Below are 72,089 nucleotides of genomic sequence, written 5' to 3'. Positions count from 1 at the left end.
TCATCACCATTAGTGGTCTTAGTCACTAGATGAAATTTGGTATCCAATAGTTTGTGTTAAGTAGAAAGAGAAATTAGTCATGAAGACAGTATTAGTTACAAAAAAAAAAAAAATAAGTACATCATACTGTTTCCTCAAGCATGACAAATCAGAACACAAATTTCAGCATTCATAGTCATTATGATTTTAGCCAGCTTCCTACTAGAAGCCCTTATCCTACATCCTATCTATGCAAGTGTGACCCTGAGGACCATGGAGCAGTGGCCATTCAAGCTGTGCCAAGCTCTGTTCCCTGACTCTCTCTGGGCATTCCTCCTTGCTTTTCAAAATCCAAACACATGTATTCATAAAGCAGATTCCTGAGCCTTCTCACATTTGCCTCCAGCCTTAACAGAGTTTGGTGTCTCCGTTTTATTCTGAGAGATTTCTATTACATCAGCTTCCTTCTTCTGTAACAGAAGCTAATGACTTTTTAAAGTTATCTTAAATGAAAGGTAGTGGTTAAACCAAATAGTTCCACTGAATTTTAATTCAGGCTATAACAATGTTTTAAGACTTTCTGAAAGTAAGTTTAAAGTTTTACAGGGCTATTAAATGTTAACCTGGCCTTTGACAGCAGCAGTGTGGTTTCATCAGCTCACACTGCGAAGAACTAAGGAAGCTGGAGGGCAGCATGAACTTCCCATTCACACTCACATCCACCAGTACTCCATTTAGGATTTAAATACTGCTTACACATTACTGTGGGATCACTGGAAACCTCAGGGAATCCCACTAGCAATCCTGCTGACCCCCAGTACCTCTTCCTCTGCTCTAAAATAACTGGCAGCAAATGTTTCCCTGTCTTTCTGATAACCTTGACAGGGTCATTACTTCTCTTCAGTGCTAAAACTCAGAATAAAAGTATTCATATCAAATTCTTAAACAGACCATTCAGTCTCATTCATATTACAACACAGTACTATGTTAACACACATAATATTGCATAAATCTGCTAACATTTTTTCAACTTGAACTGTTGAAATTAAAGCAAAGAGAGATGTATTTGGACATGGTTCATGCCAGTAGAGAATGTTCTCCTAGAATAGTTCTCTGTCAAACCCAGCTTTTAATAGAAGTGGTTGTGGAGCTCCTTCATCTAGTAGGTTGACAGATCTGGTGTTAAGTTTCATCCTGTCATGCTTACTTATAATCCTTGTGCCAAAATAAATCATTCCTTTCACTCATGGTATTTCCGTTTTGCAAATAATTGTTATCTGTTGCCATACCCATTTTAAGTCTTATTTGGTCAATTTAAATATATCTAGATTTCTTAGACTTTTTCGTTGTAAAGAAATTTTTTCATTTTCTTTTTCCCTTACATTTTATTTTTCTGAATTATTTACATTTCACCACTATCATTCTATTACAGTATTAAGTTTGCCCAAGGGTTTACACATTTTTATTAATAGCATACCTAATAGAGAGAGATCCACAAATTTTTCATATGTCAAGTAGAATGAGAACTGTTTGTATGTAACATGTATGAGAGAGATCTATATATCACAAACAATCATGGAATATAATTAAATTTTATCCTATTTCAATAATTTATCCTAGAATAGGTAGATAAAGTAATTTTCTTCAGTATGATACAAGAAAAATGTTTATGTCTGCCCAAGTCACTGATTCCCAAACTACAGGTCACAGTTGTGGGCAATTAGGATTAGCAGTTTCGTGAGCCCCACAGAAATGTGATAGGCAGTGGGGAGGGTGGTGGGAAAAGCAACAACAAGAAAAACACAGAGCTTAGGAATCATTGATCTAACATACATACCATGCCTTCCAAAACTCAAAAGAGCACTGCCATAAACAGGGAGTGCTTCTCCTGGTTCTGTTGCCCACCAAACCCCAGCTTGAGTTAAGGCAGCTCAAAGTCTGATCCAGCGCCTTCCTGGTGGCTCCAGTAGTTGGAACATCCTCTGAGCACAGAAAGACCATGAGGACCAGATCATTCTTCCACTTCTCACCTGTCTTCATTCATTGTTGTCTAATCCTTTTCCCCAGACATTTCCTTTCCATTGTAAACCACAATACTGATTGTGTAGGAACCACCTATTATACTTTGGTCTCTTCTCTCTCTGACACAGAGAAAGGACAACAGGATAAAGGTATGTGTGGCACATGGGAAGGACATCAATTCTCAGAGTGCCTCATCCTAACTGTTTCTGAGTACAGAGAAAAAAATGTGCAGGTCACTTATATCACTTTTCGTTATATTCCTTAGGGAACAGGCTCTATTAAGTTTGTTAATTTTTTGCCTGTGTAATGGTTCTTTGAGTCCTGCCCAAGTTAATGGTAATTTACTTTCCCTTTTATTTTTCCATACTTATGACTCATGTGAGTCCTGAAATCTATTAAAAAAAAAAAAAAAAAGATTCATTTTAATTTTCTCTGAAAATTAGCAGGGATCTTCTGGAGCAGGGATGTCAAACTCATTTTCACTTTGAGCCACATCGGCCTCACAGTTCCCTTCAAAGGGCCGAATGTCATTTTAGGACTGCAAAAATGTAGGAGTAGTTACATTTATACAGTCCTAAAACTACACTCAGACCTTTGAAGGCAACTGCGAGCTAATGTGGCCCCCGGTGAAAATGAGTTTGACACCCCGTTCTAGAAGAAGGATTCTTTGCCTTAGCATTGAGATCCTTCTCTTCATAGAGCTATTATAGCCATACGTGAGTTCACATAATCAGATTTTCTTCAGAGAGATCACATATAGGGCAAGTACACAAACTCCTTACCTTTGTCCTTCTCTTGCTGACAGACTTTCCAAATGTCCTGACTCCTGAGTGTGCAGCAGCTCTGAGACCCCGTTCTCCTCTTTTTCTACAAACCTTGCCTGTGGCCTTGTTTGTCTCATGCTGGTTCTTACAGTCTTGCTTTTGTTACTATGCATGTATTTCATGTATTCTTTTTAAAAATTGTTGTTATTCTCCTGATTTTTTTCCTTTTTCTTTTTTTTTTTCCATTTGATTATTTATCTCTCAGTCATTTTACATATCAGGTACATGTTTCTCTGCATGACTTCTAAGTTTATATGTGAGTCTGCCTCAAGCACATTCTTCTGCTTAGTCTTTCTAGCCATGTTTAAAAAAAAAGACTGGTACATTGTAAGTGGAATTAGGGGCACTTAGAAAGTACTGGATGAGATTGAGATGAATCAAATTCAAAGGATGGTATTTCTCTGCAGGAGAGATCATATCTGTATTTCCTTATGACCATTGCCTAGTACCACAGAGACTAGTTAAACTTGATAAATATTATAATTTTATACATTTTACAGTGCAAAAACCTACTTGTTCTTAAAATAAAACTTTTGTACTGTTATTACGCCCTTATTTGTGTAGATTATTAAATTTTTTTTTCCTCTTTTTCCTGTTGTATTTAATTTTGCTTTATTTATTTCATTTTTCTCCTGGGTGAATGAAAGAATGAAAGAGGTCTAGGATGTTTTCTCCCTTTTTCCATTATCCTTCTAACAGTCTATAACTTTTCAAAACTTCCTTAACTTTGGAAAAAAAAATAAAGAGAAAATAAGCAAAATGAAAGTAAGCTTGTCACTCTCTAACTTTTCAAAAATATGAAAATACTTTTTAAAATGTAACAGAGAGACAAAGTTATAGAATTTGAGTTTTCTATTGCTTTATACTTTCCCAGAGCTAAAGTTTTTAAATTTACAGAGCTGAAAAAAGCAAAACAAAAGAATAAGGAAGAGGAAGGACAAAGGACACCATTTTTAATGCATGTTTTATAGAAAGAGAAAGCTAAGGAGCAAAAAGGTTGGGCAAAGAAGGGATGAAAAGTCAGGTCTGAACCTATGTAAAGAAAATTGCATCACTTTGTGCACTATAGAGTAAAAAACAAATCAAAACAAAAACCGCCAGAATTTCCACTTACTTCATTATTGTTTTAACAACTTCAGTCTTCACTGTGACCAGGACCTATGGACCCCTGGAAAGCAGTCTACAAGGTCCCAATTCAGAAAAGTGCACATCCAAATTTATCTTTACATTTACCAGCTTGCAGTCTCTGGCACTCAGTGGGAGGCTGTAAATAGCAGTGAAGTTCATTGACAAACAAGACAGAGCATTCTCAGGGGCCTCGGCTTTGAACGCATTTCCCCAGGCACTAAATTTAAACAGGAATCTCATCACCCTCTAGCCCAAGAGGAAGACACGTTTCTTTGATGCTGCCATGATTTACACAAATAACTGTAGGACAGTAGAAATTTTGCTGCACATATTTTTGCTTCACCTGTCCCCATGAATCTCGTGATGGGTGCTGGTGGCCCAGGTCCAGCTGTGGGGAGGGGGATCTACCCCAGCCCATGGAGCATCTCCAGAGGCTCCACTCAAGATCTGCAGCCCAAGAAAGGCACCGGAGAAAGACCTCTCACTTAGAAAAGCAATCTTGCCAGGAAGGAACTGTATGAATGATGTAACTTTGTGCTAAACATAATGACTCAGTTGACCCCTCTTTTTTAACCCTTCTGAACTACCAGAAAACCCAGTTTCCTGCTTTCCATGGTGCTCCCTTGACCAAAGCTGCACATGTTGTATGGCCTCTGCATTGGTCTTGGGGGAGCCTCCTGTCCCAGCATGGGATTTTAATCACCTGCAGTGACTGGGGCTGAATGGCCTGACACCAAAAGCACTTAACCTTCTCAGCAGGGACCTGGGTGGCTGTAAAGAGTCTGAATCCCACCCCAAATCTGCAAAGTCCCAAGAGATGCAGACACCTAAATCCCAAAATGATTTTTGAGACCATTCTCAGGAGACTGTTCATGAGGCAGGAAGGCTGTTTTCCTGAGGCTTGTCCTGTGGCCTGGGGGTTGGAGGTGGTGGCTTCATGCAGAAACCTCCCTTTTGAACAGCTGGAGCCTGGCCACATTCAGCCTCTGTGCATCAAGTCCTTACAGCCCACAAGTTATTCCATGCCTGCTGGGACCAGGGGAGTATTTCAATATTGTATTTGAAAACAAACAAACACCATAGTCATGTATGGTTCTATAAAAAAGATATATGAAAGTGACTGTATTGAGTTGGATTTATTTAACCTCATTGTGTACACATTAGCTGTAACTCTAAAGGAAGAAATATAAATAAGGGTTTCTTTTTGTTTGTTTTTCAGATGACAATGCTTTACCTGTGAAGCTGGAAAGACTGTAGGAGGTGATCCAGATTATGGGATAAATAATGCATATTTAAGAATATGACTCCAGCTGTCCCTTTTGCTGGTTCTTCATTTTGTTGAATGATTTATTTGTAGGATGCCTGTGAATCTCGTTGCCTCTGAGAGTGATGTCATCTTTCTCATGTCTTACACATGCTGCACCTCAGGGATAAAGGCAGCAATATGTCTCACCTTCTACTATTTCTCATTCCTCTTAGCGCATAGAGTTTATATACATAGTTGTTTCATCTGCCACTGGAGCATCTATTCAAAAATATATATTTACAGAAAAAGAGAGGAAAATTACAGATGCCTGTTCAAGTTTTATTTCTTTATTACTGACATTTCAGATAGCAGACTAACTATTCTGTTTGTGTCATTCACATAAGCCTTGTTTGCAACATATTCCCATAGTACTTTATGTGTTTGATGGCTAACACTTAGCTTTAGAGAGGTTAATCAATCCAAAGCTAAATGGTGATAGCATGAAAGTAGCGAAGTAGCTAGTAGCAAAAAAGACTGAAGAAGGCAAACAATCACACAAAAAATCATAGCTTCTCCTGCTGCCAATTTCCCAAAGGAAAAAAGAGGGAAAGGAGGCTTGTTTAAAATCTGCCTGGTTTTCTCAGTAAGAGGTCAATGCTTACATTTTTAATGCTACGTTTACTTTTGATTCTATTACATACATGAAATATGTAAAACTTTGAATCCCATTTCAAACTTACCAGAAAGTAGGAAGACAAAAAACAATTAAAATATCTTTCTGTATTTTTGAGGCAAAATCTATTTCTCTATGGTGCACTGGAAAACCCATCCCACACATTAACCTCCCAGTTGAGCAGGTTTACAAGCACCTCGTGGGAGGCAAGGAGAATTTCCAGTCCCTGTGAACTTTTGTGAGCTGGAAACTGGTGCAGATAAACCATGGTTTCCCTTGGAGAAAATATTTTTTATTTCCTTGCCACCCTGTCAGTTCTTACCAGATATTCCCTCTGTTTCAAGGCTTTTCAAAACTCATGATGGATTCAGACCTTTATGCTTTTATTGTTGTTGTTTGTGGGGTTTTGTTGTTGTTGTTTTGTGTGTGGTTTTGTTTGTTTGTTTGTTTTCTGCAGCTGTAACATACAAGGCATCATGTATAGCTGGAATTAAGTTCCTGGTTTAAAACACAGTTTTAATTAAATTTAATTAAATTTAATTAATTAAATTGAAAGTAGCTTTTATAATAATATATTTCTACGTGGCACCTCAAGTAACTGCTTTCTGTTTCCCATAAAGGACAAAATTCTGAATTCTGGGAATCTTTTCTCAAAGATCTGTTTTGATGTATATCAGTTCAAACGTCTCAGTTCTCTTAAATGCAAAAGTGACATTAATATGAATGAGACTGACTTGTACAGAGAGAAGACTCTTAGAATCAAGATGCATTAAAAGGCTCTTAAAGGACAATTTAAGACGGAGAAAAAAAAATCGTGGAATTATTCAGTGAATACAGATTTGACTAGACAGTATCCTAATATGAGGTATACAGTAAGTGGTTGTTGATTTTTAATACAATATCCTAAACAAATGCTTGTTGGGCCAACTGGTGAATATCTCTTTTAAATCTTCTATATCTGAAAATATTTCAGTTAAAATTTATGAGTATTTTACTTTTTAAATATCAATAGCATTATATATAAACATTTCTAATTTTATTAAGTAAAAATATATGAGACAGAAAAATGCATGTATCATCACTGAGGAAAAGAGCTAGCTAAGCTTCAGATAAATATATAAGTTTCTGTTTGGGAAGCCTGAATCCATTAGTGAACTCAACTAATAGGTCAAGAAAAGTAATAGCCAAATAAATATTTTATTAGCATTTTGTGAAACTTGCTAATGGCTAATCCTACCAATCCTACACTAGTGGGAATCTTCATTCAATATCAGGTCATTATTCAATAGTTATTGTCTCCAATTTCATACAAAGTGACTTTCTGGGCATGACTGAAAAAAGATATTTTCACATTAATTGAATTCTTTAGGATACAATAGAAGAAATCTGATGATGGTGTAACTTTTCTGTTAGTTAACTGATCACAGGGAATCAAGCAGCTGTATGAAGCTGCACCCAAAAAATATGTCACACTTATTTTTCATCAGTTTTCATAACTAAGTTTTATCTTGAAAGAGCAAATACAGAAAATCTTGGTGTCAGGCAGGAGGAATATCCCTCAGGCTCAAGGTTTCATTTTGCAAAAGTGCAGTGTGGAGACACAGCCCTCCAAGCACCTCCAGTGGTTAAGGACAGGAGCAGTCTACAAATCCCAGCATGGATATGGGATTGCATATCCCTGTCCTTTTCCCTTGTAGAACCAGGTTTTAACTTCTAGAGACATCGTGTCCTCCCTTCAGGGCCAACTCTCTCACTATGAGAGACTGGGGTTGCCATGTGTCCCATGTGACACTGGGGACTGGGCAGCCACAGTTTATCTTGCTGGCTGATGCCCTTGGCATGTGCATTTCTTGGAAATGCCAACTAAGTAGGACTTATCCTGATGGACCTACCAGCAGAGGCAGCTCCCCAGTGTTCAGGGCACTTTGGAAATTATCCTGTTGAGGCAGCTCTCTCACAAAAGTGCTAAAATACAGAGTACAGACCTCAGTGGGCATCTCTTTGTAGGCAAGCTGTCTGTCTTGTCCTTCTCTTTTAAATTTGCTGGTTTTGATTCTTTTTCCCCCAAGTCAGGCCTGCTCTGTTTTTTTTGTGTTATCCACGGGCATTTAAACTTAGATGGCATTTATTCTGTGAACAACACTGTCATACTGGCAGAACATGCATGGAGCAAGAAATCATTGAACATCAGAAAAGGCACTGAGATCTGGTGTGCTGCAGATGTACATTTTTTTCAATACTGATATAATCTAAATGAGTCTGAAACTTGTATCCTGCTTTATGCTTTTCTAGCTTTAAGTTCATGCCTTATCCTTAGCATTTAAGAAAGAAAGAAAAAAAAAACACCCATGTTTGAAGCAAGGACTTTTGTGATTAGGTAATCACTGAGGTTAGACCATAACACTGTTGTGAGAATTCCCTTCTCAGGACACTAAATCAATTTTTCTAAATTATTTTATTATTTAAGCAGGAAAAATACTTAATGATTCCCTCTTATCTAGTCCAGATGGATTGATTTCTTTTCCTAAGCGTGAAGTTTATGAAAATATTGTCTAAACTAACTGTGAGAGTGCTAGAAGAACATACACTGTAAGGTTCTTATGTATAATTTAAATAGCAATTTCAAGGCTCCAGTTCTACAGCTGTTGAACATATAAAATTCTCACTCAGCTCTGCAGTTGGAGGGGATTCAATAGAAGTGATTCTACAATTGATTTCAGTAGGTGTTTTGACTACAAGGGGAGAACAAAATTGGCCAACGGTATTTGTAAAGTGCTTTTGGATTCCTGTGAGTAAAGGCACTGCAGTGTAAATTGTTATCATTTTTTATTAGCCAGAGCACTCTTCCCATCCTAAATTCTATAAGAAATTTGCCAGTTTTAAAAAATTTGTAGCGATGGTCTCATTCTGTAGTCCTCCTGTAAAACATGTAAACAGGATTGCAGCAGTTGCAGAACTGACACCGTGTATAACAAGGGGCAGTATGGATCAGTTATACAGGAGAAAGGGGTTTAGGGCAAATTCCTCTTTGCTTTGCCTCTGGCCTCATGCCTTTTGGACTCCAGCTGTAGACAGTGGTGACAGCTTCTCTGCAAGAGTATTCCACAGATTGAGGCTAAGGTACTCTCCAAAATTATAGGAACCTTATGGTCAAAGTCCTGCAGAAGTAGGGTTTGTAACCTGTAGCTACATCTATGCTAGTAAATTAAACCAGGGTCTGTTCCCTGCTCTGAGGCCAGCTGGCATGATCTGGCCACATCTATGCTATTAAACTCTCTTACTTTCCAAAACAGAGTGGCTGAATCCAAGCTGCCTATTGGGAATGATCTTTGGCCCATGATAATTTCCAAATTGTTACAGTGATTTTTTGGAAGAGTGCTAGCATTCACCAGCCAAAACCGTGTCAGGGATTTTTTTCTAACAATTTAACAATACAGACAGCTGAGTTCCAGTGCCTGGACTATGTGCTGGCTCTGTTTAAATTTCTTAGCCTAGATGTGCTTTCTATCTCTTCCCTGTGCTTTCTATTTCCTGAGCAAAAGCTCTACCTACAGGATAACATATCAGTGGAAAGAATTTGTCATCTGTCATCAGAATAAAACTATGAACTCACTTGAGGTCTTGAGTGGACAGGGATGTCTACTGTGAAATCCTGAGTCAGGTGTTGGAGACACCAAACACATCCCATTTATACAGCTGAGCTGTAGACAGCTCCTCACCCAGCATGAAGGCTGACTTCAGAAATCTACCATGGATGGCCAGCTGGACCCAAGTGCCTAAATTCTAGGTACTGCATCACTCAATGCACATGCTCTCTTGTCAGTATATTTATTAAAAAGGATTTGAATAAAGCTGCAAATGCATTTTTTTCCTCCATTGTTCCTTAACTTCACATGACTGATAGAGCAGCTTTAGTAATGAGTGTCTGGATTTGTGCATGAAAGACTGTGATACATATCAATATTTACATCTGTCCATTTATATATAAAATACATGCTCAGGGAAGGGCTGGAGGGAGAACATGTGTGCAAGAGATTGCCATAAGGAAAGCAAAGACAAGTATTTTTGAAAATCTATTGCCATAGTCTTCTCAAGTGTTTTTAGTATTATAGTAAATACTTTCCAAATTTATGTTACTTCGTGTGTATATTTCCTGGTCTTCCAAATGCATAATACATTTGTGGAAAAATGCAATATTCTACATCTGACAAATATAGCAAAAAAAATGTAAAAATGTCTAGTCACAAAGACTCTTTGAGGCTGGAGAAGACTGAAATCATCATGGCTAGATCAAGATTTACATTTAAAACAAGCAGTTATCTGGGGGGGCAGGTATTTTTGCTGCTGTTATTTCCCCTTATACAGACACTAATACCCCACTATTCTGTTTACAGATGAATTCACATTGACTTCAGGCAAAATCAGGATGAATAGTTTTAACAGTTTAAGTAGGCGCTTTTCATAAATGTGGTTGACTCCAGATGAATCTTTCTGTCTTTCAGCCTGCAGAACTATTGGCCTTGATAACCCACAGTTGATGAATGGCCACATACAGCTGAGGAATGCAAAGCTCATTTTAGGCTATGGCTGTCCACAGCCTAAAAAAGAGGTAGTGGTAGAACTTTCCAAGGACATAAACACATGGAAGGTAAGCAGTTCTCCATGATTTTCTACCCTTGAAAAGAGAAGGAAAGCACAGCAGTGCTACTGTCAGGGGAGCAGTTTGGTTATGATCTCTAAAGAGTATGATCGCTAAAAGTCAATGAACAAGGTGAACGAAATTAGGTGAATGAAAGTCAGGCTTTACAGAAATTCAGGGAATACCATTACAGTAAGATTGTGGAGACAAATGAGGTCTCTCATCAAGTAAAGGCTAGGTGCAAGTGCAAGCTACATTATAAACACACAAAAGACAAGTTCTTAGTTATAGTACTGACTTGAAAAAAGCAATGTGAACACAAAAATTTGTTACAGAGTTTTAACTATGCGTATTTGGTGTATTAGAGAAAAAAATACTTACGGATATGAAAGAGCAAAATGTCACATTAAAATGAAACTTAATGGGACAATTATAACTGAGGTCTAGAGTTTCTTTTTTGCTATGCATTTCTTGGATTGCATGTTGTGCTTGCGTGCAGATGAATCCTGCCTCACTCCCTACGTACCCCTCAGTATTTATTAACATTATAATTTGATAAAGTAAGACTTGTATTTTAAAGTATATACATGAGTCAATTTTGGTTGAAGATAATAATCATCTTTTAAGTGAATTTACAGAATTGTAGAAAAAGTGATCTATCATAGACATGTTAGCTTATGAAAATGTCAGAGTAATGCAAATAAATGTAAACGTCTAAACGTCAGATTTTAAGGGAAAGAGCCAAGATCCTTCGACTATGGTGGGAATTGTAATTTCTAGAGCTGAAGATATTAGTGTGGTAGGTGTTTGTTTTGTTTTGGTTTGTTTTTTTTCTACTATTCTACCAACATTTTAATAGGCTGTGTAAATATTATCTTAAAAATTCTGAAACTTCAGGGATAATGCTTTAAGTCCAACAGATGAAAATCTTCTGAAGTTCTCAGAACCTTAGAGTATAGATTTTAATGGACACTTCATTCCAGCCATTTAGAGTGATCCAGCAAGCATCTCAATGAAAACACAACTCCATATGTGTGAGCTAGTGTTAACTCTGTAATGACACAATTTTTTTTGGGTATTTGCATGGCTTTATGTTACTTATATTCCATATTTTCATGCATTTCATTTAGGGTTAGACCTTACATTCAAACCTGAGAACATATTAATCAAAACTGAAATGCCAAATAAATATTTTTCTTTTCACCAAAAACATGCTTCTACCGTTTCATATAAAACCAAGCCAACAATTAGGCCACACAATACCTCCCCAATTATAGTTTTAGGATGTGATAGCTTGTGGTTTACCAATCCAAAAACACTTTCCAAAACTGGATAAGAAAGATTCCTAATGTGTCATGCAGAAATTCTCTCTGACAATAATAAGACTTGATATAGCAGAACTGAAACTGAGCTTCCTAATGTGATAATGATACTTCTCACTCAGGAGGAACCAAACAGAAAACTTCACCTAGAGACACTTAAGATAGTATGAAGATAACCTTAGTCTGTTCTAGAAAAATCCTAGTTTGTGTTTGGTTATATGCAATAGGACTTGAATAAACAAACTCTACAGGAACTAGGGAAAAAAAAGCACCACCAACAGAAACCACAACACCATGGAATACTCTCGATGCATTGTTTCAAAACCTTCTAAAATGCCTTAAAAATGCTTTTTTGAAAAATTTCGATATGTACAGAAAGGATAGTGGTATGATGGCTGTATATAAAGATTTTATTTCACGGATTTACAACGACCAGTTTAAACTTCCTATTTTTACTATGACATGTCACATTCAAATCCTTACTTCACATCGGTTGCACATCTCCATTCACACAAAAAAATAGTACTACAACAGACTTTTGAAATTATATAGATTGTTTTCAGTGTTCTCAAAAGGTTTGATAAGTTAAACAGAAATCAGTACTTGTCATCCAAGAAGTATATTTTGGGGAAAGGATCTATTCAGCTAACTCTTTTGGGACAAGGAAAGAACAGGAACAATGGGAAGAGCTGTGCTCAAGAGTCATACAAAACTATCTGGAACTTTTTTATTTGGTGAATTGACTCTTCCCAGGTTTAAAGGCTCGTATCAGCTGCAGCTGAAGTTGATTAGAATTTTTCTGTTATTTCCTGGATATTAGGAGTAACCAACAACCCCCCAGTGGGAAGGTATTGATTGATACTTTCATCCCTAGGTAAACTTGCAAAAGTATAGACATTAAATAGGAGCAATAGAGAGATGTGCCTTGTATACTTTTTGGAATATGGGGATATGCCTACAGGAATAGTTGGCTTGTATTAATTGCAGATTTTGAATTTGTAACAATATAATTCCACGATTTCTATAAAACAATATTTAATATACAACAAACTTTCACCACGTAAACACATTAATAACATCTTTTTATAGTTCCAGTAATTGATTACAGGGTTCCCATAAAAACATTTTCATAACTAGAATCTTAATACAGAATGACTTTTTTCTATGTCAAAATACATTTAGATGGTAAATTGTAGAAAAAGATACAGAGAGAAATGGGGTTTGCTGGCATATAATCCATCTTATTTCATTCATTCATGGTCAACTTTAAAGCAACATCTAAAATGTTTATCATGAAATACTTAATTGTTTTATCCAGAGTCTTAACTAAAAAAAAAATAAAATAAAATTAAGTTAATTGGCGTATTCTCTGTCTCAGTGCCTCCCAGGTGTGCTCAGAATAGCATTTACCCTCTGTACATACTACTTTGACCATAACTACGTGTTGAGGGTGTTTATGAAAGACATTCCCATTGACTTTAAGATTTGGGTGCCCACAGAATGAAAAATGGATTCAGTATAGTAGCTGAACTGCATTTACCAAATGCAACAATGGAAAAAAAATCCACATAAAAACACGTAGGAAGATTGATCACACAATTTTATTAGAGTCTTTTGAACAATTGCATTATGTTGTTCCTTTATTTAAAAACTCTTGCAAAAAAAGGACATTGGAGTGGACTGGTTTCAACCCTGAGCATTAACACTGCATATCAAGTACTGTAGTAAAGAAGCTGGTTAAGTTTGTAGCACTAGCACAAGTCACTGATATTAATCCTCTAGGTGATCAGGTTTTTACAAAAAAAATACATAGTTTTCAATAAATAATGCTTAATTTTACAACTTTGATACAGCAATGTCATACACTGTTTTGACACATACTAAACTCTGCATGCTATATAGTCTACTAGAAGACAAAACTTTGCCATGCATTTTCTTATTCTAGTGCTAGAAAACACTTTGTCCTCCAGTGCATTGCCTCAAGCAGCCTCACCATATTCCTTCTCTCACAGCAATAGGCCGTGCACTGGCATGCAAAAACCTCACGAAAAGGTTTCCCCCCCACCATCACTCAGACTTCTAAACAAAAGTACTTTTCAGCTTTCCCCCCCCCAAGACCTGGAGTGGCTATGAAAACTAATTTCATGTGGCCTTGAAAAGTCTTTGAAATTACATATTTTAAAAGTGTCATGCTTGAAAAACTGCTCTAAAACATTCAATTTCCCCCACCTGTGGCCATCATGCAACATCATTGAAATGTTGTAACCATCAAAAGTCCCACACTGGAAAACAGGCCTCCATTTTAAAACAGCCCACCAAGAAAATAAAAGGAAAGAAGAAAAAGAAGTATCACAGCATTTATGTAAAGACTCCAAAACGCCAACATATGTACAAGAGCAAAACCAGATACAAATTGTAAATGAAGTAACAATGGCATATAACTCTTCTCCCTGGCTTTGCCAGGAGTTGAGGCAAGTTGGTTTTGGAGATAAGCAGGACGATGGAAACAAAAACAAATTGTGACAATGGGAGTTCCTGGATTAATCATTATTATTTGATCAAATTTCTTCAAGTGGTAAATCAGTGTCTTGATTTTCTTGGAAGTGGGAATTACCAAAATCAAAAGCCCTAATTAATAACACATAATTTTGTTAGGGAATAGACTGCCTTAGCTTATTGAATTATTTTTTATATGAAACCTGCTTGTGCGTATTCACAAGTCTTACAAGTCTGGTGCCCTTGCACTTTTTAATCCCGCAAGATTGCACTTCACAGAAAACTCAGATGTTGTAGCTAATCACAAAAGAAGAAATTTGATTAATTAATAAGGATTGAAACCTCCATTCTCACACTTCCAGGTTGTTGTTCATCATTGAAAACCATTCACCCCTTCATATCCATATTGCTTTAGGGGCTTCCTTGTACCTACAGAAGTCATTCCTTTGAAATTCCTGTCAATCACAATTTTCTAAGAGTTTTTAAAATATTCCTATCTTTGCACTGGCATAAGTATTGGGTTTTCTAAGAGAATATCAACCCAAAGAAGGTATTACTTTTATACATGAAATATTACGAACTTTTGTTTCCCTTTTTGTAAGTCATTCTACACTTTCTGCACATTTGTGCTTTATATTGAATATAAAAATAGGTCTTTAAAACTCTATTTACTTTAAACTCACTAAAAAACTACTTGCTTGTGAAATTCTCTTACAAATTCACTGCATCCATGTAGAGAAAACTAATTAGGCAGTTAATTGGTATAGGTAGTGTGCAAAAAAATAAGAAAACCAGAAACAATCACAGCCTTCGATGTGGGTGAGGGGAAAGGAAATAAATCAAAGGAATACAACTGTCTAATAGGGGAAATGTAAGGCAACTCATTGTATTAAGCTTTTGTTGTTTGTTTGTTTTTTTCCTGGCCATGCTTACAAATGAAGGTTAGGAGGAACTAAGACACCTATCCTGTCAGCAGCCCTTGAGGCAAAAATTCCCATTAAGCTCAATGAGAATGTTTTTTTAACCAGTGCAGGTTTAAGGCCTTACTAGGCAACAATTGTGAAGATGTAAAAAGGAACTTCATGAACTGCATTGATTATTAAATACCTAAAAATTATGTGGCCCTGACTTTGACCCCACACCAGTTTTACCTTGGTGTAACAACAGAGTTGCACTTTCCTCAAACAGGCATGAGTGAAGGATCAGACTGCACACATACAAATCACATTCAATAGACTTGAAGAAGTTTCACCTGAACGACATTGAATGCCTAATGAGCATGTAGCACTTATAGGATGCTTGGAATGAGTGTTTCTACCACATTCATAAAAGACTGCACTTAAAAGAAGAAAATATTTCTTAGCTGTGGTTCTTTTAAAAGCAAGAGAGGAAAAACATAGTAAAAACAACAAAAGGGGAAAAATGATAGGTTTACAAAAAAAGTTCACTTTAAAATTAAAAAGAATTATCATGTTTGACTAAGTTTTACACTGAGTTGACATCTTCGGTGTTACCAAGTAAATTGTCTCTCCACATAAAAAGCTTATTTTTCTCCCGTCTGTTACTAAGTCCTATTACACTTGGAGTAGTATTGTACAGAGACAAATGCAAAGAATGTGGAAAAAAAGGCCACAGGAGATACTAAGTGTGCAACAGGACTGCTCTAGCATGTCAATAAGAATTGCTACATACAGTAAAAAATAAAAAGAAAGAGAAACAGAAGGTATGAGTATTATTAGATATGACAAAAGCAAAAAAAAAAAAAAAAAAGAGAGTAGCTTAACAGATGCTATTTTTCATGATTAGAAGATTGTTTTCTGCTCTTACTGAGATCAGCAGGAGCTTAGGCATTCAACAGCATCAAACTTCAGCCCTAACAGTGTAGTGGTTTAAACCAAACACTACCTAATTTTTCCTTGAGCAATATGCAACAATAAACTCTGAAATAAAAGAAACTCAACTGTCTGGACAAAAATGTCTCCCTGCACCACATACCTTCACTCAAAATATTCCTCTGATATAATATTGTATAATTCCCATCTAGAAGATATACTTCTGAGTGGGTATTATATTCTTTGACTAAAGTAGACCTGTTGCTCTTTTAAAATATGCCCAACTGCTCTATACTTGGATCCTTTAAATCAGTTATCCTTGACTAATATTTTAAATGGTAATTTTAAAAACATCTTCCAAAAATATACACAAGTCAAAACTTTCGTAGGCTGAGACACAGACCTTATTACAATGCAAACTAAATGCAGCCCATATTCAACCATAATCATTCATAACTCATTGAACATCTGTAAAGCACAAATGTTTAATGACACTGCCTATTATCACTTTAATAAACAAGGATGCGTATCAGAAGGAAGGGACTGGAAGTACAAGTCCCCATACTCTCATAATAGCTTGAAGAATTGCTAAGAGAATTTTGGCTCAGTTTTAAGACTTAGAACCTGATCAACTTACTCCATCACCCTAGCCCCAAACCAGATTTTTCAGATTTTTGATAGCAGGAGAGTGAATGGCTAGGCTAGAGCACTTCAGTGTTATCTATTTTCTTTCACTCTTTTGCCTTAGAAGAGATAAATGTCATTTGTTTTCAATCTGTTTTCTAAGTTATTACATGGAGAACACACTAATCATTTGAGACCAAAAACTGAAAATTCAAGAAACTCTGTTTTATTGAGGACTATCCATTGCCAAGGATATCTTGTATATTGTAATTAAGTTTGTTTTAAAACACAGTTTCTCATAAAGAATTATCACAATGCAAGACATAAATTTGAGTTCCCAGATATGCTAATCTCTTTTCTGATAGCAAAGATTTAGGCCAAACAACTTTTATTTAGAATCATGAGTGTTTTATTATTATTATTAGAAAGAGATCAGATTATATTAATCATTTTACTACCAGTTTAACTAACCTAAAGTAAGATATCTCACCACTTAAATGCCTAAGAGTTGTCTTTGATTAAACATAACATGCATGCAGGTTTTAATGTTATGTTTTATTATGCCTTACAAATGTGTATGCAGGATTTTCATTTCAGCAAGTCTGAAAGCCTGTAGCAGTGGTTGCCATCAAAACACCAGCACAGTGAATTGTCCCTGTAAACAGCTGGATCATTAATTAGTGGGGAAGGAAAAAAAAAAAAAAAAAAAAGAAAAAAAAGAAAAAAAAGAGTTTACCAATGCCTATCAGATAAAATGTAAACTTGAGAAACTAACTTCCACCTTGTGAGTCTGTTTATTGCCATCAGCAGTTATTTCAGAGCGCAAACTGAAATCTGATGGCTCCTAAGATTAAAAAAAAAAAAAAAAAAAAGAAAATAGACACTGACAAAGTCTGCTCACCTACAGCAAAAGCTCGTACCTCCCTTCCTGCCCATGCCGCCGCCCGAAGGCTGCTCCCCCGAGAGGGGCCGGGGCCGCCCCGCCAGGCGCTGTCCCGGTGCGGAGGAGATGCAGCACCGCAACTCCGAGCATCTCCGCCTCACGCCTGGCCCAGGCTATTCATCCAAAAAAAAGGGAGCGGGAGGCTAAAGAAGCGCAGCGCGGGGAGGACCGGAGGCAAACGGAGGAGAGGGAGCCGCGTTCCCCGTGGCAGCGGTGGGAGCGGGCACCCCGCCCGGAGCCCGCCTCCCTGGAAATCAGATGCAGGGGACGGCGGGGCGGACCCCGGGGAGCCGGCCTCATGCACCGCCAGCTGGGGGGAGGCGGGGGAGCCGAAAATACCCGGGGCGAGCCAACCTGCCGCCGCCCGGCCCAGCCCGGGCCGCAGCGAACGATCCCCGGCCGCGCCTAACGGTGACCCCTCCGCCGGCGGGCACCCACCGGGGACCCGGGGAGCAAAGTGGGGGGCAAAAAGGCGGAGGGGTGGGGAACTGTGGTAAAGGAAGAGAAAAAGAAGCAGTCCTTACTCTCCTGCTCCCCTAACCTGTGGTCATGCACAACAGCCTACAGCTATCGCTCCTCCGCGGGCGAGGGGTGAGAGCACGGCATCTCCAGCGTTACCTCTACAGACACTAATAGCGATACGAGTTTCTATCAGTTCCAGCTGATTTATTAAAATTGTCAAGATACAGACTTTCAGCATTAAAAAAAAAAAAAAAATCCAAAACAGGCTATGATGTTGACAGTGCATAAGTCTGCTTTTGCCATCATTTGCTACAAAATATGCAGATGGTCTGTACTTTAGATTATATTGCACAACATGAGAAACTTTTTAAACTATGTGCCTTTTTTCTTTTTTTTTTTTTTTTTTTGCTAAAATCGAGAATCCAGTTTCATACCTTCCATCTGGGGCCCCATCCACATATCACAGCGTATGAGATACATAAAGTCCTACTATAGTACAGTACATATACAATCTTTTAAACTAAGATAACAGCTCTGAGGTCTATATCACCATTTTCAATAAATCTTTACCTACAAATATTGAACAAATCTGAACTATAGCTGTACAAAAAAAGTGTTCTTTTCTTTTTTTTTTTTTTAACCACAAGGCCTTTAGATGCAAGGATTATTTTTTTAAAATTTTAATCCTTTTAAAACCAGGACGTAACGTACCAACAAACTTGCATGCTAAAAACAGAGAAAAAAAAAGAAAATAAAAGGGAAGAAGTGCCTGAAAAGTCTTACTGAAAAAACACAGCAAGAATGTTCCCTTTTCACTGTACAAAAATACGCCTGAAAATATATTAATTTTTAAAAAAGACTGAGGTCTGTTATGTATCAAAAATGTTTCAATACCTTTTTGTACTGAGGTCTAGGCTGTCTGGTATTCAATCAAGGAGGTATAAGGGAACAAGTTACAAAAAAAAAAAAGTTGGCAAGTAGAAATCACATTTGTAAAACCATAAACAATTTGATCTGAAAAGTAAACTCTGATCTTAAGTCAGTTCAGTTATTTGTAAGCGTTTGTACAGTCTGCATTTTTTCAAGCTCCCTGCAGCTTTGTTAAGAATTGGATGCATAGAAGACATCAGTTTTCTCCCTCCAAAAAAAGTTGCAATGGTCCCTTTCAGAAAACAAAACAAAACAAACTCAGAACAGTTCTTTAAGATCTCTCACGGGAAAACAAAAACTAAAACAAAAAATATCCACAAACCCCCTTGAGTAACAGTTGTGCTGCCAAAGACTTCTTTGCAGACCATCTTCCAGACTTCAATCAGAGACTGACAAGCTTCAAACAGCGCCTTCTGTATCATTTTTTCCCCCAGTCCCATTTGCCTTTGCTGTTGTTGTTGTGATAACCAATGCAATAAAAACTAAAAAACATAAAAATTAAAAAAAAAAAAAAATCACAACTCCCGGGCTCGGAACTAACTTCGAGATTTTTTTTTTTTTTAAAGAAAACAAGACTTTTTTTTTTTTCATCATCAGCATCATCATCATCACCGGCGACGCGTGGCTCCAGCTCCGCCGCTGCCTCTCCGCCCGCCCTGGCCGCCGCCCCCGCTCAGTACGTGAACACCAGGTCGGAGAAGTTCGCTTCCAGCCAGTCGCCCGCGATCATCTCGCTCAGCTCCGGGGTGCAGTAGTCGGGGAACTCGAAGTGGGAGCCGAGGCTGCCCTCGCTGAAGGAGTCCAGGTCCTTGTCCACCAGCGAGAGGGAGAGGTTGCCGGCGGCGCCCCCCGCCCCCAGCTCGGCGGCGGCGTGGCCGTGCTGGGAGAAGTTGAGGCTGAGGTCGAAGAGCAGGTCGTCCGCCTCCTCGCTGCCGGCCGACGAGGTGGAGATGGAGCGGGAGGAGGCCGGGGAGAGGCCGGGCGGCTGCTGCGGCGGCGGCGGGCCCTGCTTGGTGATGTTCTTGAAGCTGTAGTAGAGTCTGCTGCCGCCGCCCGCCGCCGCGGCACCGCCCCGTACCTCCTCGTAGAGGCTCGTCCCCTCGGTGGACTCCGCCGAGGAGCTCAAGGTGGGACTCGCCGGCACTTTGGCCACGTTGTACCGCCGCAGCTGCTGCGGCCCCGGCTCCTCGTCCTCCTCCTCCTCCTCCGCCTCCTGCTTGATCCGCAGCTGCAGCTCGTCCTCGTCCTCCTCCTCATCCTCCTCCTCGTCCATAAAGACGCACTTGACCGTCTTGCTGCTCACTTTCAGGGTGCCGAAGACGTATTCGTCTCCCGCGTAGTCCCCGTGGTGGGCGGCTTTTGCTCCCGGCTTAGGAGGCGAAGAGGCGGAGGAGGCTTTCAGCTTGCTACACTTCTTGCTGGAGCTCTTGGAGCTTTTGCTGCCGCCGCTGCTGGTGGGTGCGTTTTTCTCCGGACTTTGGCTGGCATTGGGCTTGGCCGATGGGTCCATTTTGGGCTTTTTCCTGGGCCGGTATTTGTAGTCGGGGTAATCGGCCATGTGCTTGAGCCGCAGCCTCTCCGCCTCCCGAATGAAAGGGATCTTCTCGCTGTCCTTCAGCATTTTCCACCGCTTGCCCAGGCGCTTGGAGATCTCCGCGTTGTGCATGTCCGGCGACTGCTCCATGATTTTTCTCCTCTCGATCTTAGACCACACCATGAACGCGTTCATCGGTCTCTTTATGTGCCCCGACGCCGTTTTGCACCAGTCCGGATCGCTCTCGTCCAAAGCCACCGGGCTGCAAGCCATGAACTCGCCCTCTTCTGTGTCCATCGCTTCCCGGGGCAGGTTGCTCTCCGCCTCCGTACTTTCCGCTTGCTGCACCATGGTGGGCTCTCGCCGAAGCGCCGCTCTTCCCGCCGCGCCGCTCCCCTCCGAGCCAACAATGCCGCCGCTCCGCCGCCCCCTCCCACCGCCGCACCTTGTCCCTGCTGCGAGCCGAGCTCTCCGCCGCGCTGCAAGGCGGAGCCCGCGGGGCGACCGGCGGGCGCTTCGGCGCTGCCCGCGGCCCCGGCGGCTGCTGCGGCCGGGCCGGGCTGGGGCGCGGCTGGGCTGGTGCGCTCGCGCTCTGCCCGTGCCCCGGCCTCGCGCCGCCGCCCGCCCTGCCCCGCCGCGCACGCTCCCCCTTCTGCGAAACTCGCGGCTCCTCGCCCAACTCGTTATCAGCGCCTCATATGGGTGACATCACTCCCCGCGCCGGCCAATGGCGGCGCTCGGCCGCGCCCACCGCCACGCCCACCTCCTTTATCAGCGGCCCCCTCCCGCCGCCCCGCGCTGACACACCCCCGCGCGCCGGGCGGCCGGGGGAGGGGCCGCTGGCTCTCACCGGATCGCCCCTCCGCCCGGGATGCGGCGGCGCCACAGGGGGCTGTGTCCGCTGGCTGCTGCTGGGCGCGGAGCGGTGCGAGGCGTTCTAAGGCGGGAGGGAGCTGGCAGCGGCGGCTCCCCCGTGCCCCGCTCCTCTCGGGAGGCCGTAGAGCCCCGCGCGGCTCAGGGCGGTGGGCGGCAGGGGGCGCTGGCGCTCCGCGGCGGCGTGACGGCCTCTCGGGCGGGAGCGGGTCCGGGCGGCCGGTGCCATCCTCGCTGTCTTCCCGCCGGACCGCACTCCGCCGCCTCCTCCGGCTCATTGCCGGCGGGTGTGTGGGGCAGCCCTCGCCGGGAGAGAGTGTCTGCCGCAGCGCGGCCGCGGTGATCGGTGGCGCGGGTCCGCCCACGGGCGTCTCCTCTCTCCGCAGCGGGGCTGGGGCCGTGAACCCCTGGAGGAGCGCGCCGGGCGCCTCGGTTCCCTGCCCTCGAGGGCTGCCCTGAACTTGGCTCGGTGGCTTGTCGGCAGCGAACGAGGCCGCAGCACTGGGCCTGGCACGCTGCTGGGGCGGAGGATTCGGCTGCTTGCGGATGCGGACTGTTCCTCGACGGCCCCAGCGTGTGGGGCGGCGGTGCCCGCTGCTCCTCAAGGCCGGGCCTGCCCGGTGGCGGCGAGGCGGGGGGGAACCCTGGCCGCTGCAGAAGTCCGAGGCTCCCGCAGGAGGTGAGCCGAATAGGGGGAGGTTATTGCACCCACCTGGTGGCATTTCCCGCGTGGTGTAGGCAGAGGATAAATGTAGTTTAGTAAGGGGTGATAGCTTACAGAAAGCATCTAATAGTCCCGATTTTTTTGTTTGTTTTCCAGAAAGCATCCAGTTATTCACCAACGTTGTGATTATGGTAGAACGCCTGTAGTGGATCCAGCCATTCCGGATAATACCATGTTTGTTTTCATCACAGAACCTATGAAATCCAAAGCTGATGGTGTACTCATCTGTGGTTATTTTGCATTGCAAAATGTGTGCTGAAAATGAATTCACATACTGTTCTGTGGATCCCTTTGTGTTTTTTTTAGCTACCAATTACAGTTATTAGCAGACAGAAGTTTAATAAAAAGTTAAAAGTTTAATAAGTTTTGTGGTGGTTGCTGGCTGGATGCAGATGTGGCAGTGAGAGCGATGAGGCCTGTCACAGCCTCTGCTCTGTCAGAGCGCATCCTATGAACTGGTGCTAATGGGGCAGCAGTTCCCCTGATACGTCATCCTCTAATTAGCACAGTGGTTCATTTTCCTCAGACCACAGCAAAATTAGTGTGTTCGGATGATGTGACTGTGATATCATAGGACTGCGGAGTGACTAGTGCTGTTAGAGCAACAAAAAAAAAAACAACCCAGAAGTCACTAATCTTTTTTTAGCTTTATTCATACATTAGGGCTACCAGATCTCAGCTGTGCTTCCCCAGGAGTCAGGAGAGAGTTGGAAGGAGTAGGCAAGAGGCAGTTACATAGTGTCATGTCGCTTCCCCTGCCTGACCCCAGCTGGGTGCACAGAGTAGAGCGAAAGGAAAGGGTGTAGCTTAAGAAGGTTCAGTTACTTCATTGCAAAGATGTATTTTTAAAAATACCACTTTGCCTCTCCATGAGTCTCTACGGAAACGATTTTTCCTTTGAAACTTTCTGCCACCTCTTTCTCCTTGTGATTTTACCTGATGGTACAACCTAGCCCCACAATAATGGGGCTCCTTTGGGAGACTGAAGGTAAAATGGAAAATTTGCCTGGCAGGGTTCTCAAGCTGTTGTAAAACATTACAGTTTAGAGAAACCACATGAGAAGAGGGTACAGTACCTTCATGAGTACTTGAGTTCAGGCTGCAACTCTGGTGAGCTGTGGTCTCTGAGGAGGGCTGTTGGCAGGGCAGGGCATGGCATTTCTTCCAGGAGGACTGCAAATTTATCACTTTTCACTCTTGTCTGGGTGAGGACTGCCTCAGATCAGGCACAGTGTAGAGTTGTCTGTGTGGCAAGGGTTTCAGAAAGGGTGAGAGTACATTTCTCATGGTGGCATGGACAGGAGTCTTGGGAGGTATGTAGCTGGCTGGCTGGCTGCCTCCAGGGAAGGTGGCTTTACTGCTGCTGGGATGCTGTTACTAACATGATACCAGGACAGCAAGTTGTCTCAGTTAATCCTATTTCATAGTATTTTTCTGTAAATATCAGTAGCCAAATTACAAAAAAAAAAAAAAGCCCACGTGGGAAATTCTGAGATTTTTACATGTATTTTGAATCCAGGTAGAAATAATGGTGTAGTTTTGCAAAATGAAACACATTTAAATGTTTCAATTTGTTGTCAGTGTTTCAGCTTTTATGGGAGATTTCATTATGCCATAATCACATAAATTTCAAGCTGATGAAATGAAAATTGAATGCTTCCTCACTTTCCTGTGAAATGAATAAAAATGATGAATTTTTGTAAAATACTGTTATGTTGTCTAATCAGTATTTTCCAAGAGCCACGAACTGTTTTGGAAAATTTGCAGTCAATGTAAACCATATAATTGATAAGAAATTTTGGTGACTAGAACTGCATCCACCGGGATGATGGATTCTGATATTTAATGCATTAAGGTTAGGAAAGATAATTTTTAATAAAGCTTTTGTGTAGATTTAAGCCACTGTTGTTACAACAGACATTGTCTGGGATGTTTTGTCTTCATCTGTGCCCCTTTGAAGAAGCATATCATACTATGGGTATCACATAACTTTCATAAATCCCGTTTCTCTATTTACTGTTGTATCTCATTCTCTGAAATTTCTTGGCAGCATTTCAATTTTTCAGCAGTGATATTTTAAATATAAATAACATTACTGTTTCCTCATGGTTGTTAGTATTATGTTCTGATTGTTTTTTTGAAGGGTAGCACTAGGAAGATAATGAAGCTGAAAACAGACTGATAAATAATAGCCACACTCAAGAAAAAAGTTATCTTGAGGATTTTAGAAATCTGATTAAAGCATGCACATGAATAAGTAGATATTACTGTTAAAATGAAATAATTTACTGTTCTAAAAACAGTTCAATAATTGCATGTGTGCGTGCTTGTATATTCCTATTAGAGAACAGCAGTTAGAACTAACAGGCCACTACTCATTCTTTTGAAATTCAAATGCATAATCATCATTATCTAGGTCAATAGAAGGCTGGGCTACCCCAGAAAGTGGGAGAAAACAGGTAAAATGGGATTTACTGGAGAGCTTACTGCCTGGCCCCTTGGATGGAGGTTGGTTTTGCAGGTCTGCATCTACACTGGGCTTCCTGGTGCTCCAGTTTGGGGGAGATGTATTAACCTGGGTACAGTGCAGCATGAATATATAATGCCAATGAAAGCACTGGGGTCTTTGAGTCTAGAAGCTGGCGAGATGCCTCCAGAGGCCCGAAGTGAACCTGCAGAAAGCACTTCACGCAGGAATGTGATTGTCCTCTCAGTGTGGCCCTGTGTGCTGATATCGGCCTCTATTTGTGCTTGAAAAGACAAAGTGATCAATCTTTTCTTTTTTCTTTTTTCTTTTTTTTTTTTTTTTAAGAGTCTGACCTTATGCTGTTCTTGCAAGATTCTGACAACAAAATAAGAACTAAATATGGGCAAAAAAGAGTTTCTTGTTGAAGGAACAGGGTTGTTTTTTTTTTAGAAAAAGCAGAGGATATTCCCTCTCCTTACAGTGTCTGCTCTCTGTGTTAGACTTAAATAAACTGAAAAGCCAAGGTTTTTACTGTGCTAAGTCTGAAGACAAATAGTACTATGAGTGCAGTGTTCTCTTAGTTATTTCATGCCTGTTCCAAATTGTACTGCAGATTTTTTTCTGTAGAGCCCAAAATGACTTTCCATGGGGAATGTGTGAGAAAACTGGAGTTACGCACCTTCTGCAAGGTGTGGGAAGTGGTTTCAATCACAAGCTGTAGATTCAAAGTGGAAGAAGAAAGAATTACAGTGTCATGAGATTTTTGTCCTAATGGGAAACAGATGATGAATTCTGAATGGGAGAGGTCACACCCAAGGTTAGATCACAGACACATTTCCTAGGGATCTTTTCTGGAATAAACATAAGTTCCTTGAGTCTTGCAGTCATGAGGAAAAAATAAGCTGTGGCCATACCTCGTGTCAGCTAATGAAAGGTAAAATAGTGAAAAGGCACATGGCCTGTGCTTTTTAAGATTTGGTGAAACTTCCCTTCCCTAGAGTTTTTATCTTAAGCTGCTAATTCACATAAAAAATTCAACTTCCTTGTAATAGCTAGGAAGATGGCATCCTCTCCTCTCTTTTCAGCTACTGAACACTAGCTGTGGCACGCTCCTGGAGTTGAGATTATGTAAGGCTGTGGTTTCCACAAAGTCTTTGTTTTGAAAATAAAAATATGTAGGTGCCTGTAACTGACACATGTAACAAGGGAATGTCAGAGTGAGGTGTGAAGTGTGCTCATTAACTGAAATAGACTAATCACTTGAGATGATAAACTGGTTTAGCTAAAATCCAGAAAAAAACACAATTTACATCCACTTTGAAACTAAATATAGACGAAGGTATCCAGACATACTTAACCTTGATTTTATGTGCTGAAATCTTTATTTTGCCAAAAGCACGTGTGTCAGCTACAGCTGTGGTGAAGGCAGCGCAGGGGTGGTTTGCTGGCTGGCCAGCACAGTTTAGCATCTTTCCAGGTGGTGTGGCCCTCAGCTGCTGGAGGGGTCCAGCTGGATCCCAGAGAAGCTGTTGGTGGGTGCAGGAGCAGCTACTCCTAGGTCACCTTCTGCCATAGCTGAGAACTTACTCATCGGCCAATGCACGGCCCTACTGGTTACATAAGAGGAATCTGACAAAAGAACTGCCCTTGAACTGCTCTCTGCCTGTAATGTAGAAACATTGTTTATTTGTGAAAACATGATCAACAAAGACATCTTGGGTCAAAGAGATTGTGTGCATTTGTTGTAAACAGAAACAATCCAGGAGTTACAAGCTGAGCATCGAGCAACCTTATTCTTGCAGCGTATGTTGTGTACAGGGTGTGTGGCTGAGTCTGACTCGGGGTGTCTGAGTCTGGCAACCTGAAGGGTGTTGTTGCTCCACCATCCTCCTCCAAGACATTGTTGGACAATAGTGGTGTCTCACTGGGACGGTATGGATGGACCATTTCCTCTCAGCCCCAACATATTAATCTTATACAAGGAGATGTTTTAAGATACCAAGATGTATCAACATTTCTTGTATTATCATCCCCATACCAAAGCGCAACTTATTTAAAAAAAAATCCAAATGTGTTTTTTGGCCATTGTGTATTCTGCAAAACGATTTTATGCTCTAAGAAACAGCATAAAAAATAGCATTGGGATATTCCACGTACATTGCAACCCTCTCAGAATTTTTGTTTGCAAGACAAAATATGTTTTTCTTCCTAGTTGTGAGACTAAAACCCAGCTCTGCAAGTCAGACGGGAACTCTTCCATCCCACAGATCACTGTTGTACTAGCAGTTCTGTTTGGCAGATAATTTCCTCAGCCACTTGTGTGTAACCCTATTGATTTGAACGTCTGCCCCCAGCAACACCTGTGCAAATTCACGGATGGCAGTGGGATTGCGCAGATGCCACGGAGGGCATATTCTGGCATACAGGATATTTATTACTGGTGGTGATGCATGAGATGGAAGGGATCCAGGAGTCAGGCTGAGTTTGTGCAGCTGGCAGTTAGAAATTTACTTGCAAACTGAGCTCATTGGGCAGGAAAATCAGTGTGATAATGAATTCAAAGCCCTCAGTGCCATTTTTACCAAATCACTTTTTAGGGCAGGAGAACAATTTTGAAGAGATGTGTTTCTTATTAAAAGTGTCTGAAAATTGTACTTGAAAAAAAAATGAAGGGAATCCCATAAGATATTATATTGCAGTTATTTGATATCAGAAATTACTGTTACTAAGCTTGCTTAAATTGGATGTTTACTTGTTTCTACTGAAAACTTGAAATATGTAAACTCAATGTGTGAATTTAACATAAAAAAAATTCTGAATTGTAATTAAATATTAAGTAGTTACATGAAATTAAAAAGAAAACAAATTTTTTTAACAGGTTTTATTTTGATTGATATGAAATCTTCCACAAAATACGAAACCTTTCAAAGTGACAGAGTTTATTTATAATACCATACATTTATATTGTTGGCCTATAGACGTTGAAATCCACAGTGTTTTAGCAGGTTTCTTAGGAAAAAGTGTTGTACCTTGAACCAATTATAGACCATCTCTTGTTAAATTGTAGAGCTGGTTTGTTTAATGTGGGTAATTTGATGTTGTAAAGTATTTGTCAGTACTCTAGGGTAGCCTCTTAGGGCACACTGGTTTCACTGTATAATATTTCACACTCATATGTGCACCAGTTAATCTTCTTAGGTGAAGGCTATTTATGACTTCTATAGGATTTGTTACATTATGTACTTAATTTATGCAATATGTTTAATGCTTCTCTTTATCAAGTCTCAAATTATAGTCATAGTTATTTCATGGGATTTCCTTATTATTTTGAGGGAAGGAAAAAGTCTTTTTAGTCCAGCAGGATTCTTAGAATGCGAAAATTTAGCCAGGACATGCCAAAAATGTCTAACAGAATGGTATAGCACTAGACATCCTGCCAATATACCCATTAGAGTTATAAAGCATGTCTACAGTTGAATAGAGGCAGCCACAGAGATTTACCATTCACCTTTTCCTCCCTGCTAAAGAATAGTGGAGGGCTGCAGCTGGCCTCACCCTCACTTACAACCAAATCACATTTGAACCTATAAAATGGACACGGGGTGTTTTCTTTGGCTCCGCTGCCTTGAAGGAGGCAGCAACGTGACCTGCAGGAAAGACACCAGTCTCATGTCCCACGTGCTCACCTGCCTGGGATCTGCTGATCAGCTGCCCTTTGTATGTACCATCATAGAGTGTGTGAAAAGCCACTCTGCAGCCTCTGCCTGAAAGATTTTTAATTTGCAGGACTCACAGAGTGAGTAGGATTCTGCAAAATTCTGCAGGAGTTTTACTAAGAAGGACCTTGCTTTGACTGCCGCCTAGTCCCATGTCATTTCCTAATCACAAAATTAAAGACACCCAAGGGCATGACCATAATGTGACCTGTCCTCTCAGATCAGCCATGGTGACCCACCAGGGAACAACTTGGAGGTTTGCTTTAGCCATGCTTTCGTATCCGTGAGCTGTGAAATCATTGTGGGTGATGTGTGGAGCCCAAGCCGAGGAGCTGGGTGGTGTGTGTGCTGGCTTTGTGCAAGGTCACCTCCTTCCTTGACAGCTGGGAAGCTTTACAGTGCAGGCAAGAGCTACTTGGTGCTTTGACTGTGTTCCCATCCCAGGGATTTCTGCCCACTCTTGGCAAAGCTGGGGTTGCGGGCTTCTTGAGCTGCCCTGGCTTCTCCCTCCAGGCGGAGTTCTCTTGCTGGCAACCCCGAGCCTGGGCTAGCAAAATTCGGGTGAGAGAAATGCAACAGCTGTATGTTGGAAATGGAAATTAAAGCTTCATTGCTCAATGGAGGAGCAAACCACATAATATTCTTATTGGTTGTATATATTTGGGAAAAAAAAAAAAAAAGGTTATATGAAGGTCTTTATAAAGCTCTTTATGTCCTTGTTTTGTTATGTCTATGTAAATCTTTCTATTACTATTGTTTTAAAAAGAAATAAATTTAACAAATATTTCATTGCCTGTTTTTTTTTTGTTTTGTTTTGTTTTGTTTTTCCAAATGGAAAACAAACCAACAAACCCCCTAGTAATAAATAATATCAACAGTCATGAGAAATTGTACAGTAGCTAAACAATGAAGGCACATAGAAATGCTGTTTGTTTTATTCCTACACAAAGCCCTGCTGAATTCACAGAAATGAATTAAATATACTGAGTGTGACTGGGACTCTGGGAAAGCAGGACTTCAGTTGATACTGGTTTTAATTTTACATTTTTATTAATTTGTTGTAAATTTGGATAATAGTCTTAAAAGAAAAGCCACTGTGTAACTCCAAATGTATACGCATATAAAAGTACATTACTAATTCCTGTGAAAATCAACTTGTGTTCCTAAAAGAATATCCAGCAAAATTACTAAATATTCACCAAAAATAAGTAATTGAAAAAAAAAAAATACTGTTCCCTCTGGTAACCTTTGCTTTGTTGCAAAAATGAGAAACATTTCCTTATTCCATCCACTATTTCTTATTTATGAAATGCTGTAGGAGGTTCCAGGTGCATGCAAAACCCTGACCATTTAATGACGATGAACACAACATTAATTTGGAAAAGATTGTTCACCTTAAGCCAAAAGCCCAAATTATCTGTTTTTCTCCCCCTTTCTTCCCTTACATTGCAAACTGTACACTGTTAGTCTTAACACCACCAAGATACTCAATAACATTAGAGGTTTGAAGGTTTCCTGATGCTTTATTACACAATGATGAAAATATCATCGTGCCTCTAACTTCATCAAATCAGGCATTTCATTACAGCATCCTGCAAGTATAGAAAACTGATTGTCTTCTGTCAGCATGGCCCGAATCCAGTTCTTGCATGCAAGACATGGTTACTAATGATCTTTGTGGGTCAGCTGAGACTTGATCTTATTCTCTCAGTTTTGCTGCACTAGGAATTGTTAAGTCAGAACAGCAAACAGAAAGAGTTTATTACAGCTTATTATATAGTTGTTTTTTTTTTTTTTTTTACAAGATGGTCAATCTGTAATAAACCAGAAATTAATAATTAATTGTACTTGCCATTTTCACAGCAGTTTATATCTCACAAGGTGAAGTTTTAGGTAAAGTACTCTTATCTGCAGTTTGTGGAAGGGAGCTGCAGTTTTGGTGTTCTCCCTGCACCATCAGTACCGTTTAGAAAAGGATGGTACAGGAAGCTGGAAACCTCTTCCTGATGTCTGTTTTCTGCTTTACCTGGAAGGGCCTGATCTATCTGTCTGGCTGTGCTTCCAGTTAAGTAGTGTATAGAGGGAACAATTTTTTAAGCACACACTTGCCCCGAATACTGAATGCATGCCCAAAGCCTTAAATCAGGTATAAACTTAGGCCGGTGTATTCCTCACCTTGCAGGGTAGATTCACTGTAAAGAATCATATCTCTAATCAATAAGAATTAGAAGCCCTGTTCGAGCCCTTCCACATACCTTTCTTCTTCACTTCCCAAACTGCAAGAGAAAGAAAGGGGGCATCTGACCAGCTATACACAAATGGAGAGTCCTCTCTGAGCTCTTGGTTTGGCAATTCAGGCATAAAGCAACCAAAGCAGGAAAGGAAGATTTGAGGCAGTGCTAAGATAATTTATCTAAGGCTATACAATGAGCCTGGCAGAACAGGAATAACCCTGAAATCCTCCCTATTACAGTCCTGGGGACTCCTCACCACGCAGTTTTGAGACTGGATGAGTAAATATGCTGAAAAGTCACGTCTGAAAAGACAGCTTGTACAGTGCAATTGCTCCCATTTTGAGCCAGGGTAAAGATCAGAATTGAAGAATTGGAGTCAGCCCAAGGAGTGAGATATATGAAATGGAAGCATGCTGCTTTTTTTTTTTATTATTTTTTTCCTTGTGAACAGTTTTGTCTTGAAACAGATAATTATTTGGGAGAACCATCTACTTTTATTCTCAAGCAGAAAAAGAAATATATTGTCATGTTGTTCCATTTCTGTGTTATTCTGGTAATGTACTTTAGTGACTGTATGCATTTCTGATTATTCAGAATTGCTTCTCAGAGAGATTGAATTTACATTTTATCTAGACACCAGTCTTACCCAGAAAGATCTTTTTCATTTCAGTGCTAGTTTGAAAATCCATTATTTGGTGTTCATTGTATGCAGGTTTTCATTTCCAGCAAGATTCCTGTGGCAGAAGAAATATAGACAAACTCAATGGCTTCAATAAGTATAAGTTTTCTTGTAATATACAAAAAGCCTTTCTGTTTCCTTGAGCACAAGCTTGCAAAATGTGGGCCTACCCCTAGAAAAACAGGGTTTGTTTTTGGAGTGCTGTTTAGCATCCTCACCTCCCACTTGGAATTTGCCTCTCTCCTACCTGGGCCCCTCCTGGCTTTCAGGATGGCTAATATTGGTTCCCCTGAGGAAACAAAGCACTTTTGTATTTACACTGTATTTAAATATAAGATTATTAATCAACTGGAAGTGCTGGTCCTGCAGCTCTTACACAGTGTAATCTCAGTGATGAGAGCTGCTTTGCCAACCCTGATCCTCATCAAGTCCTTCTATTAGTGCTCAAGAGTTAAAGCTGTTTCAAATATGAAATTTTATTCCTGTAAGAAAGTTTAGCATTAGTCAGTTCCACTGGCCATTCAAGAACACCAGTCTCAGTTATACTGTTAAGCCATCTAGTCCAAGTCAGTGAAGTCACTCTTTCACTGTCTCTCTAGGGAGCCCAAAGTATTTGTCTACCACCTGGTGCCTCTGTCTGGTTCAGACTCTGGGTAATACCTGGCACACTGATGCTTTGGTCCAGGTCAGGGGTCTTTTGTTGTTTTCAGAATGCAAATATGTCACTGTGAGTTTTGAAAGAGTGCCTGTGCAAAACTAAAACTGATGGTTGAAATGCTGCTCATGAAGAATATTATGAAAGTTTCTGATTTAGAAATGTTAGCATGAAAGCGTAGTTATTTAAATTTGTATGTAAGTGATATAACTTCTTGTCAACTGTTCCATTTGAAACAGGCCTTTAAATTAAATTAACAAGAAATGTGAATTTTTAAGTTTATTCAGGTTTTCATTATGGAGATTTTCTCATTTGTAACAGTAATTTTTCACTGCTGTTGAAAGTGATGCTTTTCTAGTAACATGATTTTTACAAAACCACATATTTCTGGATTTTACTTTGACAAGAAAATGTCAATCATTCACATTAGACAACAATTTTACTTGGTCACAAATTGTACAACACTTCAACTCATCTTGGAGACCATGCTGGTGTTGCTATTAGGCATTTTAATGGTGAACTAATGAGGAAAGAGAGGTGAATCAGGAGCTGATGCAAAGGGCAAAGAGGGTGAGGAGAAAAGGTGCAACATGGATAAGGGAGAGGAATGCAGAGGTCAGAATGTTCAGAAATAGGAGTTATCATATGCCACTGAAAAACACTGAATTTTTATAACAAGGCACTGAGATGATAAATCACCTTGATAATGTTTACTCTATATAGATTGTTGCTTCTGATCATTGTGCCAAGTTTCCCGTTAGCACCCGCAAGATGACTGATGTAGAGTTCAGGGAATATGAGAAGTGCACAGATAGCTGGGCCATACGCTGTAATTCCCAGGGGAGCACAGTCCTCTCTGCATGTCGGGTTTGGCACTTACAGGCTGGAAACTAGAGGTGGAAAAATCCTGAAGCACAGGAGTAGGGGTGAGCTGCCATAAACTGGTCTCGTCTGACTTCTGCTCTTAATGCAAAAGGTTTCTTAATTGTGATGAGAAAGAAAATAAGTGTTCAAAATGTGTAAAACTCATGGAGGGTCAGAGACATAGTTACTTGCCCCTTTGTAAGGCACAGAGAAAAAGCAACATTTCACAGCATTTCACTGCAATGTTGTCTTCAGGCTTAATCTGGTAGTGAAATGCTTAAGCAAATAGTTGTAAGAAAATGAGTTCTTAGGGCAGCCCCAATGTCATCCACATGTGCAAGATAAGGTTAGCAGTTGCTCTTGTTTTTTAAGTGAAGACATTCTGCTGCTCAAATATTAAGTTAAATTGTGAGCATGGGCCATAAGTACTTATATTTAAACAAAGATAATGTACTATTTTGAAATACATGTCTTCCTAGTAGCTTTTTTTTTTTTCTTCCAAAAAAGGGTCCCATTGATTCTTCCAGTCCTTCTGATTTTCCTGGCTGTGGGCACATGCTGACAAAGAATGAAATCTCTCTCTCTCTCTTCCCAGAAATGCCCCCCCACTTCTCTCTACTCTTGACAATAACAACACAGAAGAGTGCTGCCTTAAAACAAAATTTTCTACAGTGTGTCATGTTGCTGCTGAAATTTAATGATATTCAGGGCTAGGAGAAAAGAGCAGCTGCCCTCCAGGTGGTGTTCCATAAATGCTCCCTAGAACCCAGCAGGAAGCTGTATAAGTTCAATTCAGTGAAGCAAATTCAATCATTTGCCCCTTTGTAAATGGAGCATAAGCAAAAAAAGAAAAGAAATTATTTGAAGGATCCTAACACATGTACACTACATGTACTTAAAAACTCACAAACATTGTTTTTTGCTAGTGTTGCTTATATGTCAGATAAGCTTAACAGGATCTTACCAGCAGCAATTTAACTTTGGAACATTGTAGAATATCCCATAAATATCCAATATTTGTTTCATGCAGAACTCAAAAATCAGTGATGACTGAAATTCTATAAGGTTAAGCAGTTGTCTCCATAATGCCTTTTTCTAAACATTAAACAGCTCTTCCAAGGAGTTAACTTTTTGTGACAAACCTAATTAGTGCAGAGTTATTTGCTTAAGTATGAACACTGTTGTGGATTTTCAGTTCAGGTTATTATTATTTACTTATAGACTCTACTTACAAATTAGAAGTACAGTAGTAAACTTCTGAGCCACAGCTCCTTTTAATACTAATTCTTGTGTTAACGCCTAAGATTCACAATTATCCTTTGCATCCACTGTCACAATTTACAACTGGGTTTATTAATACATTATTCAAAATTGTGTGCAACCATCTTGTTATGATATTCTGCTCAGACTGTTTACTAGATATAAGTGGATGACAATATTTTTACCTTAAAATGTTTTAGCAGGCTTGAACTTCACCTTGTAAACAATATGAAAGTGAATGTTTTTCCTCTAACTTGCTGAACATTTGGCCTGATCTGCTTTTCATCTTAAACAGGTATGAAATATATTAGAAAGTGATAAAAGACAGTCTCTGTCCTCATGCAACTAAATAGTTAAAAAATTAAACAGATTTGATTTGAAAATAGGAATCTGGTAAACGATTAATACATTATCTCTTGTGGCCCTTCAAGGAGGAAAATCACAGTGCTGCAATTTGGTGTACTGGAAACCTTCTGAATTTCACAGTGGATTTTCTGTTAGTAGTGTTTTAGAAAGGCTTTCAAATTCATCAAATATATATATGGAGAGGAAGCAGCTTTATTAACCCAATATCAAATTAATGTTCCACTTTCAAAGAGTGCTTTTAGGAAGGAAGAAGGCCTGGTTTCACATCATGAAAGGACATTCAAGGTCTCAAAACCTGGTTTTGGTATTTTTTTTGAGTGGCACTGCATTAAGATGGCAAAACACAAAATCTGTAGTCCAGTCCTTGAAACTGTGTTTTCTTTATGGACTATTACGCTGTCAAAACTCTACTTTTATAAGGTGCCCAAGTATGAATTTATACAACAGTAAAATTTCTAAAGAAGCCATAAATGTCTGAGGGATAAGTAATGATTGTCATCACAAAAGTATGCATACCAGAGTATGTATTTAACCAATACGCTCACTTTCCTTTACCAAATCGATAGTCATATATTTTCACAGCCCTTTTTTCACGCTGTGCTATTTTGCAATAGGATTAACTCTGCTAGCCAAACAACCAGACACCGAATTCAAACCATCAGAGGGGATGTGCAGACTGCCCCATTGCCTGCTGAGCTCTGGCTTTTGCTCAGGCTCCCCTGCCGTACCCAGCGAGAGCAACCAGTAACCCCAGCAAAGTGGGAGGATGGACTGACTGATTCAAACTGAACTTCCCATTACCACCATCTCAAGCCAAGTGCCTTGGTTGGTAGTTCACGTCCCTCTTCAGCTTGAAATACAATGATGGTACAAGATGGAATGATTCTATGATCCTCTGGCTTATTTGTGTGGGCTGGAGCATGCACGTGTGGAGGAGTCACATAGCCCCATCCTGCACGACGATTGGGAAGATGCAGCAAAGAGATGTCAGTCACAGGGATGCTTTCATCACCTTTTTTGCAGTAACGCTTACCTGGGGTTGTAACAACTTTAGTCCATTTGATGGAGAATTTCAAACCTTACTCTGAATTTCCTTATTTTTTTTCCCCAGTTTATTTCCTGTTCTTGTGTTGAGTACATATGAGCATACACTACTGTTTGTTTGCTTGTTTGTTTGTTTGTTTTGTTTGGATTTTTTGTTGTTTTGGTTTGGGTTTTTTAGGAATTCCCTTTTGCAAAACACACAGAAAACCACCAACTAGTGGGAATGCTGTCCAGCCTTCTGCAGCTTCTGGACCTTAGGGTTTCCCTTACTTCTGATGCTGGGAAAACAGCCTTGTTTCTTAAATGAATATGTCTGAGACCGTCATAGAAATCACAGGTTTTCTAAATTAAATGGAAAATATTTGCCCAATTAGCTGAGAACACAAAGAACAACTGTTTGACCATTAAAGCTGTGAACTGATAACTTTGTCAAAAAATTCATAAGAATTGGACTAAATATTCTTCTCTTACAAATTGTTTTCTTAGAATATGAACAGCATGTAAAAGGAACAGGAATAAATATTTGACAGGCTCTGTACTTCTTTGCATATTAAATTGAGAAGCTGTCATAACCCCACTGAAAAAAAAATGCTGCAGTTCATTATCCAGTCCCCTAAATTTTCCATCTTTATTACATACAAACAAATACACATTTGTAGAGATATCTCCAGTTTGAGACTTCCCTAGTAGGAAGAGGAAAAAGGCAGAACTGCTTCATATAATAAGCAATGTAGTCTGAATACAAAGATGTGAGCTGTGGCTCCGTCTGTGTAGCTGTATTAATTTCTGTGGAACAATTCCTATTTTAAACCATTTTTTTTTTTCAGGAAAATACAATGCTTTGAGTGCTTTGGGTTTTTTTCTGTGTTATCTAGGAAAGCACATGCTTAAAATAAGGATGGACCCTGCAGAGGTATAGGAAACTGTCTCTTGAAAAGCATTTTAAAACTCTGAAAGCTAAGCATGAAAAGTAGAATTGGTCAAGCAATGTTATTTTCTGAACCAAAAATTGGATAAATGTTGGCTTTTGAGGAAGTTGCGATTCAACCAGGAAACATTCCCCTTATCTGCAATTTTTTAGCATTTGCTAACTTTTTTTTGCCTATAAGGCATTCCAGACCGAATTGCATACTGTTCAGACTCTCGAGGATAGTCGACTGTTCATTTTTTTATACTCCTTGACTGCATGACTAAAGCTGCAGTTGGACATTTTTGGGTAAAATGCACAGGTTTGGTGTTTTTGGTGTTTTTTTGTTGTTGTTTGGTTGGTTTTGTGTCATGTTTGTTGCTGTTGTTGTTGTTGTTGTTTTCTGTTTCTGTGTGGGTTTTTTTGTTTTGTTTTTGCTTTTGGTTTGTTTTTTGTTTTGTTTTGGGTTTTTTTGTGATGCAACTTTGCATTGTGTAATATACATAATAGAAAGTACTTAATTTCCTATTTTTTTCCCTTCCCATGAAAATCATTCATTCTTCAACTCCCAGCACCAGGGCAGGATATGGAGACAGTGTGTGAAAAGCAAGGGACTATTTATATCAACACCTCTACAAGCAGCTCTTTAAACCAGTGTGCAGAGCTAACTGCACGTCTCTCTTTGACCTTATGCTCCCTGTGCTGGCTCACTCAGCCTTATCTGCAATCAGAGCACCTGACCCTCCACATCCTGATGTGTCACAGGTATTTCCTTCCACGTGGGATCTGAAGGGTATTTCTAATTCTAGTAGCTAAACCACATTTTTTTCCCTGTTGGATTTCAACAATGAAGTTTTACTGATATAACCCTATTTATTTTTTTTTCTCAAATCAGTCTACTTTTTTTTTTTTTTCCCAATGACTTTGTTGCTATCTGACAGTATAAAAAAGAATTATTAAGCTTATCCTATTTTCTTAGTTCTTACTGCAAATGTTTTCCTGTTTTGCTTACTGCTTATTAAAATGTTGCATGAAGCCAAATATACTTTACACTAAATAGTATTTCTGAATAATTGATGTCTTAAAGACAAGTCACATAAAATAGTCTCAAAATTCCAAGCAAAGAAGTGTCATATTGGTTCTCTGAATTAATCTAGTTCAATATAACTTGTCTGAATTCCTCTGTTGAGTTTAGAAACTAGTCTCATACCTGGCTACGTTTGCTGATATTCCCTTTCTGAAGGTCAGGTCGATCAGACTACAGATCCCACAGTTTTTGCATTCCAGTGTCAAGACAAATCATAAACAGAGGGAAATCTCATTGTGTTTGGAAAGTGAACATTGCAGGAGACCTGTTTGCCTTTTGCACCATTTTGTTACATAGTCCACTGCATCCTGTCCTGCACCTAGCAAATCAAAATGCCATTAAATGACCTTTTAATGGATCAATTTTTCCTATTTTTTAAAAATTGAATGTATGAAGCAGGGTGCAGATAGTAGGCTGAGAGGGTAGTAGTAAGAGAGGATGAAATGCTAGTCCCTGTGAAATTGGTGGCAAAGCTTCAGTTACACAAACAGGAGCTTAAGCAGCAACCAGAGAAGAGAAAACATGAGTATGGTAGCGGCCCTCTCCTGAGATTTCTGCGGATGTGTGCTGCTCTCATGAGATCCTGCTGCAATCCACATAATGACTAAGGGCTTCTTGCTCTGAGATGTGGGCAGATGTTGAATGTCTTGTTCCTCCACCACCTGTCGTAGGTCATGATGGGACTTCTGTGCCACAAGCTGTGGTGACAGGTCTGTCCCCACCACTGTTTGAGCTGCCAAACCTTGGTTTTTGTGAGGTCACCGGAGAGATAACGTGGCCATGACCCTTATGGTAGATGTTCTCACTAATTTAGAAGAACAGGTAAAGATACACAAATCCAGATATTCAAATATGTCCCTTCCTTTTAAAAACGGTGGTTTGGTTTGAATTTTTATACTTTTTCTGTAACACCAAATCTCTAAGTATACACACTCCTGAGCCTTTCGTGTGAGGGGGATAACACCCAGTTACCTGCTGTACAGTTCATCTCTAACATTAATGTAGAAACAAAGTAGACAAACTCATTTATATTGTGACCTACAAAGCAAATCCTAAGGACTTCCAGATGTGTGTGTGTTTGTTTGTTTGTTTTTAATATGACACTGTGACTTAATATGTAAAAAACCCCAAATCTCCAATACTGAATTTTTCTCCTAAAAACATCTGTTAACAATTCAAGAGTCTTCTTTCTGATTTTGAAGAGTTTCTGAAGGCAGTACAACCTATATTTTTGATAGATAGAAAACTATGGATTTATAAACATAAATTTTGTACATGTGTCTAAGTAAGCACTCAATAAAGGCATTTATATCTACATTTAAGATTTTTATAAATGTCAGCTGAGAGGGTTTTTTTTTTTTTTTACATGCAAGTTGTAAATTCCTGAAATTAGGGGTTCATAACATCGAATTGTTTAGAAACCTTTATTTATAGCAGCACTAGCAGATGCTGCAATAATGAACAGTAGCTCTAAGCTGTTCTCATTCTGGTATTCCAATCATTCATACCAATTTTTATTATAAGAACTCTAATGCAATGTAATGTAGTGTCTCTTCCATACAATCGACACACACGTTTTTCACGTGTTTATGTCTTTTCTTGTTAGTAGAGCTCTGTAACTGAAAGCATTTTATCACCTCTGGAGTAAAAGACATTAGGGGTGGGAGGGAAGGGATTTAGGTACACAGCTCATGTTGATAATGAGAGCTTCACTGTTACTAAATGTTTACTAGAGATAAGAACAAAATATATTTGTGGCATGAACTTCAGATAATATTTTACCTGCTCTTTGAGCAGGTAAGCAAAACAAACACTTTGCTCTATCATTTTCAGTAGTGAATTCAGCAATAATTTGCAGAGAGAGAAAGAAAGGAAAAAAAAAAAAGAGCAACCTTGACTCTGCTTATACTGTGCTAAATGGTGCTATTTAGACAGGGGCTAAAGCAGGGGCAGGGTAGAGCCATGCTTCCTCTGGGAATATTTGGAAAAAGACTGCACAAAGTGCCTGTGATGACAGAGATTGCTCCTTTGTGTGTTCTTGACATGCTTTGGGATGGGCGGGGAAGGAGTCTCACTACTCCTTTTTTCTTGCCCATATTCTTTCTGAGTGTGCTTCTTCAGAGCTGCCAGACCCTGACTTCTCTCTCTGCCCAGTTGGGCTCTCGAGCCCTTTCTTTATTCTGTGCATCCATAGCAAACATTCACCACCTTAATACAAGCCCTGTTTAGCCCACTGGTTCTGACACTACCTAAGACAGTCCTTTGACAAATACTGCAATTTCTGGTCACTGTGTGTTTCCAGATAATGTCTTGACAGCTATAAAGCCCCTGTGTCTCAGGTGCCCTCACAGGTGGGTGAATATCAGACATGAGAGCCTTTTTCACATGAAGGCAAAAGGGCTAATTTATCATTGCCCTAATACCATCCAAGCTAGCACAGAGTACTCATAGACCAGACTTGGGGGCACCACAGCTTGCTCTGAAACCAGCTTGCTGTTAGAGCTGTGCACACCCTGACCCAGCAAATCAGGGACCACACTGCTAGGGGTCCATGAATATAGGGAGAGGGAACTGGGGGGAAGAATATGTCTCTTCTTTTGTGCCATGCCAGCATCTGAACTAGAGATAACTGTGATTGGTAAAGTCTAATTTCTAAATTTAATTTAGTCTTCACAGTAGCCCTTCGGAAATATGGTAAAATCACCAGCGAGGAACTTCTCTGCCACTTTAAGTCTCTGGACAGCCTCACCTGTGGGGAAGCTGTTGAGGGTCTTCATCTGCATCCGGCTGAGATAGCTGCCAGGGCCCACACTGGGCAGGCTTGTTTACTCAGGCATTTACCTGATTACTCACATGACAGTGATAAGGAGTGTATTTGTTGGCAAACAGGTGTAACTCATCAATAATGGTAGCAGGAGGTCATTTGATGACATACTTGGACACACTGTGTGTTTGTTTAGTTTAAAAAGTACTCATCTGTCAGGGGATGGGCAGCTGAAGAAGCAGTCTGCATTAATCAGAGGAAGGCCACTTCAGCATGTCCCAAAATCTGATAGATGCTTTTTGATGTTCATAGTGGCCATAACAGTCACCTTCCCAATCACCAGCTAGGTTGGTGTGGTCTGGAAATGGGCTTTGCTTCTCTGTCAGGAGGTTAATGCAGGTGCGGCTCCTTGCCCAGGGCACAGGAAGCGGGGGGGATCCCCAGCTGTAGGCAGTGCCAGCTCTGCCAACCTTTGTTTTCTTGGAGTAATTTTTGTGGGCAGATAGGTTACACTGTGTTTCTCTATAGGGTGTGAAAATAACAGTCATTATGGATGGTGGTGTCCTAGCAGATGTTCCAGAATCATGGCTCTGTAACGGCATAAACTGGATTGATGATCAAAACAAACTACCTAGACCTTTCATCCTTTCCAGATAAATTGTATTTGGTCTTCTTCCAAAACTCTTGCATGATTGTGATGAAGTGGGCAACTCTTATTCCACAGGGCTGATAGAAAGTACCAGATTTTTTCCTTCCCATGGTAAAAAAATCCCATTCATTTTTGTCCTATGGCCCAAAACCATTATGTCTTTCCCCACATGGAGAGTTGTATTTTTCTCATGTATATTGACAGTTGAGTCCCACCCTGATTCTGTAGGCAGCTGCATATTTAGCATGCTCTTTCTGTTAAATGCCATTGCACACCCCCTCTTCCACATCAGTTTTATGCAAAACCTGTAAGATCCTGAAATATCCTTTGGAGACCAAGCCCAGTGCTGGCATTTGCAGATATAAAGAGGCTATCACAATGGTAATATTTGTTTTAACCTTGTCTTTCTTTATAATAAGAAACTGAGCCCTTCAGATTGAATACTAGAGATTCTTCTTGTTTTGTTTTTGTCAATGCATTATTCTCATTCTGTATGAATATGTACTATTGCAGGGGTGTGTTGAGGATAATGATATACTAGCACTGATTTTTTTACAATGTATACATATGTGTGTGTTTGTACATGCATGTATGTGAAGGAAGGCCGTGGAAACATTTCTCTATTGGTGCTGTTTGAAAACAACAATGCAAAAATAATCAAGCAAAAAGCAACAAGCAAAAATAATCAAGCAATTGAAAAGGGCATGTGTGTGCAAGACAAGAGAGAAGAAAAAAAAGCAGTAAGATACATTTCTGGTCAGTCTCTATATTTACTTTTTTCCACTATGGTTTATTAAGTCAGTTGTTCTGCAGTGGGGATAAAAAGAAATTATCTTATCACACGATTGTCCTAGAAAGATGGATGCACATGCAATTTAAAGATGGGAAGTCTGTATCAAGACACAGCAATGTTCAGTATTTCATTTAAAAGGTCTTATTTTAGTATTTCTTCATCCCCAAATTCCCCTCTTCTTTCCTCCTGCCCCCCTCCAGTTCTAGATAAATGCATCTGTACTATATATAATAAGTATATTAAATATACATAGAAGAAAGTATATTACAGAGTTTGAGACATTTTCCAGGAGATGTAAATTAAAACAGGTTATAATTAAAATGTGCAATAACAGAGTGAAATACTTACATGCTTATGCTGCCTTCCCTAAAAGGAAGATACGTTTTTTCTTAAATAATTATTTTTTAAAATTCACTTTTTGAAAATAGCTGTCAAGCATCCTATCAAAGTTAAAATTGCTGTGAAAAAGTTTTGAATTATTTTCATATTTTTCTTTCAAGCTTTTAACTATGTCTTTACAAAACACTCTTCAAGGCATGCAATTATATAAACATGCGTACATATATACATACAGAGAGAGTGAGAAAGAGGGAGAGAGCATCAGTAACCAATCACAGATTTGTCAAGAAAATGACATTATTTTCTTATTTGTGAAGTCCATAAATTTGTGCAGAATAATTAACAGAGCTGCCCTAAGAAATTCACCATTGATTCACCAGATAGTAAGCCAGTATCCCTTTTTTCCCACTAGGGAAAGTCACAAACTCACTGCTGTTTGTTCACTCATGTAGTCATGGGATGGAAACCCAGCCTCTGAACTGCCAGCCCTGAGATTTATGTTTGACACAGTTGTTTTAGCTGAGGAAGACCAGCAGCCAAGAAAAAGAAAAAACTAAGAGCGCAGACCACAATTAATGTATTTAAGTGTTTAATTTTTTCTTCTTGTGGATTTTGTCATCAAATTTTATAAACTCATCCTAAGCTTGTGACCTTGAAGAGATTCCCCTCCTTCATCTTCTTGTTTTGGAAAACAATAAAAAAAATGGATGGACTACCTTGCCAGGTGTTTATTTTTTTTCTCATAATCCTATTGCTTACTTGAATTAAAATGATTTGCACTATGGTTTTGATGTGAAAGCAGATAGTGCACACATTAAATAGGTCAATAAGCATCCTTCTGACGAACACTTTGCCTCCTCCTTGCTCAGTCCTTGCATATGCATGTTTGTGCACCTTGCAGCAACAGAAGGTTTGTCAGAAAAAAAGTCATGATGAAGCCAGGAAATTGCAAGCAATGACGAAAATTTGAGGGAAAACAAGATGAACAGGAAGTTTCAAACAACAAGAAACCCATAAAGTAGATATGCATGGATATTGTAATCTGAGCATCACCAAATTCCTGCTCCGTTCCTGCTCCGGCAGGTGGATTGGACTAGATGATCTTTTGAGGTCCCTTCCAATCCCAAACATACTGTGAAATAAACTGCTTGGATTTGTTGTAATTTTCTCATCCTTTTGCTTGGAGAAAATTTACAGAGTAAAATCATCAGCTTTCACATCACTCTTCTCTGAAGTTCAAATTCTCTTAAATTCTCTCATCTTGAACTATAATTAGAAACTGAACTGGGACAGTGTAGACATCCCATTTGCTAACTGCACAGTCAGTGCAAAGCTCTTTTTATAAGGGTGAAATGTAACTGCCTCCAGCCCTAAACAAACCTCAGGGATACAATTGCCCAGTTCATTCAAGTTTGGGAAACTCAACAGTACCACAGCTAAGGAGAAAACCTTGTCACTCACCAAAAGGCAGTGCACAGACCCAAAGCATTTGCTCTGAAGAGTCAGTTGCGAAGTCTCTCAGTCAGTTGTATATGTTATCATATGTGTTATCATTTTCTTTGTTTAGCAAATAGAGTGGCTGGAATAGACTGCTTTATTTACAATGTGCAGGGATTAAATTTTTCTTCCTCTTGAGACCTAATTTAAAGGTCTATTTTTCCCTCGGTTCTCCATTTACTTGTGTTTTGAACAGTAAATTGAGGAACCATTATGTTAATGCATGAAATTCGTAATTTTGAATTAACATCTCCTCATCTCTGCTTTGTTCACATAGTAACCAAAGGAAGCCTAAGGAGTGGGAATCTGTCCTGCTGTTGTAGGCACAGAAACCACCACAGAGGTAATTTGCTTGGTCCCACCTTGCTAATGCAAGGCTCTCTAGCAGCTGATCACTCTCCGAGGAGACTGTTTACTTGCCCTTGGATAACATAGATATGAGATAAAAACAAGAGAAAGCACAAGTTACAATTGTCATTCACTTGACTTCTTCAGCCACAGAAAACAAGATTTTCTGGCTGGAACTTATTTTCATCATTAATCGATTTTCTCTTTGAGGAAGATGCCATCTTGACAGGTTTGGTGACTGATATCTTCCCAGAAGAGATGATCACCAGGGTGCATGTTTCCTCCCTTTCTGGTACTGTGACGACTATGCTCTGCAAAGGCTCTCTAAGGAGCCCTTTAGTCTCTGTCTTGGTTAGAGGTAAAATTCACTGTTATGCAAAGAGCACCCATGTACCAAACCCAGAATTAAATGATACATAAGTATCTAGTTTTCTATGAGGGATAAATTTCACCTTTGGTCCTTATATTCTGTTGAGGAAACCAACAGGGATGATGACATGTTGCACCACTGCTAGTGTATTTCAGATGTGGGTTTAAACCCTGAAATCCAGTGCCAAATTTATATTGCATTGCTACGTTGATAAATACAAAATTTGTCATGGAAAGGATGGTGAAACAGATTTGTAAGACTAAATCAAAATTATCTATTTACAAAACACTGGTCCAGCTCTGCAGAAAAATACTGTGATTTGCAAAGGCTCAAGACAGTCCTTTTCTTCTTTTTCAGGTAAACCTGAAATACATCTCAGTATATAATAAAATAAATCTAACTTTTCAGGTGAGAAGATTCCCAGTATTCTGTTTTTCTGTAGGTATTAATCCAGAATTTCTTAGGAAACAGCAAGAAGAGTCAACCATAATGCAATCCACAATCATAAGTATGAATTACAGCAGTTCTGATTCTGCATTACAAATATTTCTGCAAGAAAATATGTTAAATTTGGACTGATATTGGCCCTTTTCCCTCCTTACCTTATTGCTGCAACATTTTTTGAAAAGTTTTAGGCAGAAAAGCATTTTCTCAAGAAAAATATGAACTTTTATGGGCTGTACTTCAGTAGAAAAGGTGTGATGGAGAACATAGTTACAGATTATACTTCGTACCATGACTACATTTTTCATATGATGACTTTAAAGAAGTAGTGGAATAGTTAATCTCTACATTGCTCTTTTGAGACAGATTGTATTTATTTAAACCATCCTACCCACTACTAGAATCCAGGACAGTTAATTTCAGCTGCATAACAGTACATAGAAACAAAGCCCACTATTTTAAAGTAATGAAGAATCTAATGACATAAAATTGAAACTTCAGGAGGAATTTACAGGAGTAGGATATAATTACAAGAACTGGAATCTTTCTGAAATATTGACATTAACACCAACTCTTGTGAAATGTCATGAAATATTTAATAACAAGTTGCTAACCAAAGGGAAGTGATCCCAGGACAAGTACCCAGTCTTACATTTCATTTAAAAAATGTAAAAATATAGAGACAGAAAGGAGACTGATTAAACCTTTAAAATATATTTAGCACATTTGTATACAATATTTGAACTCATTCTTGCTGTCTCTGAACTTGTCTATGGAAGGAAATGGACTCAAATAACTCTAGTGGAATAAATTAGCCAGCAGTAGCTACTTTGGAATACTTCCTTTCATAGGCAATATATTTTAGGATAGAAATTATTTTATTCCACAAAAATTGTTGCATTCACAACATTTATCATGCGATAAAGAAAAACAAAAAAAGAAGAGAATGTAATCCAAAATAGATTGTCCACAGGGGAAATTGCAACAAACTCTTCCAAATAGATATTGTAGCTTAAAGTGTTGTCCAACAGTTATTTTGGTCAGTACTATTATTGGAAAGAAGTCCCCAAAATGTGCTGTAGAACAGGCAATGCAAATGCTGCAGCCAGTGTAGCTGTGTAAATTATATTGACTCTCAGGATTTAACTAAATGTTCAGATCATCTTTGGTTCTCAGAGGCTGTATACCAGAAAGCTTGATTTAGTATTATCTGTTCTAATACAAGATATTACATCTATATATAACACCAGTCTTACACCATTACAGCTACAGCAAACTTCTACTGAAGGGTTAAAAATAGAAAGATTTCACTTACCACAAAAGTTGTCATGTGCTTAACAGTCCTTCAGAGTATGCTGTAATCCAGAATAATGATTAATTGAAAGACCAATCATTACTAGTCTGCAAACCTTTTTCTCAGGAAGTTAGTGATGACTGAAGTAAATGAAAAGAAGTGAGATTCATAAATATCTTAACTCCACTATTTAGGTACAAACCAATTTTTTCATGTGTCAGCCAAAGATCTTACTTTCTAAAAGTGTAACTCCAATGTAACTAATTGAAATCAGTCTTAATTGATTTTTTTATTTTCTATGGAGCCTCTCACCTGGTGCCTGTGAGTAGTTTTAGATAAGTACATACCTTAAAAAAAACTACTTCAAAATCATGACTCTCCACTGAAGAAAACCACCCCTTGTGTGCACCTCAGACTGCCCTGCATGCAAGAGTAGAAGGTGGCAGAAGCTTATGTGAGCATGGAGTATGTATTGACTGCAGAATGACAGATGTACATTAACTGTCAGCATTCAAATAAATCACTTAGCTACATACACCCTACTTTAATCTTCTTCCTGATGCTGTTAAAGCACAAATTCTCTGCCATCTTATTTTTAATACAGGATAACGATCCCTTATTTTGCTTACCCCAATAGTCAGATGTGTGCTGTACCAGGATTCTATTGCTTTACTTGGGCCTTATATAAAACTGCTATTAGAATTTTAACTTCTGGAAAAAGAGACTCTGGAGTCTTCAGTAGCTACAAGAAACCAGGATCTCAGTTTTATGTTTCATGAGGGGCACAGCTCTAGTAGCACACTGATTCTTGCTATGATGCTGCAAATCAATGAAAAAACACTTGTTTTCCTGAAGTCCTGACCCATCATTCTCACATTCTGAAAAAGTTTTAAACAGTCATTTTAGTGTAATTTTGAATTACACTGAAACAGAAAAGCAGAGTGACTACTTTTCTTTTCGTTCTCTAGGTCTTTTTCCTTAAAGACCTCAAAGCCCTCAGCAGCTTCAAGAAGGGAACTGTGCAAACTACACAAAGAAAATGTTCACAGTAGTGTGGGGAAAAAGTGGGAAACAAGCTTAGATCTTACAAGGTAAATCTTAACATGATACCAATTTGAGTGTGAAATAGTCTCTTAATAGAATTGATTAAACTTCTGTATTCTTATTTATCATCAAGCATCACAAAGCATTTAGGAGTATAGTATCAAAAATTGTCCATTGGAAAGGGATGAATTAGTTGAAGCAAGAAAATGTTTCACTAGAAAGTGCTTGACTTCCGAGAATATATTTCAATTATTTTAGATATGTACAGTATAAATAACTCCATCTGAATAGTTACTGAGGGTTTTTTAATAGTCAGTAGAAAGAAGTAGGCACTTCTAGGATATTATTCATCAAACACTTAAGTTTTTCTGCTAGGATAAATATCTAAAATAAATTGGATTATTTGTGTCCAATAAGTGACTCTCTCTCCTGACTATTGCATTAAGTTTGTGTGGCAAGGTTTTGGTAGCAGGAGGGCATCACTACTAAAGTTCAGCAGAAAGTAAAATTCACTGTAAATAGTGAAGTTAGAGGAATCTCACCTGTTGTGCCTACCAGCTTTGCTATGTGGAAGGTGGGAAAGTCTACCCCTTCTCTGTTAACTGCAGAGGAGACAGACACAACTGGAATTCAGATACTGTAGGAACTCTTCCCACCTGAAAGAGAACAGATGTGGTCCTGTCTCATTGGCTGGGGAACCTACCAGAGCTCTCAGCCCTGCAGAAGGAATGGAGCCATTGATTTGTTCAGCCTACACACAGATGAATTTTAGGATGAAATTTTTCTTCATGCTGTCTCAAAAGAGAGGATACTTTTAAAAGTATATTTGCATATGCTACATATATAACCAAAAAGCAAATGCAAAATAAACTAATATATCATTTACATGTGAATTGGTGTCTTTTTGCATCTTCTGTTTACCCATAATAAAGTCACTGTGTTGGCCTCAAGACTGTTAGGTAATTTTAATTCTGTTTCCAGTGACATTAAACATGAATAACCTAATTGTTCAATTTAAGTGATTTCAACAAGGAAAAATGACATGTAAATAGTTTTATGAAAGAAAAAATGCATAACACTTCATAATTTTGTCAGATATTTTCAGAAAGTATTCTTAAAATACTTTTTTCCTTTTTGTGTTGAATCTATTCTTATGAAACATGCTTGACATTTTTTGAGAGAAGCCCTTGTAAGTTTTGGGTAGTTTTTTTCCATCTTTTGTGTTCCCCTTGTACTATTGAACATCCATTCAAAATTTTCTTAACTTGCAGTAAGGTATGAAATAAAGAAAGAAACCAAACAGCAACTGAAAATCTCTAACTTTTCAGAATTCCATTAACTTTTGGAAAGGTAGTTTGACTAGTTTACAGTGTTTTGTTTTGTTTCTTTTCCATAACTTTTTGTAAGCAAAGGAAGCATGTGAACAGCTGAGAGTGGTTAAAGGAAATAAAAATGAGAAGTGAGGTGGGAGCACCCAGCCACAACTTAACACAGCTGAATACAGCTCCTTGATGACAACCTAAAAGTAATATATGAAAAGGAAAAAATAAAAGGCAAAAAGTGTATGAAAATTTAAATATCTTTAAACTTAAAATTAACTTGTGAAAAGAAGGAAATTCATTGGAAAAGTACAAATCCACAGATGTCAGTTATTCAGCACTATTTCACAGAAGAAACCATTATGTTGATGCAAGTACAGTTTTGCTGACTATGGCAAAACACCACTCAATTCAGTGTTTCACTGATGAGGCCAGGTTTAAATTTAGCTTTAGGGCTTTCACAAGGATTATTAGGAGGACAAAGCCTCCGGGCATTTTCTAGGTCATTGCTGGCCGTTTTTCACAACTGCCTGTTCTGTTTTTGGAGGGTGTCTCTTCACAGGTTGTTGCTTCTTGTCTAGCTTATTTGAAGAGAACATGCTCAAACAAGCAAACCACTACTGAGTTCTTTGCTTTGGGGAGGTGTGTGGAAAAATCTGTTCTCTTCTCTGGTTTCATACTTCTCTGGGGTGGTATTAAATTATCAGAGAAATGCCTGGGAGAACCTCACGCAAGGGTGATGGAAAACTGCTGTGGTGTCCGTTTAAAAACAACAACACAAACTTGTATGTTTAAAGTTATTTATCTGCTGAATGGCCATCTTAGTCTGGTTATTAAGGTCATTCAGAGCATAACTGCAATCTCGATTGATTCAGTATTTCCCCCTTCGCAGGTCACAGAAAGCACCAACATACACTTTTATAATAATCATCTGCAATTAGTGAAGAGAATGGGGTTTTCAGTGTGACTTTCACATTTCTCTGTTATAGCTGTCTATTTTCATATGCCTATTTATAGAGTTTAGCTACTGTGAAAAGCAAGAAAATATAATTAGTGCTATTTTCACTGATGGAAAGCAGAAATGACTTTATTACAAAAAGGCCAAGTACATTTATCTACCAGGTGAAAATCATTCTACATCTTAAAGGGTGGATTTTTTTAAACACAGATTATCCTACTGGTCTTCTGTGTTGGGAGTAAAAGGGATATATGTGTGTGTTTCTTTGGGATATGTTTAAGTTGAAATTTTTATATAACTAGTCTGCAAAATTTGTTGTTTGCCCTTAGTATTTCTTGTGCTAAGCACATTTTTTTGTCAATTATTTCAAAAGCAAATGCTGCATAAAGAGTTGTAGAAACACTAGCGGCTAATTTTCTTTTGAAAGGCCATTTCTAAAGGAAAAATAAAAGTGGTGTACATAAATTGCCAATCAGCTCTCTGCACTGCCAGAAGACCATGTCAATCTCTGTTTCCCTAGGAGACCATTAGCAATAACTTTTCTATGGCAAAGTGTCTGCAGTTATGGAGTAGGACATATTCCACCTTTGTCATTTTTGAGTAAGTTCTGTGTGAGTGCTGCATGGGGCAGGGGTGTGGTAAGTCACCAACTCAGGATCTCTGCTGTACAAGTGGGACTGTAGTTTCTATCCTGCCCATGTGATGACAAGGCACGTCCTCCCCACGCTGGGGTAGGCATCTGCTGGAGGAAATAATTTTCCACTTTTAGCCAGATGCCTGAGTGCTGCTCCTAAATGGATTTCAACAGCCCAAGGGGAAAAAAGGAGAGAGTGGCCGATAGCTTTCAGAGGCTTTTGTACCAGGGAAGAGTAGGGAAAGAAAAGGACATCAAAGCCCTGATCTTGAAAAGTGATGAACACTTCCTACGAGTCATTGAATAGCTCTAATTTACATTACTGTCTGCAGGGGTAGTTACACACCCATTACAGCTCTCTCTGAGTTGATTTTAATTAAAATTCAAATTATTTTTTTAAGATTTGCAGTGGTTTCAAAATTTCTCATTTGCAAAGAGGAAACTGAGGCCTTGTAAGAATCAGGACTGGATATATAGAAGAATACGAATCTAATGCTCACACCTCTGTGCACCTCTGGGTTTTTAAGAAAAGCCTTTCCCAAAGTAAGTGTCTCACAGTTTCTGGCAGGGGTAGCGCACTCCTATAAGGTTGATGGACACAGGGTTCTCCTGTGGGACCAAGAACAGCCTTGTCTCTGTGGGCCTAAGCTACTTCTTTTCTGTACTTTAATATACAACCATTGCACATAAAAATGAAATATGATTGAAAAGAGTGACTTTGACCTACATATGTTCAGCATTTGCCAATAGTTAAGGCGTATTGAGAATCAGCTGGAAGAAAGCTATAAAATCATGTCTCATGAAAAACTATAGAAAAACATCTAAATACCAAGAAAAAGCATTTCAAGCAGGGGTTATTTTATGGGATATTTTTTCTTTGTCAAGCTTGGATTGTTTCCATATAAAGTTAACAAGATTATAACCTGTGTGAAAGTGTCAAAATACTTTTTATTGCAAGCTTGTTTTGTATAAAACTATTATATTTTCCACTAATTATGAGAAATTCCACCTCTGCAAACATGAGGATATGATTATCTGACTAGAGAGATATAACAGAAGCAAACAAACACATAAAGTTCCTCAAACAGGGCTTAGTTAGTTAGTTAGCACTGGCCATGTGCAAATCAGCTTTTATTTGCCCTTTTCTCACATTTGCACATTTTCTTATTTTCAGATCAACGTATATATTTTTCAAATTTTCATCTTTTATTACCTCTAAACCATTTAAAGGTTTTCTGAAGTCACATATAGCGGGGTCAAAAGCCTCACCCTTTGTCTTCCACCATTATGTGGAGGCAGTGGCTGATGGTGGGGATGTTCTGTCCCAGGGGTGGCTGTTAACAGTACAAACCCTTTACAAGCAAGTTCTTGGAAGAAAGAAGCTGTATGTCTTTGTCCACTATAAGACTTGAAGCCTCTATTATTACTAGGTTCACAACTTCCTGCTAACTTAGTCAATATTACACGGTCTCAGGAGATTGCCAAAGTGGCCATCGCTCATTATGAAATTTCATAGATGAATCATACTGCTTAATGTAAACTGGGATACAATTCTGTCAAATGATCATATACAACCACTGTAGTCTGCTACTAGGTTTTGATCCAACATATCTGAAGACAACAAAAGTTTCTTGGCTAAATTGTCCTTGGGTGAAGATTTTCTTCTTATTAAAAACTCATGAACCATACAGAAACGTATCTTTTCCAGATTATGCTTTCCAGGAAAACATTAATTCTTTGCTACAACACAGGAAATATTTCATATCTAAGATTTATTAGTGGGGGTGGATTTTTTTCTCCAAATTGTACCTGTCAAATTAAGGGTAGCTTGTTGTTGTTGTTTTTGTTGTTGTGGTTTTTTTTTGTTGTTTTGTGTTGTTTTTTCCAGAGGCATGTTAGATTAATTTGATTTTCTTATACTTCTATTTAGATTCTTTATTCCATCTTAGCAAAGGTAAATGGTAGGCACTTAGTCTCTCATTTTGTCTTCAAATAATAACACTTGCAACTGTCCTTCTAGAGAATTTGAATAAAGCTGCTATTCAGTAGTTGCATGCTTACTACATTTAACTTTTCCTTCTGCTAAATGATACTTCTAGCTTGTAGACTGTTACCCTTACAAACAGAGTTAAGGACTCTGTTCCTGTAATTCTCACTTAAATCTCAGAAAAGACCGGCTGTTTGTATGGCTGCATTGCCGGAAAAGATGAATGCTGGTTTCCATATCTCCAGATATCTGGAGAAGGAGGAGGTGAGTTAAGAGGAAAAAGAGACTGGATTTGTTGATGGGTCAGATTGTCATTAAGGCTATTATCTGTAACAGTAGCAGGTTCCAAGCTCTGCAAATACAGCCATGAAGAAAATCCCTGCTGAATTCATGTTACTACCAAAAAAATTCCAGCCCGGTATAAAATTCACATTGTAGGAAGGTCAGGGTGACTATATGACTTGTGTTTACATTTTACAGAAGAGAATCCTCATAGCCTAAAACCAGGGATTATTTTAAGTGAGTGAATATTTTGAAACCTATTTTTTAATATTGAAGTACTTAAGAAAAAAGGAATAAATTTAAAAAAACCCAAAATCCTTGCAGCAGGTTATTCATCTTTATGAAATCAAGATTAATTCCTGTACAGGCAAGTGAGCAGTTTCTAGTATACACCAGGAGGTCACCACACAGCATTTCTGGTACCACCAGATGACAGACATGATAACGTCTGATGACAGACATCCTGATAATTAGCTTTTTCTGTGTCTTTACAAAAACATCTTTCTGGATTCATAGTATGTTTTCCTTGCTCTTCTCCTTTTTTTTCCCCTCATTAACATTTCAATCAGCTGTACTTTTCCTTGGAAACCAAACTGAGAATGTGGGGAATTAATATTTTTAATGTCTTTTTAATAGGAAAAAATGTACTCTGGCTGACTGTGAGCTGTCTATTGCCTTTTGTTGTTGTTGCTATAATTGAAGTTGCACAGTATGGTACAGAGATGCATGATTTTATTCCTCTGAAGGGACTATGTTTTTTTTAATTGAGTCTAAGGTATCCAGTCTGAAAAGGAAGATCAACACCAATCAGCACTGAGAATTCAAGTAGACTAAATGTGAAAACTCACCTGTGGAAAGAGTAGATTATAAATCCAATGATCAGGAGTCTGAGATTTTAGGTGCAGCATGCACAGTCTGTTTTTCATACGTGATAATTTTTATCCCTTTATTTCATGGATCTGTTTCTCACATAAGATCTTTTTCTATATTGAGTCCTGGCAGAGAACTTCTCTAACACTTTTAATGACATGGCTAGGAGGATCGTGACCTCCTCTTTGGTGCTGTCCAGTGCACATACATCTTTGTTACCGGAGGATTCTGCCTTAAACTGTCACCTTCTGCTTCCAATACTCAGGCCACCTTGTTGGAGAGCACAGCTGCACGGTCTGGTGTCTGTCCACGTGTCAAGTCAGAGACTTCTGGCACACATTTACCAGAGTGATACAGCTCCACTAGCTTAAAGGCAAGAGTCAAAATATTGGAACTTTCAGTTTTGGCAGATTTCACACCTAGTGGGTCTCCTATGCTCTTTTTTCTCTGCTCAAAGTGAGTTGTGGTAAAGTGAGGGAGATGAAGAAGAGCTCACACATGAGCAAAGTATAAATAAATAAATAAGTGTAAAGAAATACCATAAAATTAGATTTTTTTTTGTTTTGCTGTTGTTTTGTGGGGTTTTTTGTTTGTTTTTGTTTGTTTGTTTGTTTGTTTTTAATGAAAACTCAAACTGTTAAAGTAATTTATTCAGATTGACTCAACAGGGATCTTGGCAAGGTAGGTCAAGGTGGATTTTCTGGTAGAAAAAACTGTTCTGAAATCCTTAGTGGAACAAATCCCGCAGAAAATGAATTACAGTGCTTTCATATTCACACTGGACAATTGAAATGCAACAGGGAAGGGACTGTGGCACATTTATTAGAGATCTGTGGGCCATCTATTAGTTTCACACCCTACTAATTCAAATGCGTATTTCTCAAAAGAAAGATTTGGATTATTTAAAATAAGTCAGCAATTTAAATATGCCTGTTAAGGGAAATGCAGAATCTTGATTTAATCAGTGAATGCAGTTACCATAACTGCATGCACATAAGATATATGACATATCACATAAACACTATAAAGGAGGCTGTGGAATACCTTTGTGTTAATTAAATGATAGTAGGATTATTGGTTAATTTAAGAATAGTAATAGGAATAGAAATTTTCCTCATCTTTGGTAAAAGGTGGCTGACTGAAGGGGTTAAGAATGTAGAAGTTACAGCAAAATGCTAAAGTAAATGTGTTTGTCTCCCTGTTTGACTGTTCCAGAGCAATACAAATAATATGATGAGTGGTAAATAAAACAAAGTACAGGGTCCTTAAGGAGCATGTGGAATTCATTGCTACAGGAGGCTGTAAAGTGCTTGTAAGGTGGTTGTATTTAAAAGAGGATTATTTTACAAGCAATGAGACTGAGCTAAATTGTATGGAGCAATGGAGCAACATTCTTCACAAGACCCCTGAGGCTGGCTCAGCATTTTCAGCTATGGTAGCAGAGCATTTCATACCAGCAGAGAGGAACCAGAATGTACGCAGAGGGGACCCAACAAAAAGCTAACTAAATGTCAAGGAAAAGCCAAGAAGAGTGGAGAAGTAGGAAGACAGCATAATAAAACTACAACTTGTCCAAATTCATCTGGGCTTCTGTCCATATTCATCTTTTCTCCCCGTGTTTTCTTGTTAACTGACTCAGAGTTGCAAAGGCACTTGGCCAGTGGGAAATTAAACCCAGGAGCCGAGGTGGAAGGCAGTCTGGCTGCGTCTCACCAGGGTGACTCAGCTTTGGACTGGGAATATTTTGCTGATATGTTGTGATATTATATAGATGTGGGGTTTTTGTTTTGTTTTGTTTTTGTCATTTGCCATTTAGAACGAACTGCCTTTTCGCTGAAGCTAAGGTGAAAGTTGCCACTTGGGGAATGGATTGTGAGAAGGCAGCTTGGAGAAGGCATGTATTCAGGAGGAGAAAACTATGTGGACACTAACAGAGAGGTGTATCTAGGGCAGTAAAACCTTTTCAGAAAATTCCACTTCCTCTCCTCTGGGAAATGTTTGCCTGCACTTTTCTCAGCAGGTTGCTGCTCCTTTTTGTCCTCCACCTCCTCCTTCTGTTTGAGCTTTGGGGCCATAAATCTCTGTTTTGTCCCTTCCTCTAAGTCTCAGCCCCATAGCTCCTTCTTAATAACCTGTTTGGTCACCCTTACACTTCCCGTCTGGCTTCAAGTACTCAGTGAGTGTATGTGGGTGAGGTGAGAAGCAAAATTTATCTGGGGAAGGAAATGGACAAAATCTTAAATGGAAACCCAAGAACTTTGAATTCAATAGACAGGATCACAAAGAGTCAGAAAAGAGATATGAAGCCCAGGATGGTGTGGGTGAGGAAGATGCTTACTAAATTATAAGCACACTGTCCATTGTGTTTCATTGCCAAAACAACTGTAGGAATTGTAACTGTAAGCAGGCATGTTTCCTTGAGATCACATTTTCCTTGTGGTGCATTTTAGCACAAGGTTAAGGGGAAAAGATCTAATAACCAAACATACTAGCTGTGAGCACGCTAATTTACTTTCATTAAGAAAAAAAATTTAATTTTAAGATTAAATTCTGTTTGAACAAGAGTTAGTTTTAAATCCTCACATTGCTTATAAGGGACTTGGGAGATAGCAGGTTAAAAATTCATGAGGAGAAAGTTACATATGCCTTATTCCCACTTACAAAAAACTGGAGCTATTTTAATGTTGACATATGGAGTTATTGTAGCTTGCTGAAAAAAAAACCCAACACTGAGCCCTGTGTTAGATACCAGATCTCTCTTCCTATTACGTAATGCAGGGAAATATACATACACAGTATAGTTATTTTAAATACAAAGTTTAGCAAGAATTATTGTAGCTTATATGGAAATGGAGAGTCTGAGAAGTTTTATAAGTTTCAAAGTTCTGTGGCTGATGGAAAAGCTCAATTTATTGTGAACCTATTTGCAGCTGGTGGATCTGCAGGAACTGGGAGAGACAGAAAACAGTGAAAATGCAGACTGACAAAGTGAAAATATAGGCAAACTCTTTGTGATCTTCCGTAGTACTGATGTGTAAGGCTAATAACAGCAGCTTCACTCCACTCTTTTCCTGTCCCTAACTAAGAACAGATCCAGATGTTGCAAGAACGTCACCACAGGGAAGCAGGAAAAGGAAGGGTGAGTTAAACAGAAAGTGTTTGGGCTGAGAGTGCACTGGGTCAGACTGCTGAGCTGTGCGGGAGAGGCACAGAGCTGGGCTCAGGTGGGCTGGTGGAACTTTGCTCTTAGAACACTCCCACTGCTTCTGTGTCTTTCCTTGAAACAGCCAATCTGTCTCTTAACATGAACTACTTCTGAAAGGTTTTACTTCACAAAGGCTGCTGACATCCCAGGTCAGCTGTCATTTAGGCAAGCTGTACAGGTCTTCCAATGCTGAATGAGAAGTCAAAACCAGGCTCTGAGAGGGCCTTGCTCAGGTGAGCATATGAGATATGGCTTTTTCTTAGAAGCTAGCCTGTACTAGCCTCAGTTCAGAGGGCACTGACTAACACCCAGCCAGATGCAGGAATTTAGCATCTGTACATTTGCCCCACTGTCAGTGTTTTCTGATGTATTATGAAGTTTTTCAAGAGTGGACAAGCCATGCAGTATGTAGTCTCTCCTAGAGAGTTGGCAACCACTGGTATTAAACGCTGAGGGCAGCAGTAACTCTTGTATAAGATTTATTTCCAGATATTGTGAACTACAGCCTGGAATTAATCTTGGTCTTTAAATACACATACATTCTCCTCATTGCATCCAGATGCTTCAGGAATACTCCCTCTGTATACAGCACAAAGCTCATTGTGCTAGGATTTCGACCATTGGTACTGGTTCTAGACTATAAGGACACGGCTGGCACCGTGGGACCTCATGCTGTTTCTGGTCCATACATCCCATTTTTATTTCCTCTTCTTTGTAAATCTTAAGCACTACTGCATTTTAAATGCAGATGGTAACACAGAAATCCTTTTTACTCAAGATGATTTGATATTATAACACTTCCCATTGTCCCAAGATGTTTCATGCCAGAGGTGAATATCTTTACACATTTAGGGGGTGCTGACATATGGCAGGTTTCACTGTGTTGGTAACAGTGCCCTTGACACTGTTCAAGTGTTCACAGGAAGCAGGCAGGAGCTGAAACCTTCTATATCAACGTTATTGAGATTTTTCCTCTATGAGTTCTTCAAATATGTGAGTATCTCCTGTGGTCCAGAAGTTGGATTATTTGCTAAATCACATGATCCCCTGTCAGTCCTCACTTCATAAAGATCATCTCTTAATTCTGGATATGGTTGATTTAGGCCACCAGCTTACCTCTTTGTAAGATAGCTGTAAGCTCTTTTGGGTCATATATTTTGCAATATTTTCTCTTTTTGTAAAAGGCTCTTTTTTATGCAATCTACTTTCCCTACTGATAACAGTAGCTCTGTTCTTGATTAGGCTGTGCCTGATGTCAGTGGATTTTTGAGAGATCATATACACAGGGAGATGAACAAGTAAAGACAAATCAATTCAAGCAAATTAAAAAAAAAACAGAGGTTGTAGAGCAACACAAATCATTCAGTCTTGCATAAGAGACACTGGCTTTGGTTCTTCTTCTCGTAGAGTTTATAATTCACTATAAAAAAAAAGTCTAGTGGAAAGTATTTTTATTGTAACCACAAAAGCCCAGTGGTTGAATATTGTGCAGAGGAATAAGTAAAGTTTTTTCTCAAATGACATCAGCATTCATTACTTGAAGTTATCATCTTCCACTCTGTTCTCATTCTGCATTGACTCATGAAAGTTTTTCAGATAAATACTGTATATTTAGCTGTTAGGTGTGCAAGTCAAATAAATTCCATTAATCTAAAAGCAGACTCTTTTATGAATTTTTTTTCTTTCCCCAAGTGTATTCTCATTTGTTTTCTTCTTCCTAACCATTTTCTGTTAATCCATACCATCTTCTCTCCTTTTATTTATTCTCTTTCCCCTTGTGCTTTCTCTTCTTTCCTTGGAAAGTTTTGTTTTGATTTTTATAGAACACTACATTTCTTTTTGTCCTTTGACTTTTTCATGACTATTTTCTTGCTCTCTGGTCACTTCACTTTATGTTGCTTTTTTGTGACATAACCTTGGTGAATTCTCTATAAAATGGAGACAGCATTTGTTACTATTAGGCATCACCTTGTCAGATGCACATTATCTGTTGCCATTTTGTCAGAACTGACCATGATCTGATTAATGTTTTTTGTGCTCATCAAAAGTAATTTTTTTGTATTTAATGAGAATTTGGGTCTGGTGTGTCAGACTATTCATAGAAAACAGTAAGAAGAAGGCCTCAGTTCTTACCCATTTCCTTTTGACATCATTTACATAGTACATGAGAGGGAGGCTCTTATGTTAAAGAATGACAATCTCCTTTCCCTGTTGGCTTTGTAGGGAAATTGGTCTTGGATAATGTTGCTATGTCTGGACTGGCACCAGTGCACTGGCCTTGTCCCTGGAAAGCAGCTGCCTGTGCCGCTGGATTGACAGGACAGTCTCTGGCAGGCTTTTGGCCTGTGGCAGCAGACCCTGTATATGTGAGAACATTCCCGTGTGGCCACCCTGTTTTGGAAAGCTGTAGGGTGTAAGAGCGTGGATCTGGCCAGGCCGTGTTAGCTGAGTCAGGGTCTGGCTTTGCCTGCCTTGAGTTGCTAGAAGAGATGGAGACTGGGAGTGAGCATCCCTGCAGTCACAGTACACTGGAATGCATGTTGCAGAGCCTCCAAGTGCCTCCAGGAGATATGCATGAGGAAAACCACCACCATCCTTTCCTGCAAGAGGCAGCACTCATATGGGAAGCAAGATGATCTTTTTACAGCCAGGCTGACTCCCAGGAAGAGCATGTCAGAACTCAGCCCATTACTAGGATGACAGCTGTGGTCCCTACCTATGCAGCTCTTCCCTGTATATTTTCAATGCAAAATTAAAACACCTAGAATACCAGGAATCTCTGAATCTTCCTTCAGTCACAACTCTTGAAGCATTTTCTTGAAACACTTCAGGACTGGGATTTGTTCCCACGTCTGTTGTCAGACCTCTGTGAGTCATCACACATTCACCTTCCCAACATGTGTTATGCATCAAGTAGGAGAAGATCAGATACGGTAGCTTCCTTAGGCAGTCGTCCATTTCTCAGTGTTGGAAAGCCAAGTCATGTTATATTGACAAGTACCAATAAAAGACACCTGCTCAGGAGCACAATAAGCACATGCAGAGCAAAAGGAGCATAAGGAAACCTACCAAGAAAGGCAGGAGAAGTAGACTGATTATTTCTAATCCCCAGCTTCACACAGGACCATTTCTTTCCTACTTCTGCTACTTTCACAAAATATGTATTGGGAATTATCAAGAAAGTGGACTGCCACAATCTATTAATGGTATATTTTCATTAAAAATATGTTTTGAGAAAGTTCTTCATTGAAAAGCCTGCTAGCCTTACTTTTCTTTTCAAGATATAACACATAGATGCCACTTGTGTTTTGATTTATTTTTTATTTTGATTTATTTTTATTTGTTTACATTTAAGAGAGGGAAAAACTGCTTATTTGTCTCACAGACTGAACCCTTTCTTAACAATGGAGAATGAACTGGTTAGTGTGAACAGCTCAAGATCTTTTTATATGATTTTGCCCAAGAATCTCAAACTTCATGGATTTCTTTAAAAAAAATACAAGACCTCTTCTAAACCCATGTCAGTTCAAGTCTGTCTTTTTCTTTTGTGATAGGAAGCATAAGATTTTTTTTCTGCAGTGCTTTTCTGACATGTATGCCATTTGAAGTCAACAGAAAACACCATTTGTCTCAGGTAGTTTCTCATATAAAGTAAAAGAACCCTTATTGTCATTGTAACTGGTTTGCATTGGTAAATAGACCTAGAGCTGGCACATTGTTTTCTAGTATCTAATGATGCACTCAGAGAGTTCCCAAATCAAGGGAATATTCTCATTTTAGAAAACAACTTTGCTGAATGGAAATCTGTGAATAAAAACAAATGCACTTACTTATTGATCTAAACTTGTTAAAAAAGAAGTGACTAGATTTTATATCTAGGGTGAATCTGACTTGAGGAAGATGAGATCTGTGGCTTGAAAAGGCCATTGAATACTGTCCAGAAGAAGTGCACTTATAACCTACAATCAGCAAAATGATGATGATGAGTGCTGTTAGTTGTTCCCTTTTCTTCTCTATTAATTTCTTTTTATTTTTTTGACTTCTAGACCTAGTGTCCTTCTGATTTGATCTGAATCAAAGTCCCTCTGGCTACTTCCAGTTTATTTGCATTTTTAGGTGTAAAATTAAATGCAATATTGATCTCAGTGTGATTGCAAACACAGCTGAAACAATGAAAATCCCATGATTATGATTACAGAATCACAGAATGTTAGGGATTGGAAGGGACCTCAAAAGATCATCTAGTCCAATGCCCCTGCTGGAGCAGGAACACCTAGATGAGGTTGCACAGGAAGGCGTCCAGGCAGGTCTTGAATGTATCCAGAGTAGGAGACTCCACAACCCCCCTGTTCCAGTGCTCTGTCACCCTCACTGAGAAGAAGTTTCTTCTGAAATTTAAGTGGAACCTTTTGTGTTCCAGCTTGATCCCATTACCCCTTGTCCTATCATTGGTTGTCACCGAGAAGAGCCTGGCTCCATCCTCGTGACACTCACCCTTTATATATTTGTAAACATTAATAAGGTCACCCCTCAGTCTCCTCTCCGCCAAGTTAAAGAGACCCAGCACCACCAAGTTAAAGAGACCCAGCACCCTCAGCCTTTCTTCATAAGGGAGATGCTCCACTCCCTTAATCATCTTTTTTGGTGAAATACATAATAAAATGTATTTCAAATGTTGTAACATGTGCCCTTATAGTCTAGTTAAACTCTACAGTTTTATGACGGATTTCGAGTAATGGCAGTTATTAATTAAGAGGAACACTCTTACATTATCCAAGAGAGAACTTTGAGAGTTGTTGTAGATAATGTCAAACCTAAGCAACATATGTTTTGCTCTTTGTTGGCTATAGACAAGAATTTTACAAATACAAAATCTTTTATAGGTCTTATTACAAACAAAAGATGTGTTAGGTCACTATTATTTCTCCATTACCAGTTTGAGAATCATTATCTAGATGGTTGCTTTTCTACTTCCCAGCAATCCAATGCAGGTTGGTATTTGTCTCTATCTGTCAAAGTGACACTCTCTCCTGAAGACTTTACAACCCTTAGAGAGAGGTACTGGTGCTGTTAGCTGCTTAAGCTATACTGTTGCTTAGATTTCATCTTGTTCCAGGAGCTTAAGAAAACGCTTATATCAGCAGATGAAATATTCTTTGTTCTTGACTTGCAAGAAATTCTCTATTGCCAAATGGCAACCTCACTGTAAGCAGTGGAAGGAATCCTCATGAAGCAGTCCTCCATGGTGCTCCACAGGAGCTGGAGGTTCTCGGCACTTGAGACTGTCACATGTCATTAGTTTGTATAATAACTACAGTAAAGTATATTCTATGTCCTTAATAATTTTTCCAGTCAATCTGTAACAGCTAACTGTCACCCTTATGTCCTGCAGACCTTTTCAAGTCTAGCTTCTGATGTCAGTTTCGAGGGCCTTTGTGCAAGGACCAAACACTGCAGCAATTTTTAGTTCTTGAAATATTAGAAAATATCAGAAAATATCAGAAAATCAAAAAAATCCAGATGCAGAATGGAGTTAAACTAGCAAGCAATAAAATGTGTAACAATAAAACATTTCATAAGAACATTACCAGCAAACAGAAAATGAAGAAAACAATGGGTTCACTATTCGAGGGGACAAGAATGACAGTTGCAAAGAGGCAAAAATATTAAATGCTGTTTGCTTCAGTTGGACAATATAATCCTCATATACACTGAAAAGGCAAGAATTCAAGACAGAATAAAGCAAAACAAGTGAGAGAGTACCTAGATATATTGGTTGCTTTGGGCCAAATGAAATAATTGGTGGCTGCTTGAGACCATTTTAAACAACACAGATGAGGTTACAGAAAACTGAAAAGGAGCAAACAGCTGAAATTCACCTTATCTGGTTTTAGAGATCTACAGAGTGTGTATCTATATCTGCATAGTCATTAGAAAGAAACCGGCACCTTGATGGTGAGATTCATTCGGCCTGTTTCAGACACTGACTCAAGGATGTTATGAATTGTACCCTAGATCCCACTGACTCTTGACTAAAACTACTCTGAAATGGATCCACAAGTGATTGAAAAGTTGTCCTTTAATAGTGGTTATCAATTACTTGCCATTAAACTGAAAAGATGTATCAAGAGAACTTCAGTAGAGGTCTGCCCCATGTCTGGTAAATTGTTTAGTAACTTCATTAGTAAAGGGGATGATGGAAATTAGTGAGGCTGGTTACTACTTTGTCAGGGTGACTATAATAGAAATAACTCCATACACAGAGCAGGATGGTGTTAGAATGCAAAGTGATCCCTATAAACTAGAGAGTGAGCATGGGAAAACATGAATAAAAGTCATAGAAGAGTAGTGCAAAATACTTTACCAGAGTCAAGTAGTCAACTACACATATACAGAATAGGGACCACCACTATCCGCTATCCTACAGTCATGTAAAACAACATAACAAACTAGACCAAAACCCCAACAGGTAACACCTAATGTGTAAATGGGACTGCAGTGTGTAAAACAAGTGAAATGATACTTCTGGTAGATTAAGCACTGATGTAACTTCACAGGTTTATAGATTGAGGTATCAAACAGGATAACACTACTTTGCATGGGTGTGAGGAGTGGTCAGGGTCAACCTGAGTTGTCAGAGCAATTTGGGCACCTCCATCCTACAGGATGCCCCTCATGGGGTGGAGGAAGCATCACAAGGCCTTTGGAAATATGTCAGCTAATGGATGCCTAACAGCTAGTCGTCCCATACCACAATTTATAGTTACAAGGCCTGTGAGAAAAATAAAGCTTCATAAAACACTTTGCTGACCTACTGAATTATCTGGAGGGTTACAGGTAGTCTTGCCTTGATTTGGGGGATTTATTTGTGGCTTTTTTTTTCTTTAGTGTTTCTTTGTCTTTAGTCCCTGTATGAGAACACACTGATGTCATATAAAAATGCAAGTCCTGGTTCCTGTCTTCTGTCCTGGGAGAAGGGAGGGAAACCTTCCCCTTTCCCCTTTTATGGGATGATTTCATCCACCGAAATTCCACTGAGCAATTACATCAAAATGTAAACAATATTTTAGCTCATTTTACTTCTCTGTGGTCATCTGTTTACTTTGTACAGCTGCATGTTCACTCTTACAGTCACCATTCATCTTAAAATTAGGGTAATCTGGTTTGAATTTACAAATATTTTTTCATTTACATTTTTCTATATTTCTTAATTCCCAGTTCATAAATGAAGCTGTTGCATTATCAGTAATATTGTTCACTAGGAAAAGCTCTCTTTGCAATTTAATGACCAGGTCCTGCTATAATGAAGGCAATGACAAGCTTTCTGTTCACTTCAATAGGAATCATCTTGGGCCTTGGATTAAACAAGTTTACCTGAAGCAGTGTTTATAGCAATAAGTAATTTATCTTTTTTAGACCACTGTATGGTTGGAAAACCAGACAAATTTTGGGACACAGAAGCTCTTCTTTAGATCTGAAAAAGATGTGTCAAACTCTAAGTGCAGGTTAGGAACCTGTAGGTTTGTTAATCTGCCTATGATTTGTTGTTGTTAAACTTTTAAAGACAAAAAGGGTGACAGCTGTCAGGGAAAGGATGGGTAAACTATAATAGTAAATGTTACAGATAATTGAAGATCAGGACTCTTTTTCCTCTGCTTTGTATTCGGCAGAATAAAAACTAATTTAGTTCTTCAGACCGGGTTTACAATTGCTTGACACTACTGTAGTTTACATTTTTAGTTTTCTCATAGTGCTAGCTAAGTGAGGCTGGGAGTTAAATGTGTAGCTATGTGGACACTTTTTTTGCTTGATTTTGCAAGGACTGAGGTGCTACCACTACCCTTCTAAAATAGGGAGACATTTCATTCAGAACATCCTTCCTCCTAAAACTACTTACGATTTTTTAATGAAAGAAAATGAGTATTGCCATCATTGTTATTTATGTTTATCAACTTTATAGTTGTAAACCTTTATGTTACTCAGCACAGATAAACAGGACATTCATCTGTTACTTTGTGACTCTTACTCTGAGTAGGACTCTGAATGAGAATCTCAAAGGCCATTTCGGATTGAAAGTTTTTCAAAGTCCTGTTTGGTGTGTCCCACCCTCTCTGGAATATATGTAGTCCTTAAACATACTTTTTAATTGCTTTACATGTTGAATATCTTAGCTCAGTGCAGTTTACATTTGCCCCCTTCAATTTTTGTTTTTGTTGTTATCATTTAAATCCATTTGGAGATGTCTGTAATGTCTTTGACAATTAAAAAAAAAAAATGGTGTTGTCTATATTAAGATTTCCTGAGGAATGAAGGTTGACTTGAATGAAACTGCCATGTGACGGGCAAGATCTTCTTATCTGGGATGAGGATTACACCAATGTGTATTTTAATATCATTATTCATAACTTACCAAAAGTGAAAATTCTCCTGTGATAAATATAAAATCTGCCAGCTATTTAAAAAATGTGACTCAGACTGCAAGTCCTTTATGTGATTTAACCAAACATACTTGTTCATAGCTGGTAATCCAGTGTATATGAGAAATAACTCATCTTGAGGATTGCTGATCCCATGGTCAACAGCTGGAACATACACAGCACATTAGCTAGTAAAATAGCAGCAGACTGGTTAGTGACACAGTTTCATTTATATATTGCTAAAGGAGTAAACGTGTGTGGAAACATGAAGGAATCTCTTAAACAGTAGGTGGTACCTCAGTTTAGCCATTGGAACCTGTCCCTCTGAGCTATGAAAACCGCCCTGGCTTTATGGTTTTGAGATCTGCCACAAGATTTTTGACCAATATAAGAATCACAGAATCACAGAATGTTAGGGCTTGGAAGGAACCTCGAAAGATCATCTAGTCCAATCCCTGCATTGGAGCAGGAACACCTAGATGAGGTTACACAGGAAGGCACCCAGGTGGGTTTTGAATGTCTCCAGAGAAGGAGACACACTCCACAACCTCCCTGCGCAGCCTGTTCCAGTGTTCTGATACCCTCACTGTGAAGAAGTTTCTTCTCAAATTTAAGTGGAAACTCGTATGTTCCAGTTTACACCCACTGTCTTATCATTGGTTGTCACCGAGAAGAGCCTGGCTCCATCCTCATGACACTCGCACTATACATATTTATAAACATTCATGAGGTCACCCCTCAGTCTCCAAGAAGACAATAGAGTCCTGAGAGAAAGGAGATGCTCTGTTCATGCATTTCAGAAACCTTCAGTTTTGCATGGTGCTGAATCCAATAAATAATTTTACTGAGTGATGTGCCAAAGCGGGAAAGTCCCCCACATGAACCCAGTTGGTGAGGGAGGTGCCACAAACAGGGACATCTCAGGGAGGATCTGTGAACGAGTAGAAAAATCCCAACACAGAGAGGAGATATAAATGAGCAGTGGAGCGTGGGAGCTCAGGGAATCAGCACAGCACCCACACAACGAGCATTTTGAGGCACTTTGCCGTGCAACACAGCTCTGGTTTTAGGTGCGGGTTGAGAGATGTTGGGGAAAAAAAAGGGGGAGCAGAAGTCAGTCTGCCAGCCCAAGCTGCCTTACCTGAAGAAAGGGATTCAGCTGAACAAGGCATCATGTCTACAAGTAGGATATGGATGATTTCCCTAGTAAAAATTGGTTTTGCTGGCCTGTAGTTCAGTTTGAAAATGAGGCCCATGTCAAGAACATAAGGTGTTTTAAGGAAAAGGAAAAAGCCATCTGGCCTCACATGCATGCTTTTTTTTTTTTTTTTTAAAGTATCTTAAGCCAACTTCCCTGCTTTTTCACTGTACTTTTTAATCCTTTTCTCCTCTACGAAAACAAATGAGAGAAAGGAGAAAAGAGCGGGAAAAAAACCTGCAGAGGTGTCCCTTCAACTCATTTCTGTGCTTTGCTGCAGTAGTCATTCCTGCTAACTTGTTCCATATGTTTATTATCCTTTATATAAAATACTTATATCTGATTTCTTAGTTTCTTCTTTATGTGAAAAAAAATGTCATTTTCGTTTAATGCCTAATCAGTTTGGAAACCATACATTGAATTTAACCATACTTATATAGCAGCGTTATATATATATATAAAAAATATGTATACAGACTTACATATATAAACCTGATAATATTTCCAGTTGTCCAGGTTGTTGTTTTAGAAGTGACAATAAATTTAACAGTTTTCCCTTTTCATTGTCATCTGTGTTAGTGAAACCAACAACTACTTTCTTCATTTTGAGAGTTATGTGGGAAAATTTTTACCATTATTAACAGAATAGACAGTACCAATATTTGTCGAAAACATCATGTGCAAACAATATACAGATGATGATTCAAGAAAGAGAGAAACAGAAGTGAATCTGAGAGGTCCATGTGGAAAAGCTAGATTTTGAAATAGCAAATGTCAGATTTCAAGGCAAGGTTTTGATTTTGAAGTTGCAATAGCACAATAATGAATAGAACTGATTTTAGTATGTTACTCAGAAAATGTCTGAGCTGGCACTATGTAGAAAAAAATACTTACATTTTGGGTAAAAAAAAAAAAAAAAAAAGAGTGAAAGCAGCAAATATGTATTTTGCTCACAGTTTTTTTAAGGTTTTATTTCCTGCTTGTTACTTCTTCCCTTGGAAGAAAAGACTAAAATGGCAAAACATTCACTTTCCTTCCAAAGCTGGAAATTAAAATTTTCCAAACATTTTGGTTTAAGGCATAATGTCTATTATGAAATAAATTACTGTATCATTGTTGGCCAAAGCAGTTTCCCCTCTAGCATACTTATCCTGAAGCTAGCAGAATACCAACTTAGAAGTTTCTAGTAAGAGCACTTCTCTGCAACCCTGCCAGCAGGCTTACAGTAGGGTTCTCACTCTGTAAATTACTCCAGTTTGACAGTAGTCCTGGATTTCTGAAACCAAAGACAGTCATCGGCAAACCAGGCACAGGCACAAGTGGCTCAACAAGAGACTTTCTGGACATGAGCCATTTTGCTGATGGACAATAATTTTTTTCAGTGTTTACAAGTTCCCCCCAGTCAACTCATATGTGTATCTAGGATGAGTTTGCTGAAGAACTGCATCAAAATTCTTTGGACAGCTTCACATTCAGTGTGTACCAGCTGATGAGGTGAATGCATTGGAATGTTATACTTAGTGATTTATGAAGAAAACAAGTCTGTAATCTTTCCTCTAGGTTAGAGCCACCTGGCAACTGTGATGTGGTGATCTGCCCAGAACAGAGTTAGAAATGCTTGCCCACTGAAGGCATTTCAGCCCTGCAAAACAAGCGGATCATGAGTATCTTGTGTCTTTTTGAAGTCAAAACTCTATTTGTGTGGTAGATTCTTTCTATCTATTGACATTTTTACTGTTTCTTCCTATCATTCCATCACACATTTTTTGTTTAGCTGGTTTTTGTTTGCTTATTTATCTTGATATCTATGAGTGGTTACATTGTGTACATAAGGAGATCTGAATTCTCCTTTGGAAACATCCTTCCATTGTCTGCATGGGGAGCCTAGCAAAATTAGATTTTAACTTAAGATAATCTAAAGTCAGGGAAACTGAATCTAACAGATCAAGACCATTTGTGAAGCCAAAATCCACAAAACTCATGCCCACATTAGTGAACTAAAATGAACCAGGATATGGGTTCATGCCCTGGCACCCAGTTGTCCATACAGTTTACATTTTAGCATGATCTCTGATGTAGTTTTGGCCATGGCCAGCTAGCAGTCCCAGCCAGTGTCCGGGCACAGCTCAGGGGTTCGCACAAGCCAATGGGCAACCTGAACAGTCTTTCTGTTTTGGATTAAGGTGGTGGTGGGGAATAGACAAGACAGTTTATCTGTATGGATGTGAGTGATGACATGCCAGCTGGCCTCAGGCTGGAGAACAGTCACTGGTCCATTGTACTTTCTAAGGCAGATGTAGCCAAAAGGACTTAAGTGTTTCAACCCTTAATTATATGTGCTCTATCACCAAGTGGAAAACAGCAAGGCCCTCTCTTCAAAGCAAAAGGAGTGTTAGCAAAGAGAATGATCAAAGAACTCCTAGAGCTATAAAGCAGAACATGCTAAGGAGCAAAGTAAGACTTGGGCCAGATCTCCAAAAGTAATTAGATGAGTGTTTTCACTTGGGGTTTTCAGCTATGACCCCTCTTACTGAGATAGGCTCCTTAGGATAGATCTTTTCTTATGAAGGGTCAGGCTGAATGCTTTCAGGCAACTATTTAAGTCAAAATAGTAGATGAACCAGGAAGAAGACTGAAAATTCAGGTTAGGCTCTCAGTCCTTAATTAATACTAATTTATACAGAATGCAGAAATTTGGACTGAATTAGATTAAGAACAAGTTTGATGCTGTACCTTGGCAGTTAGAAAAACTGCTAGATACACAGGAAAGTCAAGTTTCAGTCACTCCTCAAACACACTGGTGCAAAAGGTCAAGAGAACTGTCACACTGGAGAAATCTTGGTTTTCCTCAAGCTTTTTATTCTGATATATCCTACCTAAATCAGACCATGTAAAGTGTCTTAGCCTAAATGTAAGCTGATCTGTGCAGTGGAGAGTGCTAAGATCTTGCTCTGTGACTCATCCAGACTGAAGATGTGGTAGAAGGGCAGCAGGACTCCTTCACCTACTTCATCCCATCCCTAGATGATGAAAAAAGGTAGAGATAATTTAGGTGCTTGCCTGGGGCTTGGCTCAGCTCAGAAGTAGATATCACCTCAGACACATTTGTAGTTGAAGAACTAGCGTGAATTATGCTAAGAGAGAGCCTTTTATGTTGGACTTAAGTCTTGTTTAATAAGTCATAGTATTGCATTTCTGTGCTTGTCTTTTGAGATGGGTGCCCTTTAAAGCAGAGAGCATTTTTAGGCCTATTATTTTGCCCATACAAGTTATCTGTAAGGAGAAAGCATTTATTTATAATGTTAGTACGTTATCCAGTACAGAGCTAGCTCATGCTGGTACCTTTCTCTTTAGCACTCTGAGTATTTCCAGCTGGTGACACCAAATAGCTTCCATTTCCTCATGTGAAACACTCACCAGTTGTTTTGCCCCCTCCTCCTTTCCTTTTTATTTTTGCTGCTGGAAGGATGTGGGTGATGATTTATAGAGCATGTCCAATTGGCTCTGTTTGTCTGTGCTGGCCTACTTCATGCACACTGAGGTCAGTACTGCATTTGTAGGTAGCCATCCAAGGAAAACACCTCACAGGAGGCAAAAATGCTAACTAAGTAAAACAAACTCAGGAATGTGATCATCTGTTTAGTGAAGTTTTCAGCAGTCTTTTCCATTACACTAAGCTTTCAGTCCAGTTCTACAAACGCAGAAGTGAACATGGCACTGAAATACCTCAGACATCCTCAAATATGTAGGAGACTTGATTTGTTGGAGAGTGTTTGGCTGGAGGAACAGGAAAAGTTCCTTTTGAAAGATGGGTTTAGCAATACGTGTATTTTGGTCCAAAAAGTCCAAAGAAGAAAGAAAGGGGAGGAAAACAAAAGAAAAAAGAAAAAGATAGTTAATTAAAAGCTGTAGGGTTTATTAAAGTTTTAAAAAGCAGAACTATAATCATGGAACAAAATAATGTTCTGTTGCTCCATTGTTTAATGCATAGTGGCCCTCATTACCTACTTCTGATGTGATCCCTAAAGAGAAATTCTGCTGACATCAAGTGGGATTTTGATCTCATCCACAGAGCCCCAAGCTGACCTCTCTCTCGTGTTTTCTGCAGTTGTAAGGTCAAAAGTATTTTTCACCATGATTCAGTGCATAGGGAGTGCAAGAATCTCCACTTCTGCACAAGGCAAAATGCAATGGCAAGCCCTCCACAAGCAAGTGTGCAGAGACAAGCATGTACAGATGAGTGTGCAGAGATGACTGTGCAGAGACGAGCGTGCAGAGATGAGCGTGCAGAGGCTGCTACTTTGGGGAACACCAGGGTGGATGGGGGAAGAATTGAAGTCACAGTTACAGCTTTCTTGGTGGAGCAGGCTGGCCACAGGCAGAGAAGCAGGCTGTGTTTTTCTAATGTGTGGTTTCCTTGAATGGGTATAAAAAAGAGCACATGGGAGGGTAATTATGTGTAAGCATGTGATGCACAAAGAGTTTCACAGCAGCCGATCCGCTGCTGAATCCCCACAGCATGGAGTTACTGGGCCAAGCGGTAGAAAGGCTGACAAAAATGACAGGTAAAATGCAAGAGATACATACCCCTCTGAATATCAGGTGGCATATGCTGTGCTCTTTACAAATTGCCTCCCCCCGCCCAGTCAGGCTCCCAGTCCCTTTTTGAGGTCCGGAGTCACACTGTTCCCATCTGGCAGAGCCTGAGGCTGTGCCTGGCAGCTTGCTGTTGCGGTGCCTGCGCTCGTGTTTGCCTTTGCAGTAATTGGTTTGTATCTGATTTCAGCTCATATGGGAGGGTAGAGGGACAGCAAATTACTTGCAAGTAGTTCATAGACTCTGTGAATGCTTTTTTTTTTCTACTTTTTTTGCCCAGCTCTGTTACCCAGCTGAGGATTTATCCCTGCAAAAGCAGAGAGCTTTTTTATTTTTTTTTTTCTGTAGAAACCTACAGCTGCGTATATTCTGCACCATTATCTCCATCCCCACCGCTGATTTTATACTCACTTCCACCCCTTGGTTTTCTCAGTACACTTGCTTCTGAGACAGGAAAGGCAACCGCATTTTCCCAGTTTTATAAAAGCTCCACTGTTTTTGACAGATGAATCCATACCAGCAAAACCATGTACCATCATTTCTAATTCAGAATATTGGTTGCAGCAGTCTAATTCTTAAAACCCTTACACAAGGCAAACTCCCTCCTATTTTGGAGAGAAAACCACTTCAGATAATTCAGAGGAACTTGATCGGATCTGTAATACCATGCTTGTTTTTTATGGACATACACAGAAAATGAATCTGCCAGGTCCAACTCTGCAGGTATGTCAACATTATTTAGGTCCTGGTATCACAGAGGTGAACTAATCTGGCCCAAGCCAAAGCAATGAGTTTTGCTTTACAGGAGACTGTAGACCTACATAATAATGGAAGGAGAAGCAGAAAATTGGTAGGTGCTGTCAGATCCCCCACAGTTTTCTGCATTAGCTAGTGCTTACACAGGGAGTCTTATTGCCCCTAAATGTGTCGGTGTTCCAGAATCAGGGGGTTACATCCTGCTTTCAGGCTTTTCATGCCGTTCATTCTTAGGCAGGTGACAGGCATCTGCTAGTGATCACATGGCCTTATAGAAGTGTTTCCATAATCCAATCAATTCCTTTTAAACTTCATTATTTTTGGCCATAGAACTGTAGGTGCTATTGTGCTCCATGAGCCAAGTCTGTTAGCGCTAGATAAGAAAGACATGGATCAAATTTGCATTTTTACATGTGCAAATGAGATGTCCCCAGCATCCCCTCCCCCTCTTTTTCTAATGCTTTTCCTTGTTTTTTTTTTTTCTTTTTCTTTTTCTTTTTTTTTTTTTCCTGAAATAGTTGCCAGGTGGTTAAAAAGCTTGCTTTTCTCTGTAAACACCATGAAATATAACACAATTCATTGCTTTATTTTCAATGATATACTGGTTTCTATGTATTTATAAAAATAGTTACGAGGCCAGAAAAAGCATCTACATGATGGTCATTTTCTCCAGATTTATTGCATATATTACACTTTTTCTACTTCAGTGGGCTTCTATCTCTGTGCTGAGCAGTGCGAGTGTCTATATGACAAAGCCCCTCCTTTTGCACACATGCACATACATATGAAACTGAA

At 39.2% G+C, this 72,089-nt stretch overlaps 2 protein-coding genes across 2 annotated transcripts; one reads left to right on the top strand and one right to left on the bottom strand.

The window, feature by feature from the left end:
- Nucleotides 1-16,989: 16,989 nt before the first annotated feature.
- Nucleotides 16,990-21,140, bottom strand: SOX11 (SRY-box transcription factor 11). Its single transcript, XM_082049419.1, has one exon. It carries the CDS (start codon nucleotides 21,003-21,005, stop codon nucleotides 19,794-19,796), a length of 1,212 nt encoding a protein of 403 aa, XP_081905545.1. The 5' UTR covers nucleotides 21,006-21,140; the 3' UTR covers nucleotides 16,990-19,793.
- Nucleotides 21,141-21,525: 385 nt separating this feature from the next.
- On the top strand, nucleotides 21,526-24,092 carry LOC309438066 (uncharacterized protein; the record flags this gene model as incomplete). Its single annotated transcript, XM_082048973.1, has 3 exons — nucleotides 21,526-21,651; nucleotides 21,734-22,206; nucleotides 22,348-24,092. The coding sequence occupies 3 exons, from the start codon at nucleotides 21,526-21,528 to the stop codon at nucleotides 22,508-22,510; spliced, it is 762 nt and encodes a 253-aa protein (XP_081905099.1). The 3' UTR covers nucleotides 22,511-24,092.
- Nucleotides 24,093-72,089: the final 47,997 nt, after the last annotated feature.

The sequence above is a fragment of the Streptopelia decaocto genome (assembly GCF_964273445.1).
Source record: "Streptopelia decaocto genome assembly, chromosome: 3".
Taxonomy (NCBI): Eukaryota; Metazoa; Chordata; class Aves; order Columbiformes; family Columbidae; genus Streptopelia; species Streptopelia decaocto.
Note: the sequence above shows the minus strand (reverse complement) of the source record. Positions and strands in the feature narration are given on the sequence as shown.

Bases quoted from the DNA above. Each gene is read 5' to 3' on its own strand.
- SOX11 (XM_082049419.1), bottom strand. From the start codon at position 21,005: ATGGTGCAGCAAGCGGAAAGTACGGAGGCGGAGAGCAACCTGCCCCGG.